Genomic DNA, 72,089 nt, shown 5'->3' on the forward strand with positions numbered 1-72,089 from the left:
TGTATTTTTATTAGAGACAGGTTTTCACTGTGTTAGCCAGGATGGTCTCGATCTCCTGACCTCATGATCCGCCCGCCTCGGCCTCCCAAAGTGCTGGGATTACAGGCGTGAGCCACCGCGCCCGGCTCTGCCCCCTTTCTTACATGTGGCCCTGAATCCTCCCAGGTAGGAGAAGCTGTAGGAAGACAGGGAGGTCTGCTTGGTACAGGGAGAAGCCAAGTGTAGCGTGAGGGTAGAGGTTTAATACTAAGAGTTATGCCTGGGCGTGGTGGCTCACACCTGTAATCACAGCACTTCAGGAGGCCGAGGTGGGCAGATCACCTGAAATCAGGAGTTTGAGACCAGCCTGGCCAACATGGTGAAACCGCATCTCTACTAAAAATAATAATAATAATACAAAAAAATACAAAAATTAGCCAGGTGTGGTGGCACACACCTGTAATCCCAGCTACTCGGGAGGCTGAGGCACAAGAATTGCTTAAACCCAGGAAGTGGAGGTTGCAGTGAGCTGAGATTGCACCACTGCACTCCAGTCTGGGTGACAGAGCCAGACTCCATCTCAAAAATAATAACAACATTATTAACAGTTATAATACCAATAGTTATCGTTCAGCCTCCCCAGTAGCGGGGATCACAGACATGTGCCACCACGCCTGGCTAATTTTTTGTAGAGACTGGGTCTGGCCATGTTGCCCCAGGCTGTTCTTGAACTCCTGGGCTCAAGCCATCTTCCTGCCTCAGCTTCCTGAAGTGCTGGGATTACAGGTGTGAGCCACTGTGCCCAGCCAGTATCTTCATGTTTATAATATTTTATAGTATCTTCAACTATAAAATGGGGATAATGGTCACCTCAAACAGCAGTTGTGGATTTTGGATATTTTATATCAGTTTACAGAACAAAATAAATATTTGAAAAGTATTGAGTTTTTTTTTTACTTTGAAAAGACCTAATGCCTAATTTTTCTTCTCCGGGAGGGAGGAGTGTGTGGATAGGTCAGTTGGCTGATTCCATCAGCATTTTCAGCCCTGGAACAACGCTCTTTGCCGGATTGTGTTATGACTCCAAACACCATTGACATTAACTACTAACCTCCCAGGACAGTGCCTAGCAGTATTTCTTATTGACGGTGTTGGTACATACAGAAACCAACCCTAAGCCTCAGAAATCAAGGCTGAACCATGTGATTTCTAGTTCTAAATTTTCTCTATTTTGCTACTCAAAGTGGTCTATCCATCCATGTGGTCAAGTTTGAGGAGCACAGGCTGCAATGTCGGCAATCACAAACCTTCCAGGAAAACTGTACTCGTGCTTTAAGTGTTATAGTTTACAAAGTTTCTTTCTTTCTCTGCTTTATTTTCCCTCCCTCCCTCCCTTCCTTCCTTCCTTCTTTCCTTCCTCCTTCCCTCCTTTCTCTTTCTCTCTTTCTCTTTCTTTCTTTTCTTTCTTCTTTCTTTCTTTTTTCTTTCTCCGTCTTTCCTTCCCTCCCTCCACCCTCCCTCCTTCTCTCCTCTCTTCTCTTCTCTTCTTTTCTCTTCTCTTCTTTTTCTTTTCTTTCTCTCCCTCCACCTCCAGGGTTCAAGCGATTCTCCTGCCTCAGCCTCCCAAGGAGCTGGGATTACAAGCAGGCACCACCATGCCTGGCTAATTTTTGTATTTTTAGTACAGACAGGGTTTCACCATGTTGGCCAGGTTGGTCTCAAACTCCTGACCTCAACTGATCCGCCTCCCCCGACCTCCCAAAGTGCCATACAAATTTTAGGATCTTTTTTTAATTTCTGAGAAAAAATATCGTTGGAATTATTACTATTATTATTTTGAGATGGAGTTTCGCTCTTGTTGCCCAGGCTGGAGTGCAATGGCGCCATCTCGGCTTACCACAACCTCTGCCTCCTGGGTTCAAGCGATTCTCCTGCCTCAGCCTCCTGAGTAGCTGGGATTACAGGCATGGGCCACCGCGTTTGGCTGATTTTGTATTTTTAGTAGAGACGGGGTTTCTCCATGTCGGTCAGACTGGTCCCGAACTCCTGACCTCAGTTGATCCACCCACCTTGGCCTCCTGAAATGCTGGGATTACAGGCGTGAGCCACTGCACCCTGCTCTATCATTGGAATTATGATGGGGATGGCATTGAATCTGTAGATTGCTTTGGGTAGTATGGATATTTAAACAATGTTAAATCTTTCAATACATGAACATGGCATGACTTCCCATTTATTTGCATCTTCAGTTCCTTTCATCAATGTTTTAGAGTTTTCAGTCTAGAGATCTTTCACTTCCTTGGTTAAATGTACTCCTAGGTATTTAACTTCTTTTTAACTACTATAAATGGGATTGCTTGCTTGCTTTCTTTTTTTTTTTTTTTGATAACTTGTTGTTAGTGTATGAAAATGCTACTGATTTTTGCATTTTGACTTTGCGTCTTGCAACTTTACTGAATTTGTCTATTCTAACAGGTTTGGGGTGGTATTTCAATTATTTTAATGATGAAACCAAGGTCCAGAAAGGTGACAAACTTGTCTAAAATCCTGTGGCTAGAGCCAGGTTAAATCCCATCTTCAATCTCAACTAGTAGGGTAATACTTTCTGATATTTAAGTGTGTCAAATGTATCACCAGTATGCATGGTGATTTTAGGTAATAATTATCCTTTCTTTTCATATGTATTAGAAAAAATATAATGAACAAACCGAGTCTGGAATTTCATAGTTATTCTTGTTTAGGAAATTTTTTTTTAAAGTGAATTTCTGGCCAGGTGCAGTGGCTCATGCCTGTAATCCCAGCACTTTGGGAGGCTGAGGCCGGCAGATCATTTGAGGTCAGGAGTTTGAGACCAGCCTGGCCAACATGGTGAAAACCCATCTCTACTAAAAATATAAAAATTAGCCGGGCATGGTGGTGGGCGCCTGTAATCCCAGCTACTTGGGAGGCTGAAGCAGGAGAATTGCTTGAACCTGGGAGGTGGAGATTGCAGTGAGCCAAGATTGCACCACTGCACTCTAGCCTGGGAAACAGAGTGAGACTGAGTCTCAAAAAAAAAAAAAAGTGAATTGCTTGAAATCATAAATAATACATTCAGATACATTGTAGACATGATTAAAGTTGTGGAGGTGACCCCTATGTGCTTGAGATTTAGGTAACTCTTCCCTACCTTACATTATAGATGCCATTCCTCTCATTTGTAACAATGTTAAGATTTCTTCAATTTCATCCTGTGCAATGTATTAATACAAGGAAAAAGTAAGTAAAAGTTCATTCATGAATATTTCCCTGAACAGCATTTTTGTTTCTTTCTTACTGTTAAAAATTACTTTTCCATTTCCCACACCAATGTAACTGAACAGTATTCATTGTATACCAGAAGTATTTCCCTTAATCCAACATAATGACTTACTACAAATAGAAATGAGGCAATCGATTTACTTAATCCTTCATAAAAGCTTAGAAGCCATCTTAAAATGCTTCGCAGAATTTGCAAATACAGTATTTTGAGTAGGATTTTCAAATGTTTACTGTGGAATCAGGGCACAAATCTCCTCTCCAAGAAGAGAAATGTGAACATTAAAGACGCCTATTGTCCAGCGTGGATGAAAACGGAAACATAATTCACAATTTGTTGTGGACAAGGAGCTTCACAGAGAGAATGTTTCCATTGTCTTAAAGTGTGTTACTCAGCTACCCTACTAGCATTTTTTTTACTGTGCTGACAAGAAAAGGAAGGAAAAATATTCACAACCCAGGTTGCTAAACTAAGAGCTTTAATTAATGAGACTCCAGAAAGGGCCCTAGCAAGCTAAAAATGTGATTGCACTATGCTCTCTGACCTCAGTTGCAGGTTCTTTGACTTCTCTTTCGTGTTCTCAGACCCTCAGTGTAAAGATATAAGGGCTCTCTGAGATTGGTCTTTTAAGAAAGTTTTCTTAATTTAATTCGCATTTCCCTTAATGATTCTACCAAGACCCAGGCAGATGTAAAAATCTCTTTGTGAGTATACTGTCTCCTGCCTTAGGAAAAAATGTTACTTCTGATACTTGAAAATTTTCACAATTTACCTGTTTTGGTCACTCGAGGCTGCCCTATCACAGAGGACTTCGACTTGTCAAGAACTTCTATTCTGTTTCTACATGGTAATAAAATCTACTCTACATATAAATGTTTGCAAGAACTGAAAAACCTTTCTCAGGACTGCAGAGCCAACTGTGGTAAACAAGCAGCAAGAATCTAATTTCTGAACTAAGAGAATAAGCCGTATATTCTGAATGGAAAACTACAGGTTGTAAAAAGTTAACAATGAACATGAATGTTGGCCTCAAAGAGATACTATTTTATTTATTTATCCCTAAGGAAAAACCGTTCTATTTTTCTTGTTAAAATATTATTATGTAACAAGAACTACAAGCACCTTTCAAAGAAGAGTTGAACCTCACTTCGTAATCAAATAAATACAAGTTAAAATGGCTAGATACCCTTTTTAATCTACCAAAATAGCAAAGGGTTTTTGCCCCCCATCATCAAAAATGGCCCTTTTTTTTTTTCTTTTTTTTCTTGAGACAGACTCTCACTTTGTCACCCAGGCTGGAGTGCAGTGGTGCAATCTCGGCTCACTGCAATCTCTGCCTCCCAGGTTCAAGCAATTCTCCTGCCTCAGCCTCCCAAGTAGCTGGGATTACAGGCGTGTGCCACCATGCCCGGCTAATTCTTGTATTTTTACTAGAGACGGGGTTTTATAAAGTTGGCCAGGCTTGTCTCGAACTCCTGACCTCAGGTGATCTGCCCACCTTGGCCTCCCAAAGTGCTCGGATTACAGGTGTGAGCCTGGCCAGAAATGGCACTTTCATAGAATGGTAGTGGAAATGTAAAATGCTAAAACCCTACTGAAAAGCAATTTTGCAGTAAGTATCAAGAGCTTTATAACTGTCCTTTCACTCAGTAATTGTACATCCATGGATTTACCCTAAGGAAGAAAATAAGAAATACATAAAATGGTTAAAGAGTAAATATGCATTGTTAGAAGGTTAAATAATTATGGGATATACAATTACAGGAGTCCTTTGCAAACTTTAAAATTATTTACCAAGATATTTTAAAAGCATGGGAAACTATTTCATATTATGATTATGGCACTTATAAAGTCAAACATGTAGTCCAATCTTATCTCTAGTGAAAAGGAATTCACCAAAAAAGTATTTACTGTATTTTTTAAAACATGGGATTTAAGAGACTTCATATGAGTAGCTTGACTGTGCATTGAAATTCTTATTTAGGGCCTAACACAGAGGAGGAAGTGTTTGCTAAATGTTGATTTCCTGCTACCTGTTTTTTTCCTCCAAGATCGTTTCTGTATGTGTCTGGGGTCCAGAAGAGTCCAGAATATGAATATGAATGAATGTGTTAATTTTTTAATTCAGTAAGCAACAAGGCCACCCCCACATGGGAGGATCAATGCAGAGAATGAACCCTCCCCAAGGCATGGGGCCCATGAGTCCCAGCCCACAGAATTACGGCAGTGGCATGAGACCACCACCCAATTCCCTCGGCCCCGCCATGCCTGGGATTAACATGGGCCCGGGAGCCGGCAGACCCTGGCCCAATCCTAACAGTGCTAACTCAATTCCATACTCCTCCTCATCACCTGGTACCTATGTGGGACCCCCCCCTGGTGGTGGCGGCCCTCCAGGAACACCCACTATGCCCAGTCCCTCAGATTCAACAAATTCCAGCGACAACATCTACACAATGATTAATCTGGTGCCACCTGGAGGCAGCCGGTCCAACTTCCCGATGGGTCCCGGCTCGGACGGTCTGATGGGCAGCATGGGCGGCATGGAGCCACACCACATGAATGGATTGTTAGGGTCAGGTGACATAGATGACTTCCAAAAAATTCTCCTAACAACGTGAATAGTATTAGCAATCTTCCAGGCACCCCTCGAGATGACGGCGAGCTAGGAGGGAACTTCCTCCACTCCTTTCAGAATGACAATTATTCTCCAAGCATGACGATGAGTGTGTGATCCCCTCTTCTCCAAGACACTGAGAGAGCCGGCATTGCAGGCGGGAAGATGCCAGAAATTATGCAAGAAGTGAGGTGTCATTACCCAGGAGCTGGTGGAAAGGGCATCTCATGCTCCCTTCAACCCCCTCCCATCCCATCCACGCCAACCGTTCCCAATTTTAGTTTCACACAGTAAAAAGGCCGAACTTTTTATTCCATAAAACAAAACAAAAAAGAAAGAGAGAAAGAAAGAAAGAAAAAGAGAAAAGAAGAAAGAAAGAAAGAAAGGAAGGAAGGAAGGAAGGAAAAGAAAGAGAAAAAGGAAAGAAAGAAAGAAAAAGAAAATGTGGCACATGTACACCATGGAATACTATGCAGCCATAAAAAAGGATGAGTTCATGTCCTTTGCAGGAACATGGATGAAGCTGGAAACCATCATTCTGAGCAAGCTATCATAAGGACAGAAAACCAAACACCACATGTTCTCACTCATACGTGGGAATTGAACAGTGAAAACACTTGGACAGGGCGGGTAGCATCACACATGGGGGCCTGTCCTAGCGTGGAGGCTAGGGGAGGGATAGCATTAGGAGAAGTACCTAATGTAAATGACGAGTTAATGGGTGCAGCAAACCAACATGGCACATGTATACCTATGTAACAAACCTGCACGTTGTGCACATGTGCCCTAGAACTTAAAGTACAATAATAAAAAAATTATGCTGCCAGAATATGCTAGTGTGATTTTTCTGATCAATGTGGTACATTTATTTCTATTTTATACAACAGAACATAACGATACTGTTTTGATTGTAGAAAATCTTCACTGTTACCACCTTGCTGACATGACACATTTTTGAACAACTAAGATGTGCGGAAGGTTAAGACTTATTCAGAATCACAACTCTCAGTATTAATGCCTCATTTGATCCTGGGGTAGAACATGGGCATTGACTATAATGTTTCCATTTTTCTTGCTTTGCTTCTGTGAGTGCTGAGTGTGTTCTGGATACTCAAATGACTTTTCATTTAAATTGAATGGAGAAAGATTGAGGGGTTCTAGAATTAAAAACAACTTAAACTACATAGAAATATCAAGGATATTTTAATTATATGGTCACCTGGAGGCTGGGAGAAAGTGTAGGACGATGCAGACACCTCTCCATCTTAACAATAATCCTACCTTATTTCATTTGTGGGTCAACAGTGGATTGACTGACCTGAGATCATTTCCCCTCAACTGCAAAAATATAAAGTTTATAAAAACCAGGTCTTGAGGAAATAGAGCTTAATATCAATAAGGCTGTAAAGAAAAAATTCCTAGAAAACATCAGAGCCCAACAATGTGCTGGGATTCTATGTCACATGGCTGGTACCAGTTGCTGTCATTAATGTTGGAGTACATGGAAAGGATAATACTTGGGGGGATGGGGCCTTATAAAGTTTAGTAGGTTTGCTTGTCTTAGAAAATGTTGTTTTTGGTGATTGTTGTTTTGGTTTGGTTTGGTTTATTTGGGTTTTTTTTTTTTTTTTTTTGGAGATGGAGTCTCGCTCTTGTCCCCCCAGGCTGGAGGGCAATGGTGCAGTCTGGGCTCACTGCAACCTCTGCCTCCCAGGTTCAAGCAATTCTTCTGCCTCACCCTTCTGAGTAGCTGGGATTATAGGTGCCTGCCACCACGCCTGGCTAAATTCTGTACTTTTAGTAGACACGGGGTTTCACCATGTTGGCCAGGCTAGTCTCGAACTACTGACCACAGGTGATCCACCTGCCTTGGCCTCCCAAAGTGCTGGGATTTCAGGCATGAGAAAATGTTGGTAACAGACATGCAAGAAATTTTAATATTCTATAGATGGCTTGCCTCTGCTGTTGTTATTTACACCTGTATTCCACTGTTTTATCTTCTCATTCCAATTTTACTTGTGAAAATAGCAATAATTATATTCATTCTAAATTCTCAGGCTATTATGAGGGTAAACAAAAATTTTCACAACTGCATTTAAGATCTTTGATAAAATAAAATGAGCCAAAATTCTAAGGCATTCCTATTTTTAAAGAAAACAACAAGGGAGCATCATACATCTGTGTAGGTAATAGTTGGTTTTAAAATGTCGTTTCTGGCCAGGTGTGGTGACTCAAACCTATAATCCCAGCACATTGAGAGGCCAAGGAAGGAGGATCGCTTGAGTCCAGGAGTTTGAGACCAGCCTGGGCAACATAATAAGACTCTGTCTCTACAAAAAGAGTTTGTAAGAATTAGCTGGGCATGGTGGCATGCACCTACTCAGGAGGCTGAGGCAGGAGGATTGCTTGAGCCTGGGAGTTGAAGGCTGCAGTGAGCTGTGATTCTGCCATCCTACTCCAGCCTGGGTGAAAGAGTGAGACCCTGTCTCAAAATGAAGGAATGAATGAATAAAACAAATAAAAATAAATTATCGTTTATAATACAGCCAAAGAGACCATCTGCTAGCTCATTCGGCCGCTTCCTAGGATCAGACAGGAGATTAGTGTAAACATGCATATGCACTGATTGGGCAAAGCCCTTCTCAGGACTTTCACTCAATTCAGGGTTGCTGCTGTTGTTTGTTCTCAATATGTTTTTAAACAGTAAATAAGTTAGCATGGATAAAAACCACTATATAAACCAAAATACATGTCTGAAATTAATCTAAATGTTCTTCAGTATACTCAAGAAGATGTTTTGACCCATGGGTCTCAAATACTAAACTCGAATTGCTTCAGAAGAAGCATAAAGTCATTGAAAATTTCAGAAAGCAATATGTGTATGTCTATGTGTGTACATGCAAAGACACATACATAATTTCTTCTAAAGATTACTATCAATTTTGGTTTCAAACTTATTGAATCAACATGATGATATCAATAATAGTTACATTATTTATGTATTTACGGAATGAAATGCCAAGAGGCATATGTATTTCCCCTCCCTCACCTTCCAATTTTCTTATGCAACAAGTTGGCAAGCCTAGTGGTTTATGAGGAAATCTGTTAGAGAGTAAGTAGTGGACACACTGTCTTATGATAACATTTGCTCTTTCTTTCTCCAGTCTAAATTATATAGTTCACTTGATTGTTGTAGTTACAAAGTTGTATTTGTTCATGTGTCTGTCTCCCCATTGGACAGTGAGTCCAGGAGAGCAGGGATTACGATTTTTATCTCTGTGTCTAATCACTTTTCTGCCCCCAGGAGTCGGCTGCCTTATTCAGTAAATGGATGCTCTTCCACATGGTAGTCTTGATTGGTCAATTTCTGTACTATATAAGGTTTTGGGAAGCAGAGATGGACAATGATGAGAGAGAGTAGATGAAAGGAAGATGAGGTTATAGGGAGAATGTGGGAAAGGAAAGAAGGGGATATCTTCATAGAGCAGGAAGCAAAATTGGAAGTCAAAGTGTCCAGTGGCAGTGGTGAAAAGTGTTGACCAACCTTGATTTGATGAAGGTGGCGTCAAATCAATTTAAACTTTTCACGGGGAAGCAGGGTATTTCTCAACCTAATGCTTATGGGGAATTGGCCTCTGTATTTCTCTCCAGACTTTCACGGACTACTCAGCCTAGCCCAAACATGAGCCAGATGCCGAATGGACTGCCAATGTGAAAATTATTCGATTTGATTAAGAAACAATTTAATCTTATTCTGGTTTGTATTTAAAGCCTGCTAATATCAAAGTACACGGAATTTTCATTTTTATATCAGCAACTTAGATGCCATTTAGAAGCTGTGCCATCCTGAAATTAAAACCACAAGTGCTAGAGTCAGCTTTCACCATTCCCCTAGAAGAGATCAGCTTTTTTGGTGTTAACAATGTGTTCTATAGCAGGAAGGCAAGACTACTGTCCAAGATCTGACCTCCTTTCCTATCTCCCGGAGGGCTGTGATGAGGGCCACTGCTGCTGGCTGTGGGGGTCTCCATTTCCCTGCCCCTCAACCCTGTACCCTCAGTGCACACTCTGCCTTTCCTTTTTTACATGGCAGACTAGCTGTGTCTTCTGGTGGCCACGTAGCTTCAGAAGTGTGGTTTTTAGTAGGTACAGATCTACTAGGACCTTTCATTCAGTTAAAGCTTCTAGGAACTGAAAGACAACAGGAGGCGAGGAGAGCAGGAGAAAGAGGAAGCATGGAGTATTAGAAGATAAACGATCCTCATTTCAAATGAAGACTGCTTAATGAAAAATCTCCTTAAGGCACTATTTCCCAAACTTGCCTGTTCATCAGTGTGAATTACACAGGGCCGCTGGGAAAAATCCAGACTCCTGGCTGCCATTTTAGAACCATTAAATACATCTGCAGAGGTAAGAGTCTGGATAATCTGTATTTTCAACATGCCCTGGAAATTCCAACACTCAGGCAAATTAGGGAATCACTAATTTAAAAGAAGTCTACTCCATCAATTTAAGTTGTTAAGATTTGAATAGATCAGGATTAGCTCTCAAAAATGCATTGCTTCTTGAAGTAAACATTTCAACAGAATTAAATTTTGAAAGAATTAAATCCCCTAATGCTATCCCTTCCCTAGCTCCCCACAGGACCCAGTGTGTGATGTTCCCCTCCATGTGTCCATGTGTTCTCATTGTTCAACTCCCACTTATGAGTGAGAACATGTGGTGTTTGGTTTTCTGTTCCTGTGTTAGTTTGCTGAGGATGATGGCTTCCAGCTTCATCCGTGTCCCTGCAAAGGACATGAACTCATCCTTTTCTTATGGCTGAGAGTATTCCATGGAGTATATGTGTCACTTTTTTTTATCCAGTCTATCAGTGATGGGCATTTGGGTTGGTTCCAAGTCTTTGCTATTGGGAATGGTGCTGCAATAAACATGTGTGTGCATGCGTCTTTATAGTAGAATGATTTATAATCTTTGGGCATATACCCAGAAATGGGATTGTGAGGTTAATTGGTATTTCTGGTTCTAGATCCTGGAGGAATAGCCACACTGTCTTCCCCAATGGTTGTACTAATTTACACTCCCACCAACAGTGTAAAAGCGTTCCTATTTTTCCACATCATCTCCAGCACCTAATGTAGATGAGAGGTTGATGGGTGAAGCAAACTACCATATCATGTGTATACCTATGTAACAAACCTGCACATTCTCCACATGTATCCCAGAACTTAAAGTATAATAATAACAATTAAAAAGATTGAAAATTTAAAATTTTAATTTAAATTGGGCTTTAGTTACTTGCAAAATACATTGTATTTCCAAACAATATGCAAAACAAAGAGTTATTGTATGCATTATCAATAAAGTTATATCGCTTCTCTTAAAAATAACATTAAAGAAAAATAATTAAATCCATTTTAGGATAATTTAAAAACGTATCTGTCAATTTTAACTGAAAATTCTCTTACATTTATACATCCCACATTCTAATAAGGACTAATTGACACTTAATTATGAGCAGTAAAGAAATATGTGTTTGCATGTCTGTATACTTATAGATCAGTTCCAATGGAAATATCTATTTGGAGTCAGAAAATCTGTTTGGTCCCAGTTCTCACTAAAAACATGATCTCATTAAAAATACTTAAACACAATAAACTTTACTTTCTCATTTATTACAAAAAATTAAATCCCTGGCACTAGAAATGTAAAACATGGCAAGTATGCATGTTCTAATCTGGAGTTAATTTGGTATGTGTAATCCCATAAGCAAAGCAGTAGCCATGTCCTATTGTTTTTTTTTTTTTTTTCTTTCCCAATACACATGCTAATCTACTGCCTCCCCCAGCCCCTGGCCATATTAATATTACTGAAGCCCACTTTCATCAGTGTCTTTCCATGATAAAAACAAATGAGCAAGCAACCAAAAACTACACAAAACCACATGCACACACATGGCCCTCCTTCAATGGATCTCCACTGCCTAGAGAATTAAATCCAATTCCTCTGCATGGTATGCAAAATCTCCACAGTAAGGCCCAACCTGCCTCTCCAGCTTGATCTCTAACTGCTTCCCTACACATAACACATGTGCTGCCAAGAGGGACTTCTGGCTGTGTCCCAAACACGCCTGGGTTTCCCAGCTCCAGTTGCCCTGCCTGGTGTCTGTGCACATCTCACCTATCCACACTCTTCCCACTCTTCCAAGTCACCTCATATGCCTCTCTCCACTCCACCAGACTTAATATGTACTGTTTCCCCACCACCCCACGTGCATAATTCTGCCCTGTTCTATTTGTCTGGGACGTGAGCTCCTTGGAAACAGTCTATATCTTAAGAAAGCACCTTTTAATCTCTAACACTGCCGAATATGTGAGTAGACTGGAAAGACCATGAGCTTCAGAATCAAGTGGCCATGGATACCTTTCTTGAAAGGTAAAGAAAGTCTTGAGAGACTTTCAAGGAGTTACTTAGCCTTCCTGAGCTTTTTGCTCCTTAATTGGTATAGCAGTGATAATAAATCAACCCTACACAATATTAAGTTATGGAAATAAGTGTCTGTGAAAGCATCTTGCTCACAGTGATTGCTCAATAATGACTCATCTCCTCCCTTCCCTTCTTAATTCAGATTTATTAACATATGTTCAATAAAGCAATAAGTGTTTGTGATTCCATTTTTCTAGTTCCTAATTCTAGTTATTTCAGGTTTTTATACAGGTGCAGAAGCCCTTTTCTTCTACACTGGTTCCCCTAAGAGGAGTTACCTTGACCTAAAACATAAGAAAAGCACCAACCATAAAACTCTGCCTTTCTTAGTCAGTTATGTGCATTTTAAAAAATAAACGTTCTACTTAAGCTGTTATTCTGGAAAACCAGAATTTCACTGGCAATCCCTGATCCATTTATGCCCATAAATTTCCAAGGTAAATACAGCAAATAGGCAGAAGCTGGTAATATGAAGATAGAGATGAGTCAGGATGGGAACTGGTGGCTGGGATGAGGGCCAGAAGAAAACTACAGGTATAGGAGCCAGGAAAATTAGTTGCTTAACACTGATTAATGGCCATGCTTGTCCTACTCATTACAAACATTAACTTCTCATTTAAGTTATTTTAAAATATTTTTATGCTGACATGCTAAAGTTTTTGTGCTAACAAAATCAAATTTCATCTTTCTGGAATATTTCAGAGCCAAGGTAATCTAAAATTTTTAGATAGGGGCTAAAGAAAGGGAGCTCAGGCCTGACAGTCTTAGGATATAGGCGGAATAGAAAATGGGGAGAACTGAACGAGGAGAGACGTTAGGCTTGCAAAGGTAGGTACCAGGATGTAAGCATGAGGTTCAAGTTCACAGTCCCATTCACTTTATTAACAGCACTGAGCAGTATCACTGCTGCCCAAGCCATCAGAAAGGTCCTGGCCAAAAATGCAAATCCTTCTTTATCTTCCAGAACTGGAATTCCCATTCAACAGATTTTCTGGAAAAATTAAGTTTCCTTTTACATTGTCATGGCTATTTTTTTGAGATCACAATGCCCAGAGTACAGCTTCTAGATTATCTTGATATCTAACTCCTGGTTCCTTAAGAACAGCTGAAATACTAAGAGCAAATGACAGCTGCTAGACCCCTTGAAGTTACTGTTTAAAAAAAAAAAAAACTGTTCCCTAGGTATTTCTCTGTTTCACTGAAAGAAAAACAAACTCCCAGGGGAAATAGAAACCTACAAACCTTTGAAAATAATTCTTTTTTAACACAGGCCAATTACTAAATAGAGAACTCATCAAAGAAAAAGTATTTTCTTAAAGCAAAAAACTAAACCCGCATTTAGGTAAATTAATGTTTATTCATAACGATTTTTAATGTTATTTGTTATTCTAAAACTTGCAAAAATTCCATCTGTTATAGGAGTTATTGAAATAGTCATAGATGGGTGTATGTGCAGGGGAGAAGATGGCGGCGGCGGGGGAAGCAGCCTGAGCAGCCTGAGGAGCGCCGAGTCCCATTGAAACCGGCAGCCATAGCCCTCCACAGCCCGCAGTATATTTTTGGAGATTTTAGTCCTGATGAATTCAATCAGTTCTTTGTGACTCCTCGATCTTCAATTGAGCTTCCTCCATGCAGTGGAACAGTTCTGTGTGGCACACAAGCTGGGGATAAACTACCTGATGGACAAGAATATCGGAGAATTGAGTTTGGTGTCAATGAAGTCATTGAACCCAGTGACAGTTTGCTGAGAACCCCCAGCTACAGTATTTCAAGCACACTGAACCCTCAGGCCCCTGAATTTATTCTCGGTTGTACAGCTTCCAAAACAACCCCTGATGGTATCACTAAAGAAGCAAGCTACGGCTCCATCGACTGCCAGTACCCAGGCTGTGCCCTTGCTTTGGATGGAAGTTCTAATGTGGAGGCGGAAGTTTTGGAAAATGATGGTGTCTCAGGTGGTCTTGGACAAAGGGAGCGTAAAAAGAAGAAAAAGCAGCCACCTGGATATTACAGCTGTTTGAAAGATGGTGGCGATGATAGTATTTCCACAGAAGCCCTGGTCAATGGCCATGCCAACTCAGCAGTCCCGAACAGTGTCAGTGCAGAGGATGCAGAATTTATGGGTGACATGCCCCCGTCAGTTACGCCCAGGACTTTTGACAGCCCCCAGAACTCCACGGACTCTGTCAGTGACACTGTGCCTGACAGTCCTTTCCCCGGAGCACTCGGCAGTGACACCGGGACTGCAGGGCAGCAGGAGGGGGGTCCCGGGGCTGATTTTGGTCAGTCCTGCTTCCCTGCAGGGGCTGGCAGAGACACCCTGTCAAGACAGCTGGGGCTCAGCCCTGCGTTGGTACTGATACTACTGAAAACCTTGGAGTTGCTAATGGACAAATACTCGAATCCTCGGGTGAGGGCACAGCTACCAACGGCGTGGAGTTGCACACCACGGAAAGCATAGACTTGGACCCAGCCAAACCCGAGAGTCCATCACCTCCTGCTGACGGCATGGGCTCTGCATCAGGCACCCTTCCTGTCAGCCAGCCCAGGTCCTGGGCCAGTCTCCTTCACGATTCTAAGCCCTCTTCCTCCTCGCCGGTGGCCTATGTGGAAACTAAGTATTCCCCTCCCGCCATATCTCCCCTGGTTTCTGAAAAGCAGGTTGAAGTCAAAGAAGGGCTTGTTCCAGTTTCAGGGGATTCTGTAGCCAGGCATTGGTTGCTTTCCCGCCGATGTACCACCTGATGAAGTTCATTCCTCTGTATTCCAAAGTGCAAAGGCCTTGTACGTCAACACCCAAGATAGACAGCTTTGTTTGGCTAATGAATGAATTTACTAATATGCCAGTACCTCCAAAACCCGGACAAGCTCTTGGAGATAAAATCGTGAGGGATATTCGCCCTGGAGCTGCCTTTGAGCCCACGTATATTTAGACTCCTGACAGTTAACAAGTCAAGACTGTCTGAAAAGGATCGACAAGAAGATGCTGAGGAATACTTAGGCTTCATTCTAAATGGACTTCATGAGGAAATGTTGAACCTAAAGAAGCTTCTCTCACCAAATAATGAAAAACGTGCGATTTCCAATGGCCCCAAAAACCACTCAGTCAATGAAGAAGAGCAAGAAGAACAAGGCGAAGGAAGCGAGGATGAATGGGAACAAGTGGGCCCCCGGAACAAGACTTCCGTCACCCGCCAGGCGGATTTTGTTCAGACTCCAATCACCGCATTTTTGGTGGCCACATCAGGTCTGTGGTTTACCAGCAGAGTGCAAAAGAATCTGCCACTTTGCAGCCATTTTTCACGTTGCAGTTGGATATCCAGTCTGACAAAATACGCACAGTCCAGGATGCACTGGAGAGCTTGGTGGCAAGAGAATCTGTCCAAAGTTTTACCACAAAAACCGAAGAAGAAGTTGAGATAAGTCGAAGAGTGACTCTGGAAAAACTCCCTCCTGTCCTCGTGCTGCACCTGAAACGATTCGTTTATGAGAAGACTGGTGGTGCCAGAAGCTTATCGAAAATATTGAATATCCTGTGGACTTGGAAATTAGTAAAGAACTGCTTTCTCCAGGGGTTAAAAATAAGAATTTTAAATGCCACAGAACCTATCGGCTCTTTGCAGTGGTCTACCATCACGGCAACAGTGCGACGGGCGGCCATCACACTAGAGACGTCTTCCAGATCGGTCTGAATGGCTGGCTGTACATCGATGACCAGACAGTCAAGGTGATCAACCAGTACCAGGTGGTGAAACCAACTGCTGAACGCACAGCCCATCTCCTGTATTACCGCCGAGCGGACCTGCTGTAAACCCTGTGTGCGCTGTGTGTGCGCCCAGTGCCCGCTTTGTAGGACACCACCTCACACTCACTTCCCGCCTCTCTTTAGTGGCTCTTTAGAGAGAAACTCTTTCGCCCTTTGCAAAAATGGGCTAGAATGAAAAGGAGATGCCTTGGGGTTCGTGCACAACATAGCTTCTGTTGACTCTAACTTTGAAATCAAAATCATTTGGTTGAAACAGACTGTCGCTTGATTTTAAAAAATACACAAAAACCCATATTTCTGAAATAATGCTGATTCCTGAGATAAGAAAGTGGATTTGATCCCCAGTCTCATTGCTTAGTAGAATAAATCCTGCACCAGCGACACTTGTAAATTTGTGAAAATGAATTTTATCTTTCCTTAAAAAAGAAATGTTTTAATCCATCACATTTTTCTTCCCTACCCTTTAGTTTTTGATAAATGATAAAAATGAGCCAGTTATCGAAGAAGAACTAGTTCTTACTTCAAAAGAAAAATAAACATAAAAAATAAGTTGCTGGTTCCTAACAGGAAAAAAATTAGTAATTGTGCTGAGGGAAACTGCTTACATAGACATTGCAGATCAAATATTTGGAGTTAAAATGTTAGTCTACATTGATGGATGATTGTAACTTTACTGCCATTAAAAAGATTTCAAATTGCATTCATGCTTCTGTGTACACATAATGAAAAATGGACAAATAATGGAGATCTCTCCTTCAGTCTGCTCTGTTTAATTCTGCTGTCTGTTCTTCTCTAATGCTGCATCCCTAATTGTACATAGTTTAGTGATATCTAGGAGTATAAAGTTGTCACTCATCAATAAAAATCACAAAGTTGGTTTTAAAAAAAAAAGAAATAGTCATAGATGATGGTATAGGTGGAGAGGGGTTGCTGGGCTTTATTTAAAGTGCTTTTCAAAGCTTCACATATAGGTTTCATTCAAACTTTAAGAAGAAAAAGATGAACAATCAGAAATGGGTAAGATGTGGGGATATAAATAGATATTTTGTACATAAGACTTCTGCATCCCCAAATATTAGCTTGTTGTGGAATTCTGTCATCTATTCTTGTTTCAGTCAAAACAAGCAAAAAAAAACAGAACAGTATGAAGAAAATCATCTAGTTCCACCAAAAACTTTTCACTCAGCAAGCAAGCATTGAGTCCCTAGCTGAAGATGCAAAGAGGAGCAAGAAATATTCTCTTCCATTGAGACGGTCATTGTCTAAAGGAAAATGTAGATAAGCAACCCGACATTCAGAATGACCTGTGTTACAAGCAATAATAAAGCTGAGCGCTGGGTACTATGGGGCACTTGGGAAGGTTGCCTAAGCCAGAGAGCTTCACAGGGAGCCTTGATGTCTGAGTAAGAATTAACCAGGTGAAGCAGAAGGGGAAATAGTCTCTAGGAACAGAGAGCTTTGAGTGCAAAGGCAGGCAGAGTGTGAGGAGAGGAGGCCTTACTTCCTTGTGACTGCAGCATGAAGGGAAGGGGAGGGCTGAGAGAAATGAGGCTCCACAGGTGCTCCTGGATGTCCTAATTAATTTTGAATTAACAAATCATAAGTATGACTTTTTCTCTGTTTTTTTTTTTTAAAAAAACTTTGTTCCTTAATTGCATGCAAAATGTATCTGTTGAGATAAAATAATTTCATACCTATTTCTAATTAGTTGCTTAAATAATTGTTATCCTTGGAGAGCAGTAAATGACAGATGAACATTAAAAATTTTGTAAAAATGTCAATTGCAGTTTGTTCATATATCATGTAGCAATTACCAGCCTTGTCTGGCTGACATATACTTGAGGGAGTGTGGAAAGTGCTGAATGCCTGAAGATAAATCAACTCTTCCCCTGGGAGGTGAGTTTATTCTTCTTTGAAACCCATGGGTATTTAGTGTCTGGACATGGTGGTATGGAGTACATAGAGAAGCCCTTCATTAGGAGTGAACTCTTACTTATTTTCTCTGATGAATTCTCAGACTCTTTTGCTGCCTCAAATTGCACTACGACCTGTCAGCTGTTAGAGAGATCAGCAGTGGAGACAGTCCCAGGAAACAGTCTGGAAACAAAAGGGTCTGCCCCTATCCTGGGTACATCAAATATGGAAGCATCACATTTGCCAAGAGACAACACCATAAGAGGATAACTGACAGCAGTCAATTCTATCCTGAAAATGCTCTGAGGCTTTAAACATAGTTTATTGCCTTGACATTGGGCCTCAGAGTACACCTGCCTTTTCTCCCACTATCCTGATAAATTCTGCACTCTAAAATGTTTCTCTATATCAATGTAGCAAACCTTCATTTATTAGCAACTTTAAGTAACCTCCAGGTCCTTTAGATGACTTTCATTCTTCTTTGTGCTGGACATTTTTATATGACAGACAAAAATATCTATTCTCAGAGCTGGAGGAGATAAAAATGTTTTCCCTGAAGGGAATGAACTCTTAATTAAGCTAAAACTTTTTAAAGAGTATATATTAAATGTAAATATAGTATTATAGAAAATTATAATGTAATAAATTTACTGCGAAAGTGTCCATTTTTCTGGTATAATACTTTTTATGTAGAGTTTAAAAAAAAAATAGAACAAAAAGCAAAGTAAACTTAGTGAAATGAAGCAGAATAAAGAAACAGAAAACAAACTTATCCTGAGACCCAAGCTGTGTCCTAGGATGAAAGTGGTTTCTGCTGGTTGGCAAGAAGAGAAGAATCCTAGACACTATTTCTCTTGCATAATAGGACAGTAAGGAAAGGGTGTCTCAGCCAAAGAAGTCAAGAGAACTTCTGCCAGATCTTGGAGCAATTCTTATTCTTCGTTAGTTCTTCTTTACTAATCATTTGATTAACTGATATTAAACACTCCCTAGCACTGCAATAAGTGTTTTATATAACTTTATTCAACCTCACAACAATCAAATGGGCCCATTTTACAAATGAAGGACCTGGGGTTCAGAGAGGCCAAGGGACTTTCTCAAAGTCACACAGCTAGTTAGTTGTGGAGCTATGCCAAACTCATGTCAGAATCAAAAATGTTTCTTCTGAACTTTTATACTATACATTGTACTTGCTTTATGTAGTGACAATGCTAAGTTCATTAAGAAGTGAGAAACCACTTCTTTGTATAGGATTCCCAAGTACCTCATGCAATCCTATACAATTTAGCAAAATGTTTCTTTAAGAATTTTCTATCCCCCTTCTCTTTCAGCAGTATATTCCCCACCAGGGGATGAAAGAGGTAACAGGGACAAGGTAGCTAAGGCTAGCACTGTTTCAAAGCATTTTGCTTCAAAAGTGTTTCTCTTCATCATCTCATTAATAGATAGCTACAAAGAATCAGAGAGAGCAACATTCTACTCACACCTTGATCCCTTTATTTGACCAATTACTCAAGGGAATCGACGATTTTTTTTTTTGGCTCCACAGGGCACGGATAAACAACTTCATCGATGTGCTTCAGGTTACCATTTGAAAAGGCAGTAGAGATATGTATAAAGGCTTCCAGCTTTGGCATCTGACTAGCCATAAGAGCTTCTGGGTGGCAGTGATGTTAAGTTGCACAGCAAGTCTACAGAAGATTAAGCAGAAGGAAATACAGTGAGATAAGTCAGCATCATGCCTTGCTATAACTGTGCCTACTCCCATAACTGGCATACCTATCAGATTTTGGTGGCTGCACCAAAACACCAGGAAGAAAAGGATGGGGCACGTCTGCACAGTTATGTGATACTTGGAATGTCTTATTATTGATGATGTGTTTGTGTACATAAACCTTATTCACTGATGCACTGTATGCATATTTAGAGGTCACTTGGCTCTAATCAACTGGAAAAAGAATCACAATCCTCTGAATTGACGAAGGTGCTTCTATAAGCAGCCATTAAAAGAACAAAAACATGTAAATTAAGCATCTAACTGAAGAAATTGGAAAATATAAATAAACTGGAGAGAAGCAACAGTGGATTTTTAAATGAGCAATATAAGTTGTTATAAAGTTCCAGGCCAGACATGAAAATTGATGTCAAAATCTGAAATTGCAACTACTGGAATACAAAGCTATATACACAGTATGTGATAACAATAAAATACTTCATTCTAGGAATACATGGTTTATCGAATACCAGGAAACTTATTAATTTAATTTAACTCAAAAAGAGAAAAACTGTATAATAATCTATATGTATTTTGAAAAGTTTAAGACGATGTTTAGTTTTCATTTCCAATTTCATTAAATGAATTCACTAGAATAGGAATAAAATGATTAAACAATATGTATTTAAGTTTGCTAGCCAATGTCATTCTTAATGGTGAAAAGCTAGGAATACTGCTTGTAAAGCCAGGGCTAGAAATAATGCCTGCAGTCACAACTACTACTTAACATTGTTCTGAGGTCCTAGCCTTGTAAGTAATTAGAAAGAAAACTAAAATTAATGAAGAAATATAGATATTAAAAAGACAGTCACAAAAATTACTATAGGATTATATAATTGCATACCTGGAAAACAGAAGCAGCTTTTGTAAAAAGCTAAAGTGTACTATAGTTCAGTAAGGTGTCCACTGATAAAAATTATATAAAAAGGCCAGGCACAGTGGCTCAAGCCTTAATCCCAGTACTTTGGGAGGCTGAGGCAGGCGGATCACGAGGTCAGGAGATCGAGATCATTCTGGCTAACAGGGTGAAACCTCGTCTCTACTAAAAATACAAAAAAATTAGCCGGGCATGGTGGCGGGCGCCTGTAGTCCCAGCTACTCGGGAGGGTGAGGAAGGAAAATGGCGTGAACCCGGGAGGCGGAGCTTGCAGTGAGCCGAGATCGTGCCAGTGCACTCCAGCCTGGGCGACAGAGCAAAACTCCATCTCAAAAAAAAAAAAAAAGAGAGAAAGAAAGAAACATTAGCTTGCCTGTATATAAACAAAAATTAGAGAATACAATGTAAGAAATGTTCAAATGTGAACATTTAAAATATATCAAATTAATCATAAATTAGTATAATAACAAATAACAAAAATTGAATAAATGGGAAAACATGTTGTTGGATAGGAAGAATCAATATTTTAAATATGCTAAATGTTTCTAAAGTATTCTATATCTATAAAGTAATTCCAACCAAACTCCCAAGATTTTTAAAAACCTGGCAACATTATCTTAAATTTAATCAAGAAGTATATGCAATGAGAACAGTCAGGAAAACTCTATAAAAACGAGAGTGTGGGAGGTGGAGGTTGCACTGAGCCATGATTGTGCCACTGCACTCCAGCTTGGGCAACAGAGTGAGACTTCATCTCAAAAAAATTAAATAAATAAAGTAAAGAATGAAAATATAAACTCCTCATGTATGACTTCTGTAGTCAGACACTAACACTGTATTTTTATAAGCAGCAGGAATTGGGGTGGGGGCATTAAATTTATATAATGCTTTTGAAACAATTCAGAAGCCTTTAATGTGGTCTCTTACAATCAACGAGTTAGCCACATGACGTCATTTTGGTAGTATCCACAGGAGATTTGGCCTCTACTTCATTGGGCTCATTGAAGGTAATCAAATCTTTTCCAGTCATGAGAATCTTTGATCTTTAATTATTTTACTAAGTCTTGCTCTTCAAAAATAACTGTCTTATTTAGTCCCATTAACCCACCAACACCTGCTTACACATATATACATATATACATGTAAAAGAAAAGAGTAAGGTCCCTTAAACTAAGGGGCAATCTCTGTGGAATATTTGGTGTCCCAAGGTGAAAGAGACACTGTAACATTTTACAAAGAATTTGTAGAGTGCTGAGTAAAAGCAAATAAATGAATTCTACAAATTAGCTCCAAGTTTAGAAAAATTAAACACAAATAAGTACATTCTAATTTAAGCAAAAACCATTATACCCAATGTAGAGATTAACAAAAATTCACAAAATGTTAAAATTTTTGCTAGTTCACCAGTAACTCCCATAAGATGTAAAGATTAGTCTACACGTTTTTAATGCTTTAGCAAGGATCATTTCTATAACTCCATAAGGCAGCATGGTATAGTAGTATGGCCGTCAAACTTCGGCATATAGCAGGGTTGCCTAGGAAGTTGCTCAAACAAACAAACAAACAAACATACGTCCTGACCCTGGAAATTCTCATTCAGCAGTGTCAAAGCTTGGGCATCTAGCTTTACTTTGAACACACTCTCTAGTAATTCTGATACACTCTGAAGTTGAGAACCATTAGTGTATTGGAAAGAACTCAGGCCCTTTGGAGCCATGAAAGACTGGATTTGAATTCTGATTCTGCCATTTATTTGCTATGTGACTGGGGCAAATTACTTACCTCTCTGCACCATCATGTCTAAAATGCCAATCATTTGACTAACTTATCAAGTGATCGCAGAGAAGTAGGATTAAGCACATATTATGCTGTTCTTACAGACAATTTTGCATTTAACAAAATTTTAGTTCATTTTGCATAATAATCTATAATAAATGCTAAATGCAACACAATGTTTGATTCACCATCTTGTTATGTTTTCTTCCCACACCAAAGGTCAATTTCACAGAGTTCTTTAATAATTCTTTCTTGCAGCTGGGCAGGACAAGGAACCAGGGTGGCTAGGATGTTGAACAACCTTAAGCTTATTTCTGCTCTCCAACAGAATTGGTGGTGTCTCTACATTATTCATGCTAGAGGATGGAAGAAGTGTTCATACTAACTCAGAAGTGACAAGCAATAGTTTCCCCTTCTTCATGATATTGTCATGGAGGAAGAAATTTCCTAGGAGAGGCAATAAACTACAGTAGGGAAAGTATGGGCTCTAGAGATTAGAGACCGGCATTCCAATTTTGCTGTATAACTCGGCACAAATTACGTAACCTTGGATAGAGGACAGCTTTCATGAACTAATATCTCATCTGTGATATAGGAATGGGCACACTACAGAGATTTCTGAGGATTAGAGTAATGAAGTCAGATGTTTGTCTTAGTGCCTACCACATTGTAGGTCCCTAATAATAGGAAAATCCCCTTTCTACTTCCACAGCAGTACTCCATTTCCAAAAGCTGCTGATCAGAAAGCTGTGTCGTGTGTGTGTGTGTGTGTGTGTGTGTGTGTGTGTGTGTGTGTGTTGGGCCATGCCCAGGTTTCTAATTCTATTCTGTGATCCAGAGTGTATGCCAAAATCATGTTGAACCTCATGGCTTTTGAATAAAATAACTATGGGAAATTTGAAGCTTTTAAGAAAAAGACGGTGTGATTGGAAGAGATTTTTAAGAAAAGGAAAGAAGCTGGACATGTAAAACCATGCTGGTGATTGAATTAATTAGTGAATGATAGTGTAAAAGAAGGCAAGAAAGAAATTGAGAAAATAAATTGCTTCTATTTCTGGAACTGTTAGTGTATCCCCAGGACTGCATTTCCCTCCCTTCCTCCCTCCTTCCCTCCCTTTCTCCCTTCCTCCCTCCCTCCCTTCCTTCCTTCCCCTGTAACTGGCCCACAGGGGAGAGGTTGAACATGCTTCAGCTGATCTGACTCCAGTAACAGGAAAACTGAAAACTAGTTACACTAGAGGCCTCTTGCTTTTTGTGAGATAATTTCTTAGGAAAAATTAAAAAAAAAAAAACTAATGAACACAACTGGCTTTGGAAATTTAAATGCAAATATTTATAACTTTGGAAGTTTCCAAACGCCTTTCTAAATGTTCCCAATTGCCTTTGCCTTATATAGAGATTTAACAGAATCATTAATGTCAATCAGAAACTCATTTTTGAAAGTTGAGAAAAAGCAGCTTTCATACAGGGAAGCCTGGGGCAAGCATAAACACACTACTTTTTTTTTTCCTACAAAAGATTCTAAAAATTATCAAGGAACTCGTAAAATAAAATTAGCACTTCTATTGTGTGCTTCTTTAATAATCAACAATGTTGCTCGCAGTCCCAGCACTCCGAACGACGGTGCCTCTCGATGACAACGACCTGAGCGGATCCGCGCCTAGGCCCTCCGCCAGGCCTGCGCTCGCCTCGCCCAGGGGGAGGAAGGCTGAGCCAGGCTCAGGCGGCGCGGCGCGCGGGCCCCCTTCCTTCAAGGGATCAGTCCCCTGGCGTCCCAGCAGCGCCTTCCCCGCTATCGCGCGTCCCCAGCGCCCGCCGCCGCCGCCGCCAGCTGCTGCCTTGACCGCCGGCCCAGACGTGCCCGCGGACGCCGCTGACAGCGCCTGTGCCATGGGGCTGCCTACTCTGGAGTTCAGCGATTCCTACTTGGACAGCCCGGATTTCAGGGAGCGCTTGCAGTGTCAGGAGATTGAGCTGGAGCGAACCAACAAGTTCATCAAGGAGCTCATTAAGGATGGCTCTCTGCTCACTGCGGCGTTGAGGACATGTAATGTTGATTGCCTACCCGGTTCCCTTACCCTTTCACCCTTTCCAAAGGAACCCTGAGTTCCTTCAGGAACACACCTCTACCCAGGTTGGGGATCTGTCTATGGCAGTGCAGAAATTTTCCCAGTCATTACAAGATTTCCAATTTGAATGTATTGATAATGCTGAAACAGATGATGAAATTAGTATTGGTCAGTCACTAAAAGAATTTGCAAGACTACTCATTGCAGCAGCAGAAGAAAGGTGAAGACTGATCCAAAACGCTAATGATGTATTAATTGCACCACTTGAGAAATTTCGAAAAGAACAGATAGGTGCAGCAAAAGATGGAAAGAAGTTTGACAAAGAGAGTGAAAAATATTACTCTATCCTTGAAAAGCATTTAAATTTATCTGCAAAGAAAAAGGAGTCTCATTTGCAAGAGGGAGATACACAAATTGATCGAGCACATCAGAACTTCTATGAAGCATCATTAGAATGTCTTTAAATGGCTCACGCCTGTAATCCCAACACTTTGGGAGGCGGAGGCGGGCGGATCACCTGAGGTTGGGAGTTCGAGACCAGACTGACCTACATGGAGAAATCCGTCTCCACTAAAAATACAAAATTAGCCAGGTGTGGTGGTACATGCCTGTAAAGCCAGCTACTCGGGAGGCTGACGCAGGAGAATCGCTTGGACCCAGGAGGCAGAGGTTGCGGTGAGCTGAGACTGCGCCATTGCACTCCAGCCTGGGAAACAAGAGCAAAAATCCGTCTCAAAATAAATAAATAAATAAACAAATAAATAAAAATAAATGAAAAAATATGTCTTTAAAATTCAAGAGGTTCAAGAAAAAAAGAAGTTTGAATTTGCTGAACCGCTTTTGTCATTTCTTCAGGGTTTATTTACTTTTTTACCACGAGGGATATGAACTTGCCCAGGATTTGCACCGCATAAGCAACAGCTGCAGTTCGACTTGCAGAATACAAGGAATAATTTTGAAAGTACTCGACAAGAGGTAAAGGGGTTGATGCAAAGGGTGAAATCTGCCAACCAGGACTACAGACCACCCAGCCAGTGGACGATGGAAGGCTATCCGTATGTCCAGAAGAAACAACCGCTTGGTTTTACATGGATTAAACAGCCTTGTTACTAGCTCACCGGAAATGTTCAAAATATTGTATCCGACGAAAGACAGATTCAATTGACAAACACTTCTGCTTCGACATACAAGTAGTTGAAAGGCATGGGATCATCACATTACAGGCCTTCTCAGACGCTAATAGGAAACTCTGGCTTGAAGCCATGGATGGGAAGGAAACGATTTATACTCTGCCTGACATTATAAGCAAGAAAGAAGAAAGGTATTTGAACGAAGCAGGGTTCAATTTTGTGAGAAACTGCATTCAAGCTGTGGAAACAAGCAGTATCACCACTTTAGGCCTCTACTGAATAGGAGGAGTGAACTCCAAAGTTCAAAAACTTGTGAATATCATATTTTCTCCTAAATCCCCTCCTGATATTGATATTGAACTGTGGGACAATAAGACAATGAGTGGGCTGAAAAACTACCTCAGGTGCTTTGCAGCACCACTGATGACTTACAAGTTACATAAAGATTTGTATCATTGCTGTTAAATCTGATGACCAAAACTACAGGGTGGAGGCTGTACATGCATTGGTGTGCACATTGCCAGAGAAAAACAGAGAGATGCTGGACATCTTAATAAAACATCTGGTCAAAGTATCACTGCACAGCCAACAAAATCTCATGACTGTCTAAAATCTTGGTGTCATATTTCTCCCAACTCTAATGAGAGCACAAGAATAAACTGTAGCTGCTATGGTGAATATTAAATTTCAGAATATTGTGTTAGAAATTCTTACAGAGCACGATGAAACGATTTTTCATACTGCTCCAGACCCAAGCATTCCTCTTCCTCAGCCTCAGTCTCGATCTGGATCCCAAAGGACACGAGCAATCTGCCTCTCTACAGGCTCTAGGAAGCCCAGAGGGACGTGTACTCCATGGCTGGCTGAACCTGACAGTGACTCCTATAGCAGCAGCCCAGACAGCACCCCCATGGGGAGCTTCAAGTCACTCTCTTCTCTTTCCTCGGAACAAAATAGCACTACAAAGTCAGCTTCCTGCCAGCCCAGGGAGAAATCTGGAGGGATTCCTTGGATTGCAACCCCATCATCTTCCCATGGACAGAAAAGCCTTGGTCTCTGGACAACCAGTCCTGAATCAAGTTATAGAGAAGATGCAACCAAGACAGATGCAGAATCAGATTGCCAGAGTGCTGCTTCGGTCACTAGCCCAAGGGATGTTTCCCCACCCATAGACCTAGTCAAGAAAGGGCCTTATGCGCTTTCAGGACTGAAAAGAGCTTCTGCTTCTTCTCTCAGATCCATCTCTGCAGCTGAAGGAAACATGAGCTACAGTGGACCTATTCAAAGCTTAACTTCTGTAGGTTCCAAGGAGACAGCCAAAGCTTCAAACCCAGATCTGCCTCCAAAAATGTGCAGGAGGTTAAGACTAGACACCATCGCAAGCAATGGCTATCAGCGTCCTGGCTCAGTAGTGGCAGCAAAAGCTCAGCTGCTTGAAAATGTTGGTTCACCTAAGCCAGTTTCTTCTGGGCACCAAGCCAAAGCCATGTACTCCTGTAAAGCAGAGCACAGCATGAGTTTTCCTTCCCACAAGGAGCGATATTTTCCAGCGTGGACCCATCAGTGGAACCAGGATGGTTAAAGGAAACTTATGAAGGCAAAACGGGACTAGTTCCAGAAAATTATGTTGTCTTCCTCTACTACTATTTAGTAGATGGCAGTATCTTCATGGTATCCATGGTAACAAATAATAAGTGCTATGATTTTATCTGACACAGATACAAGGGGATCAGCCCACTAAGTGAAAACAGTCAATTTCTATCAAGTTCTTCACCAGCAGACTATGTAGCTCCTTATTAATGGAAAAAAAGAGGTTTAAAAGGTTGGCCATTCTTTTTTGGTTGGTTTCTTATTTTAAAATTTCTTGCTTCTGAAAAATTTATTTTTGGATAATATGTAACTCTCCAGAATGTCTCTTCCATAGCAATTGCAGAGTTTTAAATACCGTATTAAGTATATATCCCAGAAATTTGGAAACCAGAAATCTGCTGTATGGATTTTGAGATGCGTCCTTTACTGCCTGGCATTCTCTGAGGATCTGTGAAACTGTTACTTAAAAATGTTACTGAAAAGCTAGTTACCTGCCCTTTGAGTGCCACAGTCCTGACCTGCTTGTTCTTGACACCTTACATATTACTTCAGAGTTCCCCACTGTGCAGACTCTCAGGTATTAACTGTATAAAACTCTTTACATGCTATTATAATCTGTAATCTCGATCTCTTCTACTTTAATGTTTCTAGAATAGGTTAAATACACATATACACACACAACTATGCCTCAGAAAAGTTATGCTTTTACAAATAAAAAGAACAGATTAGAATTAACAAGTAGGGTGAATAACAGTAGGCAGAGTCAGAATCAGAAATAAATATCAGTGCATCAAAATAAAACAATGAAAAATATTCTGTAATAAAAATTAGCAATGTAATGTAAAAGTCTAATAAAAGGTTACCTTTTTCTTTTACCTCTTTCTGTTGACCTCTGTACACTGTAACAAGGTGTTGCTGGATGTAACTTCTTGGTCTAGGTCCTTGGTGACCTTAGTAGTAACAGCAGCATTGCTGACACCCTGATTATCCTCTGCTGAAACAGAAGGTAGTTTTTCAATGTACCAGTCCCTTAGTCTATACTTGGTTTAAACATACTTGCCATCATCTTGTATCCTACTAGATTAGAGCCTCTTAAAAGCAAATTGGTTTTCTTTCAAAGACCAACTTGACTCCAAAGAGAGATTACGAATCCTACTTCTGCTGCTGCATAAAGAAATCTCAACCTTCATTTTACTTGAACACAGACTAAAGTGTTCCTGCTTCTGCGTTGTCTGTGAGCTAGTTCTATGGATGTTCCATTCAGATTTAAAGCTTTTTTATTGCACAGGACGTGGATATGAAGCCTAACTCTTGTATCTGATGGCAAGGCATATGTTGTAGCCACAGTGCTGGCTATGGTCCCTTTGCTGAAACAAGCTACAGAAGCACTGATTCAAGCTGTGTTTGTGCTAGGAGTTTTAATCTTGTAGATTTGTGAGGATGGCTCTTTTTCCTTCATAATAGATTACATGTATAAGCAAGTCAGGGTCATATACTGGAGACAGGCTAAAGCTGCTTTTCCCTTAAAGAAAGTTCCCTACAGATAAGGTATTTATGAGCATTGAGAAATTCAGGACACGTACTCTAAATCACACAGAATGTTAATTCCACAGGAAGGCAATGCCAGACATTGGAAGAGGATCACATTCGACTTCTAATAGTAGTTCAATAACAAAACCTTAGCTTTTCAGAAACAATGTTAAGATACATTAGAATTGCCACATCCATACCTTCAAAACATGCAATGCGTGCACCCCAGTCACTGCTTACAGTATAATCAGTGTGACGATGAGATTGAGGGGGTCTAAATTTATCATCTCCTGTGTTATGTGAAAATATCCCTCCGTACAAAACATTTGTGTATTTCACAGATGACTCCTTTTGCCATAACGCTACAAAGTTTATGGAAACTATTCAACTGAAGGATTTTTCTGTTGTGCAATGTGTAAAGGTGTGAACAGTAAAATCATCTTTGTATTTCTGCAATGTTAAAAAATAATAATCAACATGTCAGATTGTTGGGCTTTTCTTTGCAGATGTTCTCTAATTCAAAGTTTTTGGTTGTTTGTTTTTGTTTTTTTTAGTTCAAAGTTAATTTGTTTGCCTCTTGAAGATTAGTTTGTCTAAGCTTTCTAGGAACTGCCAAACAGTGATATTCTCAAAAGGATTCAATAAACTAGTTCAAAAAATGTTCCTATCTTCTATTGCCTTAAATCTAATCATGTTCTGTGAACTGCAGTCCCAGTGTGTAACCCAGCGTGATTTATCACCCAGAGTTCTCCATTGTATTTCAAAGTTGATTTACCTCAGGAAAACTGATGGTTTATTGAGTAACTCACATTTTTCCAGAGAAACTGGTTTGAAGTATCCAGTGCAAACTGCCAAGCTCTGTCTTTGTTTATAAACTCACTTACTGGTGATACCGTTCAGGGTAGTCCCTCTCTAAAAACCTTGAATTTTGTCTGGTCTTCTCGGATAAGGAATTCTGAACCTGGTACAATCTCATTCTAACTCTTCTCTTACGTACTAAGTGCTTATACTATATACCTTAATATAACTTAACAGGAAAAGGCTGACCATTTTTGGTATTCTTTCAGTGACACATTTTTCAGTGTCTAAGCTCACAATCATTCTTAATTAACTACATGATTTTTAATACAATTTCTACTACTTTGGGTTTTATTTCCCAGGTATAGACACTGTCCTTTTAATGTTTTCTTAAGGAATTATTCAGAGTAGATTATTAACAACTTAAGATCCTAAACAGATATACACGGGACATGGTTGTAAAAAGAAACAAATCTGTAAGACACTAGGAAATTCAAAATGCTTTCAAGCTTTCTTTGAACTTTACTACTGAATGATTTATTTGCAACTCATTATCTGGTATAGTGGGGAAGAGCCACTTATGTCTCTTTAAGCCAAGATATATTTAAGATAACAATAAAGATAAAATATCAATTTCACTATCTAGATTTGATTTTGACAAAATGAAAAGCTGATTGGCTCACAATTAAATGGACACATTTTCCATAAGTAAGAGATGAAACCCCTGGCTTGGAAATCCTGGGGATTGACAGGTTGAATGTCCTTGGTCCGTGGTGAGCATGTTCACATTTCAACACGTGAGATCTGGTGTGATTTCTGTAGCAGCTCCTCAGATTTTGTGAAAACCTAGAAGATAATTTTTTAAAAAGCAATGTTGAATACTTAGAATTGTATTTCTAATAAAAATAAGTCAAACTATTTAATTTTGATAAACAGTTTCAAAACTAAACATGAATTGAACTTATACTTGATGACATAATTTTGTAAATTCATGATGAATTTCTTATTCTGATTTATTTACTATTTTAAAAGATAGGTGTTTCTTTTCTTCCACTGTAAAAGTGTAATGTGTTCATTGTATTTGGAAAACGTGGAAAGTAGAAGATGACTGTTCTTACTTTTTCACTTCTACAGAGGGTAATTTTTTCCACACCATAGAAGTAGAATAATCATACTTCTAATTTGAAAATTTGAAAATGTAAAAAAAATGTTAATCCAAGATCATATCAACATTTAGGGCTAAGAGTTGAGATTATACTGAATATGGTTTTGCATTGAATATATTACAAGCCTTTTTCTGTCATTTACTATTTGATAAAACACGATTTTTAATGCCTGAACACTTTTCTAACACTTGTATGTATTGTTGTTTATTTAATCATTCCTCTATTGTGGAACATTCAAATTGGATCCAAGTTTACTATAAGTAATACTACAATAAAAATATCTATACATTATTTGTGATGTCTTTGGTAGTTTTCTTAGAGTGCCACCTTAATTATCTTTGTGAGAAAGTCCTCAAGAATCCTGCCATTAATTCAGACACTTTCCCTGCTATTGATATGTCCCTTTAAGAGTTCTGAAAATACTTAAGAAACTTGGTAAGAGGAAAGAAAATCAATCCTCTCTTCTGATTCTTCAGTTCCAATTCTCTGTGGCCACTGGATTTTTAAAAATCCTGTTGTCCAAAGCATCTCCCATTTAATTGTTTCTCTCTGACAGCAGGGAAACTGGAAGTCAGAGGTGATACCATAAAAGGAAGTGAATGAAGCAGATGTATGAATTTTGATACATACAACAGATGTCTTTTGATCACACTTCCTGGGCAATATAGTAGTAATCAAAGGAAAACTGGTAACATTTTTGGTTACTATGTTTTAAAGAAAAATTCCTAAGCCTCACAGAGCTGACATGGTTTATTTACCTTCAGGAACATGGCAGTACTTAGGGTAAGTTAGAATCCATTCATTATTGTGTGTGACTGGAGAGATATATTGCTTAAAATCTTTACCAGGCCCTACTTAGAAACAAGTTACAACTGCCTTTAAATCACTCTGTTTATGTCAAAATAGTTAAAGTTAAATAGCAGAATCTAGAGGGGGTCTTGATTAACATGAGATAATAAATATTCGCAGAATCTGATGCCTACCAGAAGAAACTCTAACCCAGATAGGAAAGTTCTTCAGAGTAAAAATCAAGAAGGGTGAGAGTAGCTATGCAATAGAAGTAAGCCTTGGCCTGGACCCAGACAAGATCATTGCACAAGAGATTGGTTTTGGAAGTAGATTTGGCTGAGATTAAAGTCTCAAGTGACATGAAGATAATGTTTAAGATAAATCCAAACTCTTCTTTATTGCTTGACACTTTTCCAATCAGCATCAACTTCATTCCTGGTAAGTTGGTGTAGCATGGCGAGTTCTGCCTTATTTCATACTTTATTTGGTTAGAATCTGGGGTAGGGGGTAAAGGTGCAGGTTGGTTATTTCAAATGTGCAGGCGACCTCCACCAATTTTGCAGTATAGTGCCATTACTTAAGGGAATACACCCATAAAACTTTTGACTTCCTAGTAATTCTGCTTTTGTGCATTCTTAATTTGAGACTCAGTGCGGGTGAAAGAGTTGTAGATTTGGCAAACACTGCACTATTTTCTCACACTTTTTGGATTTGCTAAAACCAATAACAAATGTATTACCCCTTTTTTTCCTTTAATTTTTAAATCCATGGCCTTTTCACTGCCTTTACTTTCCATGTGTTGCCACTGTATCCTCCACTGTATCCCCCACATCGGGCCCAGCACTTGACACTTAGTAGGCACTCAACCAATACATGTTGAATGAATGAGTTTAATGCATTCCAGTTTTTTTAGCTTTTAGATGATGTTGTGCCTAATGCACACTCCTTCCTTCTTTCACTCCTTCATTAATCCTTTTGTTCATGTCTTTTACTTATGCCAAGCTGTCACACTGTGTGCATGAACTGAGGGATTTAGTTTTTCTTCCACAGCCCCAGAGCCAGCAAGTAACTGACCTTAAACCTAAAACTGTAGGAGTTTGGTCAGGGTGGTGGGAAAAGTTGTAAGTAAAGGTTATAGGGAAAGACACAAATCTTCTTGGAAGAATGGGAGATTTTGCAAAAGCTTCAAAAGAGAATTTAGCTGAAGGCAGTTAAATAACAAGGGAATGTAAAGAAACTTATCTAGATAAATTGTTCTACTTATATCTCTGGAAACCACGCTTTGATCATTCATGTGCAGGACTGCTCTCTACTCGGGGAGTTGACAATGTTAATTACCCACAAATTGTGTTTGCTCCAAGCCCTTGTCATTAAATCTGTACTAAATAAGTGCAAGCGGGGCCAGCTTAGGGGGGCTGCACTCCTTTTGGCTGCTGCACTCTCTCATCAGCAGCACTGAGTGGTGCAGTCCCCTAGCCGCACTGTCAGGAAAAATACCTATGTCAGCAAACTCCTTTCATTCGTCACTTGGCCAGAGTCTGCAGGACAGATCGGCATAAAACACTCATTGGTTTTCACCTTTACTCTTGCAGAATGAGTTATAAAGCCAAAGACCTCAAGAAAAGCACACTCCTTAACAGCCAGTTCAGAGGTGACAGCCAGGGAATAAGAAATAAGAACCTTCCAGAGGATGGAGCCACCACCAAAAATGATGGAAAAGAGGGTTCCTCCCAGAGAGTAGATTCAGGGGCTATTTAAGGAATTTCCCCATGCCCTGTGTAGGGAGCTTCTCACTACTTGCTACTCTGGATTTCCTTATGGTTATACTCTAGGGACTGCTGCTTGCCTGCCTGTCTTCTTTCTTGCATAGCAGGTTTCTTTATTTAATTTTATTTTTTTCTTCAATTATGGTGGTCTTTTCACTGTTCTACCATGACAAGAGGTAGAACAGAGATATTTTTACCTCTACATGGGAGGCAGAAAATTGGCCTTTTTATTCAAGAATGCAAAACCAGAAGCTTACATATCAGAATCTGATACAGAGTACAGTCTATTCCCCTTTGGACTTTGGACCTTGGACTTTGAACTGGATGCAATAATGGTATGAGACCCTTGGGTAGGAATGAGTGTCTTGTATGTGTGGGAAAGACAGGAAGGCAGACATCTGGTGACCTAAAAAGAAGGCCATGGCAGAACCTCATTAGTTGTTCAACAATCCTATTCTCCTTTCTTCCCGGGCACACAGCTATGTATTTTCCAGCCATCCTTGTACTTAGATGTAGCCCAGTGACACTTCTGAGGGTGGAATATGGACAGATGTGATGGGCACTGCTGGATCTGGACCATAAAATCCTTCCACATGATGTCAGTGCCCCTTTTACCCCATTGGCAGCTGGATATTGTCATCCAGAGAGTTGGATGACTTAGAAGCCATGTGCAGAAGATGACAACCTTCCATCAGCATGGATCCTTGAGTGACTGTGGAGTGCAATGCCTTCTACCAGTTAGAACTACTGTGATTGACAATCACATTTCATTTGTATTAAGCTACTGATTTGGGGGGTTTATCTCCTTCAGCTCCCACATTAGTACAACTCATGCAGAATGGAGAGTGACTGTGAATACATGTGGCACAGGCTGCTGAAACCTAGGACTTTATAGATGAATTTCTGATTATACTCTCCTTTCTTGCAAAAAGCTTTTTTCAAATTAAATGTTATAATATAAATGTGAATACTTAAAAGTCTTTCTAATGAAATGACTAACTGTAGAAAAGAAAATGTAGGAATGTATACATCCTTGATAAGAGTGTGAAACTGATACAGGCAATGTAGAGTCTTGCTTAGGGATAGTGAACAAAAGAACATACCTGGGTAAAAGAAATGAGAGGTTACAGATAAGAAAACTAATATTTATATTGCACAATATGAAACATTATTTTATACATAGGATTACATTTGATTTTTGCAAATCCCCGTGAAATAGCTATTATTATCAGATCCACTTTATGCATACCAAAAACAAGATTCATATGGGTTAGCTAACTAGGCTATGGTCTCTCAACCAAGCTCTACTTTTTGATTGAGGAGACGGTAGTATCTAGAGCTTCAGTGTTCTTTCTACTGCCCTATGCTACCGCCCAGTGCAGATGTAAGAACAAAACTTATTAGTAAGTGTTTAGACCTTTAGCAACTTTAATCATCCAAAACATAGCTGTGAGACCAAAAAGAGGAAAACAGTTTACAAAAGCCCACATTTATTACACCATGAAAGAGCCAGGTCTGTGAAATGTTGCCTAGAATTTGTGTACTAAACTCAGCAAAATGAATTAACTCAGTGACCTCATTTTCTCCTAAATTACAGTAAATGGAAGATTTAAAAGATGAGAAAAATAAACACAGAAAACTTCAGTTAACACGGTAGAGGATGACCCATTGAAAGATTGGGTGTCCATGTGTGGTAGGTAAAGGCAGGTCCTGTAAGTGTTAGGCAGGCCTAAGCATGTGTTTTCTCTTTTTCTTGTTTGATCTTAAATTTATGACAAATGAAGAACGAGGCCTTTGCCTGGTCTGGATCGACTTGTTATGGAGTCTATGTGAAATGAAAATGATTCATAAACAAAACTGATCCATCCCCAGCAACAGCAGAGATGACCATGAACAATTAGCCACCTGAGAATCCTCAACAATTCTTGGGGAATTCATTAATTATATTTTATTAAAGGGCAGGGATATCCAAGCTGACATATGGGTTATAAAGGCAAAGTATAATTTATGGGTTTTGTTAATGTGAAATATAAATAAATAAGCTTTCGATTTTACTAATACAAACATACCCATCAATTGGTCATCTTCAATTCAGAAATAACTAGAGTTTGAGGATATCTTAAATCCAAAAAATAAAAACAAAAACCTAACCAGCAGCCATTTGCTGAATTCCTGAGTGCTTAGGACTCTCCATTTCTAGTCTAGCAAACATCTCCCACTCGCAATTTTAAACCTTTTTTCCCAGATCTTTCAAGAAACCTCTAATAGTATCAAGTTCAGCACACAAAGCTAGCTTTCTGTAAGCAGTCTCATCTACCCGCCTTTAAACAGGCTCCTAAAGTCAACCTTAGAATAAAAAGGACTTTTCTTTTGTTATTAAAAGTCTGTTCTCTAGCCAGATGTGGTGGCTCATACTTGTAATCCCAGGACTTTGTGAGGCTGAGACCAGAAAATTGCTTAAAACCAGGAGTTCAAGACTAGCCTGTACAATGTAGTGAGACCACCATGTCTACAAAAAAAAAAAAAAAAATTAGCCGGGCATGGTGTCACACACCTGTGGTCCCAGCTACTTGGGAGGCTGAAGTAGGAGGATCACATGAGCCCAGGAGGTTGAGGCTGCAGTGAACCATGGTCATGCACTGCCCTCCAGCCTTGGTGGTAAGAGCAAGACAGATGTTTCAATAATTTTTTTTAAAAAGTCTGTCCTCTGCCTCAAATGGACTTTGCTGTTATATTAAAACCATTGATATATGTATAAACCAGGTGTGGTGACTCACACTTGTAATCCTAGCACTTCTAAGAGGCTGAGGCAGGAGGATTGCTTGAGACCACAAGTTCAAGACCAGCCTCAGCAAGATGCTGGTGAGACCCCATCTTTGTGAGACCCCGTCTCTACAAAAAATACGAAAACTAGCCAGTTGTGGCTGTGTGTGCCTATATTCCCAGCAACTCAGGAGGCTGAGACAAGAGAATCCCTTGAACCCAAGAATTTGAGGTTACAGTGAGCTGATTGAGAACTGCACTCCAATCTGGGAACCAGAGTGAGAACCTGTCTCAAAAAAAAAAAAAAAAAGAAAGAAGAAAATATGTAAAAATGAATGTTTTAAATTGGAACAATTACCATAACATCAAAACATGCATTTGATGAGGTGTGAAAATTTCTTCTTAAGTATTTATCCATTTCTGGTTTTGTAGCAAAGGCATTATTATACTTCTATAACTTGTCTAATAGAGTCAGATAGAATCAAGCAAAGTTGGCAGAGCCTAGGCATCTACCTAAAAGAAATGCTCTCTCCCATTTCCGTGAACACATTAACTCCTCCTGAGTTCCAGTGGCACTATTTCTGGAGTCCTTTTCAAGGCACATAATCCTAAAGCAGCTGTCACTTGTTACTCTCTTTCAAAGCGTCTTGCTCTTTTTCTTCACAGTACTTTTCAAAATATTTAATATACATTTATTTCTTATAGAAGTTGCCTACCTCACTGGACTTTAAGATCTATGAGGTTAATCCCATGTCTGTTTTGTTTTCTACCTTATTGCCCCTGCTCCCCAGGCACAGAGCAATATGTACCTGACGTATATTTGGCTCTCAATACACATTTGTCATATTTATGTGTGTGCTTGTTCAACTTCTCTCACTCTGTTTGTGTATAGGTGTGTACTTTCTTGTCATTTTGGGACACTTAGGAATTTCCTTATTTTGCCTCAAGTTCAGCTATGCATTAAAACTATTTTATAAAAACATATTTTATCTTTTTTTTTTTTTTCAGACAGAGTTTCACTCTGTTGCTCAGTCTGGAGTGCAGTGGTGTGATCTCGGCTCACTGCAGCCTCTGCCTCCTGGATTGAAACCATTCTCCTGCCTCAGCCTCCCAAGTAGCTGGGATTACAGGCAACTGCCACCATGCTCAGCTAATTTTTGTATTTTTAGTATAGACAGGGTTTCACCATGTTGTCCAGGCTGATATGGAACTACTTGGGAGGCTGAGGTGGGAGGATTCAGCTACTTTGGCCTCCCAAAGTGCTGGGATTACAGGGGTGAGCCACTGCACCAGGCTTAACATGTTTAGGTGTTTCATATCAGAAGACATTTTTCTGGTCCTCTATTTCAGGAGTTGGCAAACTTCTGTAAAGGGCCAGATAATATTCTCAGCTTTGCGGGCCATGTGATTTCCATCCCAACTACTCAACTAATTCACATTTCCTGTCATCATTAGCATCACTTGAGTTCTAATGTTTTATTATTATTTAAGTAGTAGGAAATCTTCTAGCTGTCAAGATACAAAAGACCTTCAATGGGAGTGTCAGACTCTAAAAGATAAAGCTCAAACTCCCTCCCATATTTGAGTGTGAATTTAAAGCTAGTATTTGCTGAGCGCTTACTGTGCTTCAGGCACTATTCTAAGTGCCTTTCCTGTTAACCCCTTTACATCTCACAACGGTAAGAAAGACAATGACCATTATAATCTCCATTTGGAAACTGAGGCTCAGTTACATAAAGTTACACCATGCAGTGGTGGATAAAGGACACCAACTCAGGTCTGACTTCAGAAACCATGCTCCACTCAGAATGCTAACCCCCTAACACCCAGTCTTCTATCTCTTGATGAGTTCTGAATTATCACGCAGGTATTTACCCTTCTCCAGTAGCGACCTTGCCTCAGAAACACATAATCTCACCCCAGCTTCAGAGAAAAGCTGATTGATCTCCATGCACTCTTACATTCTAGACAGCGATTGGCTTAGGTCTGAGGTTTCTCAACAAATTAGTACATGGCATAATCTCAGGCCACAGGGGCTGGCCAGAAATGGACAGGTAACCTTAACTAGGCTGATGCCATGGGAGGGAAATTTGCTGAAGGTTTTTAGAAAACAAGTTTCATCAATCTTGGGAGAAAATCTTGAAGAGGGCCAGTCTCTCTTCATCCAAAGATTGCCATATTATGTGTGCAAAGCTTGAAGCTACAGCAAACATCTTATTCATTATGAGGATAAAACCAGAACAAAGTGGCAGAGTTCAGAGATTCAAAAACGAAGGCAGCCAGAGCTGTAGTTGAATCACAGCTGCTCACCACTCTAGTGCTGGATTTTTTCCATTGTAAATCAATACACCACCTTTGTGTTTTAAACCAGTTTCAACTGGGTTTTCATTCAATGGAGTGTAACCTGACTGCAGTTATTTGAAATCTTTCAAGATCTGGCCTCAGCATACCTTTCTAGTCCTTATTTTTACTTGTCTAGGGCTAAATTACCCAGAGTTTCCCAAACACACCCACACCGTTCATGGATTTGCAAGCGTGATTCTTTCTGCCTTCATTGTCCTTTGCTCTCCTCTCCCTGGAGAATTCATGTTGGGTTGCAATTATGTTTTAAATGTCTGTCTCCACCCCTTGATTTGGCTACATCATTTTTGCCTTTACACTCTTTGCACTTCTCATGCACTTAAGACATAATAAGCACTCCAATAAGTGTCTATAAGATTAATAAAAAAGATGGGCAACATGGAAATCTGAATCATAATATAAACTTTCTCTACAAGATACTTGGCCTGGTGCAATGGCTCATGCCTGTAATCCCAGCACTTTGGGAGGCCAAGGCTGGTGGATCATGAGGTCAGGAGTTCAAGAACAGCCCGGCCACGATGGTGAAACCCTGTCTCTACTAAAAATAAAAAAATTAGCTGGGTGTGGTGGTGGGCACCTATAATCCCAGCTACTTGGGAGGCTGAGGTAGAAAATTGCTTGAACCTGGGAGGCAGAGATTGCAGTGAGCTGAGATTGCACCACTGCACTCCAGTTAAAAAAAGAAAAAAAAACCATTTAGATCAATGCTGTCTGGTTAAATATTCTGTGATAATGGAAATGTTCTATACCTGCCCTGTCCAATAAAGTAGCCACTAGCCAAGTGCGTCTATTGAGCACTTGAAATGTAGCTAGTATGTTGGAAGAACTGAGTTTTAAATTTCATTTAATTATAACTGATTAAAAGTTAAGTAGCTAGTGGCTACTATACTGAATATCACAGAGGTAGACAACAAATTTTAAAAATTCTCCAAATATGGGAATGGGTCACCTAAATGATTTTAGATACCAAGCTAAATAAAAACATCTGGAGATGGTACTATTTTGACTCTAATAATTTTTTTTGTTGAAAGCAATATATATTATATATACACACATATAAATATATACACATACACATATATATAATCTAGAGGTTTCTTTCCTTCCAAAAATACTTCATACCTATAACTTAAAAAATATAATTTTATCTTTCTTGTCTTTATTTTGAATTTTCAGTCATTTCAAAGTTAATATGAGCAATAATATCATTAAAAAGTGGGCAAAGGATATGAACAGACACTTCTCAAAAGAAGTTGGCCAACAAACATATGAAAGAAAGCTCAACATCACTGATCATCAGAGAAATGCAAATCAAAACCACAATGAGATACCATCTCATGCCAGTCAGAATGGTGATTATTTAAAAGAGTCAGGATACGATAGATGCTGGTGAGGCTGTGGAGAAATAGGAATGCTTTTACACTGTTGGTGAGGATATACATTAGTTTAATCATTCTGGAAGACAGCATGGTGATTCCCCAAGTATCTAAAACCAGAAATACCATTTGACCCTGCAATCCCATTACTGGGTATGTACCCAAAGGAATATAAATCTTTCTACTTATTGCAGTACAATTTACAATAGCAAAGACTGGAACCAACCCAAATGCCCATCAATGATAGACTGGATAAAGAAAATATGTTACATATACACTATGGAATACTATGCAGGCATGAAAAATGAATGAGAGCATGTCCTTTGCAGGGACATGGATGAAACTGGAAGCCATCATCCTTGGCAAACTAACACAAGAACAGAAAACCAGACACTGCATGTTCTCATTCAGTGGGAGTTGAACGTTGAGAACACATGGACACAGCGAGGTGAACAACATACACCACGGTCTGTTGGGGGACGGGGATGAGGAGAGGGAACTTAAGAGGACGGGTCAATAGGTGCAGCAAATCACCATGGCACACGTATACCTATGCAACAAACCTGCACATTCTGTACACGTATCCTCTTTTTAGAAGCAGCAATAAAGAAAAATAAGTGATCGCTTCATTTCAGGAGGTAGAGTTTTCCTCTTAAAGTTTTTCAGATTTAATCTCAAAGGTTTGGCTTTTTATGCATCTCACTATGTGTAATTTGCAGTTAATACATCAATGCCTTCTGCTCTCCTTACATCTCTCCTTAAAACAGTACATCTTTTTGCTTAACTAAAGTGGTGACTCTCTCAATTTTTTTTTTTTTTTTTTGTCAGTTCCTATTGCATTTTTCCCCACTTCGCACTCAGGTATTATAACCTGACACTGAGAATGTTTGTCTCAAAAAAACTGGAAAAAACAATGTTTTTCCAGTATAGATGAATTCTGTACTCTTGGCTTTTCCTGATGTATCCCAATTGTTCTATGTAACCAGGAAATTTCACATGCCGTTACTTTTTCTAAAAGCCATCCATTCCCCCTGGTGGAGGTACTACGTGTGTGTGTGTGTGTGTGTGTGTGTGTATTATTATTCTATAATATGGTTTACTTATAACCTTAGACACACACTCTTCCAGCGTCTAATTGAATTAAAGTAGTTTTTCATGGGGTTTAATTTCCAGTTTACGCAAAAGGGCATATGCCAAGAGAAATGGTCATATTACAAAAGGCTTTTTTCTCTCTCTCTAAGTATTCTACCTAACAAGCAGATATTTTATGTTTTAAGATAGCTTCTTGTGGTTTGGGCTGTCTTTATTCGGGTTTTGACCACCTGAAAAAACTAAGTCATCTCTAATACAGGTCTAAGTATTTTTTTTCTCTTGACTATGTAACTTTTGAATTTGTTTTTGAAGTCTTTACATTATTACTCTGATTAAATAAGTGACCATTATCTCTCAAGGATATGTAATTCTACTTTAATTAAATATTTTTAGGCTTTTTGCATCCAAACAAATGACAAACTTCCCCAGAATCAAATTCAAATTTAAGCCTTTTTCACCTAAAATTGACTAAGAGATTTTCTAGTTGGGCTCCTGGGAAGTCTCAAAAGATTTGTCTCCCATTAGGCTTGTTTGACCAGCTCCCAAAATCTTCTCTAGTGTCCGTGAGCTTTCTTTCAAAACAATATGTAGCATTTCCCTTGCTAGTAAACCCCCAATCTTCTCTTTGTCCTTCACACATATAGAAGACCACCGTGGTTTTCAGTTTTGTTCAGAACTACAATTCTGTGATTCCCAAATAAATTGTATACTTTAGAGATCCATCTTTATTTTGACTTCAATAGTGGTGATAAATTCTGATACAATATTCAAGAATATGTTTTATAACAATACTAAGTCAATTTAGAAATGCATTTTACTGCGATATAAAATCCTTAACTTTTCTCCTCCACTGACATTATGTATGATTTTGTTATTAATTTACAAGCACTTAAAAATTCTTTATTTTACGTAAAGTTTATATTAGATATAATTTTGTGAGGAAAATAAAAGGTCGGTTTTCTATTTGCATTGTGCTAATTCAGACTGCACTTGGTTCTTCATGCACACTGGTATAAGCTAAAGTTTAGACAAATTACTGTAAAAACTGATACACATATAGACCATTATAGTGTTATTTTTAAAAGCACAAGAAAATACTTTAGAAGATCACAAGGAGATTACAGCAAATGAATCTTCATATTCATTACCTCAATGAAACAGAATTTAACACTAGTTTCAATGTCTTTTTTTCCAAAAGACTAATTTTCAAGTGAAAGCTTTAGATCTTTGAAAATAATAGACTTAAAGATAAAGATAGAAAAGATACATAATTCATTTCAGCAGTTTTCTGAGAAATACCACATTTTCCAAAATATATATGTTCTTATAAGAAATGGATTCTCTTTAGGCTACTAGGATATCAATCTTCTACAATAGGCCAATTGTCAAAGCACTAGGCCTATGTTCACTCAACCAGTCTCATGAAGCAAAAACTGAATTAAGATATTCCATTTACTTTAGTCCACATATTTATCAAGCATAAGAAACTATGGAACAAAGACTCTTTCTTGCTGAAGTTGCTGGGATTTCCATGGTGCTTAATGCATATTTTTTTAAATTGTGAGATCAAAGAACACAAATCTTGAGCCATTGTGTATGTTACCTGGGTAAAAAAATTAAACTTGATCTTTTCAAATATATAATGGAATCCCAGGCATAGTGATTTATTAAAATATGAACTTAAATATTTAAGAGAAAATTAATCACAATGAAATGAGTTGATTTTCTAAGAAAAGCAAGTATGTAATTAAGGAATCATTAGCAGACACTCTCAAAACCATTACAACATTTAAAAGCAATCAACATTACAACTCTTAGGGTGTGTTTTAAATTTCTCACAACCTAAACATATACATTCATTAATTATTCACTTGCCATGATCAACAATGAAAGATGAGTTAGAAAAACCAGAGGCTTTAATTCAAAAATGACAATCTTTGGCACCGCAGCAAGGAAATAACTAGCTGGTGAAATTAATGACTCCACCTGGCTTTATCTCGGCAATGTTCTGAAATACATGCAATGAACAACTTGACATTGTTTGATGTTCTTAATTCATTACAGCCATCTCTATGGGTGGTCTTAATAGATAAGATCAATCAGAAATGATCATATTATGAAATGTAAATCACTTCACATGACTTATCTGGAAAATGTGCTTGTACTTACTTGCACCATCTCAAGTTCCAAGAGCCAAAAACATATACATGCTCATGGAGGAGAATTTCCTTTCTGATTTTAGAACAGTCTGAAAGGGGGTGAAAAAATGAAAAAGAAGAGGAAGCTTACAAATAACAAAAATGTATATCCCAAATGAAAATTAGAATGTCTATGGAACTAGTAGCAGTAACAACAGTAGACAAAAGATAGGATGTAGATGTTAAGAAGATGTCTACAAGGGAAGCACAAGACTCCAAATGCTCTTGCTACTAAAATGCAGATTCAAGGTTTACCATCTGTAATATTCTGCTGCCAAGTACATCTATGGCCACTGGTACTGTCTAAAATGAGGATGTGTATTATGAAATCATCAAAAAGGACTGCATAGCAGAAACTTTTCTGATATCAAGGGATCAACTTAACTACAATTATATACAGGTGCCAATTTCCTCTGGAGTAAACTACCACACGGGGCCTCATGTACTAGTCAGATAATCCAAGTCAGCCTTTATTGCATAACCTATCTAAAAGATTGGACTCTACATTCTGGCTCTGCAGAACTGAGAGAAGAAATGTATAAAAAGATACTGATATTGCCTTTGTCTATGGGAATTCTTGAGTCTAATAAAAAAATCTGGGAAAAATCTAACTTCATGATTACACTTGGGCACATAGGTGATTAATATGAATGAAGTAACAACCATTAATACAATCATAACCACAAGAACAACAGTAATTCAAATCTTCTCACTTCATAGATGTTCTTAGAATGCTCTATTGGTATCTTGTAGGTGCTCTCCCCAAGCCTCAGGTGTTATTCCATAATCTCAGTTGATGCAAAGGCAAACATCACACTCTCCTCTGTTCAATGTCTGCCATCTCTGTCTTTTTGGCCTCTGACTCTTCCCTATACTACTGTCTATGCACTTGAGATCTTCACTGACATAGCTGGACTCTGTATTTATTGATAAGAATATCTCTTTTCTCTTAGACTAGGTATGACCAAAAGGTTAATCTGGGTTCAAAGATTAATGACAATGACCACTCAGTTTTTATTCAAGATCAATTTTATTTGTTGTAAAAACAAACATGGGTTATGTTCCAGACAAACAGATATAAGTGAGTAGACTTATGCCCTGGTGCCTCCTTGGCTCTTCACAGGATGCAAAAACAAATCCTGCCAGCAGGAGGTGGCAGGTTGCAGAGGTGGCTGGTTGCTCTTTCAGCCAGCTTGGCCTTGTCTGGCATGCACAGGCCCCAGCACAGCAAAACATTCAGGGAGTAAGAGTGTTGCACAAACGACTTTACCAACCTTGTCACATTAAGCAGCATTCAAGGATTTGCTGACCACCACTTAAACAAATTTTGTGTTATGCTATAGCAATGAACTTACTTGTTCTATTTCTAAACAAAACATTGGGTTCACACACAGGCCTGGACAAAGCTTCCATCATCCCCATCACTACCATACATGTAATGACATAATCAGGTCACAGTGTGTCCTCAGAATCACTATTCCTAGCTGAGTATACTAAGGCTTTCTATCTAGGTCAGTTCATTGTGTCTGTGTCTCCTCTAAACCCTCCTTCATCATGCCTACCTTGAGGAATTCTGCAAGTGATCATTCACACAAGCTAAGGGATTTTAGCTTTCTCTGCCATAAAGATTATTGCTGAAATACATACCATACAACAAACCAACCCGTTCCCCACAAATCTTACTGTCTGACTTCTCACAGAATACATAATGACTTTTATTGTGTCTCTTCCTTCTGTGTTTCTCTTTCCTAACTGAACTTTGTTCTTTATCCATGCCTTCTTACAATCCTGATATATTTTATAACCTTTAGCATTTCTGCCTATAATATTTGGGTTTTCTTCTTTTTGTGTCTTTATTTAATAGTCCCATACAAATATTTTCCCCGTAATCACAATGTTTTCTTTTCACTTTGCTCCAAATTTGGATAAACTCTACATTAGCTAAGTTTTAGTCATTTGCACTGCTAAGAAAGATGACAATTCAACATGCTGAAGACGACTTCCTCCCTTATAAAGGGGCTAACACAGAGAGCAATACTGTTCATGCTCCTGATTCTTGGTCACAAAAATTGATTTAGGCAATTACAATCATGTCTCCTCTGACACATCATATTATTCAAGTGAGACAGAGAAAGAATGTCCTATGTCACACAGCTGGGTGGCGACAGCTGCTTTAGCATCAGCACACTGCGTTCACTCGGATTTCTTCATTCATCTCTAAGTAGCAGTAAATCCGGTCCTGAATACTGACTTTGACACTCAGCTTTCTCCACATCCTTCTTGTCACTGCCTTTGAGATTACTTCAGATTCTTCCCTTAGCTTCTATTTCTCCATTTGTAAAATTGGGTTGATGAGGGTATCTTCCTTCGGTAGCTGTGACAATAAAAATGGGATCATCATGCATCCTCCTTAGCCCCACGAGTAAGCTCTCAGTAAGTGAGGTTGTCATCATTACTGGATATTTAAGATTCTCTACCTATTTGAAAAGTGACAGAGTCTCAGTTGCTTTTCTTTTTGCGTGAATGATCACTTGCTAAATTCATCAAGCAAGCTCTTTAACATTTACCTTCCTTTATTATGCTGGAGCATTTTTAATGTAGGTGGCTTCTGTGGCTTCTCACTATGACTGCTTTGGTTGTTCAAAACTTATACAGGTTGAGTATCCTTTATCTGATCCTATGCTTGGGTCAGAAGTGTGTTGGGTTTCAACTGTTTTCAGATTTTGGAATATTTGCTTCTATGTAATGAGGTATCTTGGGAATGGGAGCCATGTCTAAACACAAAATTCACTTATGTTTCATACACACTTAGCCACATACACATAACCTGAAGGTAATCTTATACAATATTTTAAATAATTTTATGCATGAAACAAAGTTTTGAATGTGTTTTGACTGTGACCCATCACATGAGGTAAGATGTGTGGAATTTTCCATTTGTGGCATCATGTCAGTACTCAAAACATTCTGGATTTTGGAGAATTTCAGATTTTGCACTTTCAGAGTAGGTGTGTTCAATCTGTATATATGGGTCAGATTCAGTTGTCTCCTTTAATCCTTGGCTGAAGGAAGCCCTAAAAGACTTTGGGGCCTCAATCTCCCATATGCAGTGACATTCTCAAAGCCATTGACTCAGCTTCTCACCTGGGTTTCCTTCCAGTGAGCCACAGATAGAAGTCACAGATGATGGCAGGGGCCTGCTGGCTGATGGCATTCCAGTACTGGGTTGTGAAGTTGCTGGTGGTGAAATCAGCATAGGGCTTCCTCAAAGCTCTTGCAAATGGAATTGGAATTTCAAAGGTTGCCAAGACCTGGAATCCTGGGGGAAAAAAAGAGAGTAAGTGCTAGAGAAGAATAGGAGAATATAAGCCCATCATAGTGGAAGGTATTTATAATGGGTCACAACAATAAAGATGAAGGATTTGCTGTGTAGAGTCAAGAATCAATTTCTGAGAACAATGTAAAGATTTTTATGCTAGGCAAGTGGTTATCTGCAAAATGAAACAATGTGAATGGGTTAAGAATTGGACCCTTTATTTGAAACACCTACTCTAAAACAAATTCTTGGGGAAACACATGTAGTCAATTAAAGGGGGTACTGTTCAGAAAAACATAAATCCACATTTAATTCTAAGGTTATCTAGTCTATTCTGAAAGCCCCAAGACGGAGGCTAGAAACTTTATTTCCCAGGCTGGACCATTACTTTCAGAACCATTTAGAAAATTTCTTAACATTTTATTTGAATCTTTATTAAAAGTTTAACTAAAAAATTCTAAAGGCAAGATTTTCTTCTGTTAGCTTACTTTAAATATTTCTCCGGGAATATGTCAGACTCAATTGTCCACTCTGGTATCCAGGGTTTTATTCATAATAGTGTTTTTCTTTTTATATTAATAGTTAGATTAAGCTTAATTAAGAACATTTTACATACATTTGTGAATTCAGTAGTTCTTTCAAAAAGATACTCATTTGAATTCAATTTTATTTAAGGTATGTAGGTTTTCGCAAAGCATATGCCTAAGCTCATTATTCAATTATGATGTCAGTTATTATAGTAAAATGATTGTTGCCCTACTTAAAAAAATGCCAGCTAAAAATCTATCTGAAAAACATAACTCCTCTTCAGAGAAGATTCTCAAGAATCATCTGGTCCATAGGGATTTATACTTTAAAAAGATGGTGGTAAATAAGAAAGTTATGTACAGGTTGATAGCATAAGAGATTCTGATCTCAACACTGATGTTCTGATCTATATATCCATATACTTGTTCAACATTTCCACCTGGAGCTGTAAGAGACATTCACGTTTAACAGCTCTAAAATGGGCCTCCTGATACACCCACTGCTAACCACCCCCATCCCAATACATACACAGATTTGCTATTTCACCAGTCTTCTACCTATAACCAAATGCTAATTCAATTTGTTTAGTAGTTCAGCCAAAAACTTTGGGGTTATCCTTGATTCTTCTCTTTCTTTAACAACCCACACACAATTGAACAAAATCTATCAGCTCTCTGTTTGAAAAATACCCCGAATCATAATTTCCGCCTGCTATCTCTCTGATCCAAACCACTACTGTAGCCTGGAATGTTGCAATACTGTCCTAAGTGGTCTCTGCCACTACCCCTGTAACCCTAGTCGGACCTCCATGTAGCAGCCAGAGGGATTCTTGTAAAATGTAACTCAGAGTGTATTACAGGAACTTGCCCATTCAGAGCCCTTCAACGGAATCTCTTCTCATTTAGAGGCAAAGCCATGGTCTGCAAGGCCTTGCACTCTGTGCATCCTCACTCTCTGCCCACCACTCTGACTTCACCTCTTACCGCTCTCCCTCTCAGTGCTTCTGCTGCAGCCATACTGGCCTCCTTGCTGTCCTTGAATATGATGAAAGAACTTCAGCACTTACTGTTTCTTCAACTTGGAATATTTCATCCACAAGTCCCTCTGATTTGCCCTCTCACTTCTTGCAGGTCTCTAGTAAGATGACACCTTATCAGAGAGACTTTCTTTGGCCATCACATATCAAATAGCAGCCTTCCCACAATACTGTTTACTTCTTTAATCTGTTTTATTTTTCTGCAATCACTCAACCATATCTGATGTATATTTCTCCTTTCTAAGATTTAAGAACCATAACAAAATTTTGTCTGTTTTGTTTGAACCTATACAGTACCTTGAAAAGTAGCTCACAGGTAATCAGTGCCTAATAAACATTTTTTGATTAAATGAATCAATAAATATCTCAGCAACATACACTTACTTTCCTTTTCCTAAATCTATATCAATCCTTCCTTTAGTCATTTCAAATATATTTATTTAGCATTTAACACTTGCCAGGCACTGTGGTAGATACTGAGGTAAAAAAAATTACATATGATATATTCTTTGTCTTTGAAGAACTGGCAGTCTGGTGGGACATGTGGACAATTCATGATTACAATATTTTGCCTGAGTATTCTGCTAGAGGCCAGTACAATATGCTCTGCAGGAATACAAAAGAAGCATCTAGCTCTGTCTGGGTGCCAGGAAGGGGAGGGGTGGGGCTGGGTTAGGAAAGGCTTTCTGAGAAAGCTGTCCATAAGGTAATAGCAAGCACTTACTAAAATGTTCACTGTTCTAACCACTGTACTAAGCACTTTATCTCACTACATTCTCCCAAGAGCTCCCTAGAATAGAATAATTATTATTCTCATTGACAGATAAAAAAAATGGATCTACGGGGAGAAACTGAGAGACTTTTTCCAACTGATACAACTAATAAGAGTGGAGTCTACTAAATGGTGGGAGGCATACCAGAATATAACATCTATGTGAGCATGGATTTCTGTTTAGTGATACATCCTCAGCACCAAGAATAATGCCTATTTAATGAATACAGGAGTGAGTGAATGAGCTATGATTTGAATCCAAGTCTATTACATCTCAAAGCTCAAGACTTTTAACCATTAAGCTACTATCTGTCTGATGTGAGGGACAAGGAGAAACTCATGCACATGTAGAAAATGTAATTTGGCAATTGAAAACTGCACTCTACATCCTCATAGGTCAGAGAAGAAATTCAAATGAAAAATGTTTAAGGATTAGAGAGTAATGATAACATAAACATACAACAAAATGTGTGGGATACAGTCAAAGTGGCATTGAGGGAAATATAAAGCCATAAATGATGTATTAGACAAGCCAAATATTCATGGGCTATATTTCTAAGTTAAAGAGAAGAAAAACATAATCAAAGACAACAGGAGGAAGGGGAAAAAGACATAAGGCAATACATCTATGCAATAGAAAACAAAGCAGCATAATAAAGAGTCAATAGGCTGGGTGCGGTGGTTCATGCCTGTAATCCCAGAACTTTTGGAGGCCAAGGTGGGTGGATCACCTGAGGTCGGGAGTTCAAGACCAGCCTGATCAACACGGAGAAACCCCATCTCTACTAAAAACACAAAATTAGCCAGGTGTGGTGGCGCATGTCTGTAATCCCAGCTTCTCTACTCAGGAGGCTGAGGCAGGAGAACTGCTTCAACCCGGGAGGCCGAGGTCGTGGTGAGCCAAGAAAATGCCATTGTACTCCAGCCTAGGCAACAAGAGCGAGACTCCATCTCAAAAAAAAAAAAAAAAAAAAAAAAAAAAGAACAAAGAAAAAAGTCAATAAAGCCTGAAGAAGTTGGTTCTTTGAAAAAAAGAAATAAAATAAACCCTTTGGAGAGTAGCTGAGAAGAAAAGAGAAGACACACAAATATTATGAATTAAAAAAGAAGCATAATTACAGATACAGTTTAAGACAAAAATATTAATATAAAAAAGAATGTAAACACATTTTAAAACAGACAAAATATTAGAAAAAGAGACAAATATAATTTACTAAAACTAATTCCAGCAGAAAATGAAGCCTGCACAATTCTTTAACTATTAAAGACACTGAAGCCATAAAAAATCTTCTCACAAAAAATTACAAATCCAGATAATTTAAAGGTGCTTTTCCCAAGTTTTTGAGGAATAGATTACTCCACTATTACAAAAGCACTTTCAGACAATAGAAAAACGAGGGAACTATATGATTAGCAAACTGAATCAAACAAAATATAAAAAAAGATAACATGGCATGACCAAGTTGGGTTTATCCTAAAAATGGCAGGCGAGTTTAATATTTGAAGTCTTCTGCTTAAAATGAGCAGCAAGACAATAATACCTACTATTGCCATTTTTATTCACCATTATAGTAGAAGTTCAACAAGAAGGCTGGGCGCAGTGGCTCACACCTGTAATCCCAGGATTTTGAGAGGCCAAGGCAAGTGGATCATGAGATCAGGAGATTGAGACCATCCTGGTTAACATGGTGAAACACTGTCTCTACAAAAAATGCAAAAATTAGCCAGGCGTGGTGGCAGGTGCCTGTAATCCCAGCTACTCGGGAGGCTGAGGCAGGAGAATGGTGTGAACCCAGGAGGCAGAGCTTGCAGTGACCTGAGATGGTGCCATCAACAAGAAAAATAAAGACCTAAAGCTTGAAAAAATGGGGATAATACTGGTATTTTTGCAGATTAACTGTCTACACAGGAAATCATGAGGAAATTTTATATAATTTCTAGCAATAATAAGTTTAGCAAGATAGCTGAATATAAGGTCAATATACAAAAATCAATTGCATTTGACATCATCCACAATTAGAAAATATATTTTTACAAAAGACATTTAAATTAGTAAGAAAAAAAAACATCAATTACCTGGGCACTAGGTATAAATCTGATAAAAGATGCTTAAGACCTATATGCAGGATATTAAAAACTCTTCTTAAGGGACACTAAAGGAGACAATTCTATGGAGAGATAGCCTACGTTCACCCACCCAGCTGTCTATCACTCCTTGTAATATTACCTGAGACTACATATGCTCAACCTCCTGTTAACATGGCTACTGCTCCCAGTAGGCAGCATTTTTATCCCGCCTAAGAATCCCCGATAGGAAACACAAATGACTTTAATTTGAATGCAACATCAAATTAATAGTAATAGCTTCCAGAAATGCTGTGTTAGAAGGGAATCTAGAACAGAGCCTTGGCACAGGGATAACCAATGTCATATCAGCCCACAGTATTTGCTATAGGTGTGAGAGAGGTAGAGGAAACATGCAGGCCAGGTATTTCTCATTCCTGGAAAAGCATTTCCCAATTCAAAGCCACAATATATAAATGAGCCACAGTGTCTAGCTGCCCTGCAATAGAACTTTCAGTGTGGTACCATGGCTTACCATTGGAATATGAAGAGCTAGTGGTACCTACGTAACAGGGATAGAAGGGGTGCGTTAGTAGGTACTAAGAAATCCTACAGAATAGCAAAACTCCCTACTTTTATCTTCTACCATCATTAGATGTTTAAGTTGTACTCAAATTGATTTCCATGTTTTTGTACATTGACCAGATTAAATCCCTTACATTCAGACAAATTAATCATTTGTATAGTACAGGGTTTCTCAAAGAGCATTTCCCCAAGCATCAAGAATCATCTAGATGCTTATTAAAAATATAGTTTCCTCAGCATCACCCAAGACCTTGATCCCAGGGTCCAAGGAATCTGGATGTTTTTTTAATTCTCCCATAGTGATTCCTATTCATTTTTACAAATCACTAGTAGAGTAGTGAATGCACACCCAAGAGAAACAAGTTGCATAAATTAGTGATCACTATTACACACTCAATAAGGAAGGAATAACATCACCCGACTTTTCTAAATCTCACTGGTCATTGATCACGTCGCATTCTCAGTGACATATCAAGAAGGGAAGGGGTGTGTATAGGACCCGCTGCCCCAGTAGGGAGGAGTATTTCAGTATTTTATCACTGAGATTTTTTATAACTGCCAACCTTTGCTTTATTTCATCATTGTTTTTTAAAATCTCTATAGCCAATGGACCCCCTACTGCTTACAATCATGTATGTGTTCCCAATGACTCCTTTCCTTGGTAACCACAGTACATTCTAGTTAACTACCACACATTTATAATTTCTCATTATTTTGTCTCTTTGCTTGCTTTTTGTCCTTCTCCCCATGTAGGCTCTAAGCTCCAAGACACACTTTTTGTCTATTTTTTCTCTGTGTCAGACACTAGTAATTATGCCGTTACATGGCTAAAGTACTTACCCATTTTGCCTCGGTTGCAGGGATTGAGGTTACCAGATGTACAGTGGTAGACTAACATTGACTTAGGTCTGGAAAATGAAATAAAAATTAAATAAATACAACAGAATGGAAAACTAATGAAAGAAAAATAAGGGAAAATAATATTTAGACAGAGTGGTTTCAATAATTCATCTGATTAAGGCAACCTATGCAAGAAGGCTTCTGTACTTTTTTCTTTCTTTGGGTTAATAAGCAAAATGGAAGAAGACTAGCAAAAGGGTGTGCGTGGCAGGGGATGCCTGTTTGTGTGAAAGAGATGTTAAATAGGAGTGACATATTATGAAGCACACATGTGTGAGTTCACATAAGAAAAGTTTAATTCTGTTTACCACTTACTAACACAGCCAAGTGTATGAACAACCTGTTTTTTTTTTTCTTTGTACCAGGAAACTTCCCCACACATAGTGATTGAACACTTTTGGCATTAATCAGAGTTCAATTAAAAAAATACTCTCTCATTTCATCCACTTCTATCTCCTTTGCCCTAAAAAAGAAAGCTGAATGTTAAACTACTGAATAGAAAGAAAAGCCTTTTGGTTATCAAGAATTTTATGGTTAAGTGATTTAAATGTTTTATTACTTTGTGAGTAGCCAAGTACTAAACTGTATTTTGAAAACAACTGAATGTATATATGATGGCATATTAGGAACTCTATAAAATACTGAAACAAACACCCTCTCACATTTGGGGTCTTGTACAATGAAATGCCTATATTTGGAAAATGTGCCTAATACATTACCCCTCCCTCTCATGACATCTTTGAAAGCCCACTTGAGCATCCACACCTGTGAACTGCAGCACACCATCCTACAGCTAGTGGGAGATTGACGGCTGTATCACCTGGAATTGGAATTAAGTCTCCCACAGCCACTGGAGTAGCTTTTATGGCCAGAAGAAACCCTTTCCCAGCCTGCGCAGGAAAAAGAACATAAAATGTGAAACCAGGTCTTAAGTAACAGCTGGGGCTGAAGTATGTATCATCAAACTGATTATACTAGTGCAATAAGTGAAAACAGCTAACATCGATCCACTGCTTACCAGGTTCCCACACTAAGTCTGACTTCGTCAGCCTATCCTAGCTTCCCAGCCAAGCGCATCTTCAGCATTTTCTTGAACTACTCATGGTCCTCACGTTCCTTTAGGGAATCAAATTTCTCATATTTGTGAGAGATTGATAAACTTAATTACCAAACACCAAGAATAAACCTTCACATTTTAAAAATTAATTCATAAGACACGTTAAGAATTAAGGTTACACAAATTTCCCATTAATGTTTGTTTTCCATTTCATTAATGATTTTGTTTTCTGCTAGGGCTTATTAACCTACAAGCAATAGTAGGCACTAAAAGTTTAAGAAACTTTTATTTGAAAAAAATTGATTGGTGAAATTCCACAATTAATGACAAAAACTTTTTGGCTAAGAAAAATGGCCTTATTATTTACTTTTTCTTCAGAATCTCATTTCACCTCACAGATCACTGATGTTATATAGATACAAGAGTTTGGAATTATTTATGTTAATAATTTGTTGAGTTTATGAAATTGATTCTTTCTGCTTTGCATGTTTCCCACTTTAATTTGAAATGATTAGCACTTTCTTATGTTACTCAATTCTCTTTTCTTATAAGTAGCTCCCCTTCTTTTGGACATAAGAAACCAATTTAGAACATTTTTTAAAATGTAAATAAATATACAGCTTTGCATATAATGAAAACCGCTTTGGGATCACGTTAAAATAATGATGTTCTAAGTCACCAAACGTTCACCCCAACTGAACTTTTTTAGGAGAAAGAGTTGAAGGCAGGTGGGAAGCAGAAAGAAAGGGGCTGCTAGAAAAATCCGAAATTCGAAGGAAGGTCTTTGTCACTACCATAATTCATTGTCTCATATTTGTATTTGAATTCATGTTGAACCCAGCTCTGGGAGGAATAGAGACAGAGTCTGAAGGGCAGTCTGAATCCCTAATAAGATTTAAACTCTTTTAGATCACTGATATCCTATTCATTGTACAAAAGAGTAAAGTGGGGTTTAGGCCCTGAATGCCTCAGTGTGAGCTGTGAACCCCACAGCTCTGCCAGATCAATCTGGACTTCAGGGAGATGCGCACTGAGGGCTGCTTACCTAGAGGAGCCACGTTTCTCCTTGTAAGACATTATTGAAAAGGCGTTGCCGGCACATGTCGACCTATGTAACAAACCTGCAAGTTGCGCACATGTACCCTAGAACTTAGAATAGAATAATAAAAAAGAAAAGGCCTTGCTTATATTTACTGATGTTTGTATTTGAAAAATTTGCTCCAATATTGGTAGTTCTTTCCTGTATTCATTAAGAGTTATTGATGTATACCTGCTTTCCATACACACACATAAACTCTTCTATGTGTTTTATAATAACGAATTTAATAATCTTTGAAGATATTTTTACTGCATCCTCAATTCACTGCACTAATTCATGCAATTATAAACTGCAGAAAGGAGGAAATACCCCCATCTTGCGATAAATAAAGCAAAATCCTTGGCAGAACCATGCCCGCCTGTCCGAGCCCCGACCAGCCCTCCCGGGCAGCCACTCACCGGTGTCCGTGTTCCCAGCTTCCCGCCATGTGGCCAAGTGAATCCATCCTGCCGTCTGTCTCCACTTTCGCCAGCCCGTACCGCAAGCGCCGCCTGCAGGCGCGCTGACCCCGCGCCCAGCCGGAGGTCAGGGGAACCCACAACTACCTCAACGCGTGCGGGACTCCATTCGGTCCACAGGGCTGGATGGCCTGGGGCCGAGGCCACGTCGAAGACCCCGGCGACCCCGCCGTCTGCGTCCTATTACCCAAACACTGCACGCCGCTGCCCTACGGCGCCCTGGAGCTGGACCCGCTGCCAGACGGCCCGCGCTGCTCAGCTGGTTTTTGTTGTTGTTGTTGTTGTTTTGAGATGGAGTCTCCTTGTGTCGCCCAGGCTAGAGTGCAGTGGCGCGATCTCCGCTTGATCTCGGCTCAGTGCAAGCTCCATCTCCTGGGTTCACGCCATTCTCCTGCCTCAGCCTCCGGAGTAGCTGGGACTACAGGAGCCCGCCACCGCACCCGGCTAATTGTTTTTTTGTACTTTTAGTAGAGACGGGGTTTCACCTGTTAGCCAGGATGTTCTCCATCTCCTGGCCTCGTGATCCGCCCGCCTCAGCCTTCCAAAGTGCTGGGACTACAGGCGCCCGCCACCACGCCCGGCTACTTTTTTTTTTTTTTTGTATGTTTAGTAGAGACGGGGTTTCACCGTGTTAGCCAGGATGGTCTCGACCTCCTGACCCCGTGATCGGCCCGCCTTGGTCTCCCAAAGTGCTGGGATTACAGGCGTGAGCCACCGCGCCCGGCCTGCTCAACCGCTTTCAATTGGCGCTGCCCAGCCCCCTGAAGCGGATGGCGGTGGCTACGGCTGCGTACCCAGGTTCAGACATGGACCGCGCGTCCTCAAACACTAGGGCGCCCCAGGCCTGCGGCTTCATGCATGCGAGGTCCTGGGTCCCTCCCACGCCACCCCCAACACCCGCCCCTCAACCCCTAAGGCCCGCACGCCTCCTTCCCGCTGCCCTTCCGTGGCCCTGGCTTGGGACACCCAGCCCGGCCTTCATGAGGCGCCCCCCACCCAGCTCCACCCCTCCACGCCCCTGTCTTTAGTCTCTTAGGCGGTGGCCGCCACCGCCACAGCCCTGGGCCTGGCACCCCCAGTCGCCCGCGGTCTCCTTGTGGTGGCACCGGCGTCCCCGCTGGAGCTGCTGGAGGCCAAGCCCAAGCGTGGCAGCTGCTCCTGGCCTGGGAACCGCAACACCAGGCATACCTATGCCGCAACCGCAAGATCTACAGCAAGAATTCTCACCTGCAGGCACATCTGCGCAGCACACAAGTGACAAGCCCGACCACTGCCACTGGGAAGGAAGCAGCTGGAAGCGTGCTCACTCAGACAAGCTAACGCTCCACCACCACAAGCACAGGGGCCACTGGCCATTTCAGGGCCATTGGTGCCACCGCGCCTTCTTGCGCTCTGCGCACCTTGCCCTGCACAGGAAGCAGCACATGCAGCCCAGAGGCCTCCGCCCACCTGCACAGGGCCCCCTCCCAAACTGTGACTGGTATTTATTGCACCCAGAGAACCGGGCAGGGCGATGTGGCTACATAGGGTCTACCTCGACGACGAAGACGACGCCACCGCCCCAGCCCCCATCTGTGACTGAAGACCAGGTGGGAAAAGACCACTACCTGCCTTGACGAGTTCTGTTTTTCAAAATGGCGCAATAATTAAGTGGCATCTTCCCTCCCACGGGGCATAAGACTTGACGTCCTTTGAGAAATAAGGGCCTTAATTTGCACTGTATGTGACATTTTTTATAATATTGTACATAATAACTGTGACAAATATTGTTATTACTGTACATAGAGTGGCAGGGCTACTTGCTTCATTTTCATAAGACTTTTGCTTGTTTTATTTTTAATTTTTAAAAACGTTTTTTTAAAAAGAAAAGAAAAATCCTTAATTCTCACTTTTCAAAATAGAACTCTTAAATAGTAATTGATAGCACTTTACCTCTCTTTTCCTGATAAAAAAATTCTAAAAGAATAAAAATAATTTCATCCTGCCTCCATATTATAACCAGAATAATTGAAATAATATGCTTCAATTGATAGTAAAGTAGCATTTATGTTTTTGGATCAATGAAGCTAAGCCAGCACTAAGAATTTTGTTACTATTCCTCCACTACATTACAGTTACTTCTTCATCCCTACACATACCGCAATAATGAGTCGGCTACATCCATTTAGATTATCAACCCAACCCTAAAAGAAAGAAAATTTCCATTGGTTACACATTTCAGAAAATTGTTGTATCTTTGGAACATCTGCCGTCTAATCTTAATAAATTTCAAACAAGGGCACTGAGACTCCAGCCGATAGAACTATCTAATTCAGTATTATTAAGATCCCAAAGATCAATGGCAAAGCGTTGGCTATTTTCTGCAGTTTGTGCAAGAATTAAAATTTGGCCAGGATTGTTGTTCGTAGCAGGAGTCATGAATGGTTTTGTGGCGTTTTATGACAACTTAAGGGCTACAATGGATCTTTGTCCTTATACCATGATCTGCTAAGCAATTCACCAACCATACTTCACCTCATTCCTGATTTTAGCCTCCTTAGGAGAACATTGAAAACATGATTGGTAATAATGTGTGTTGACTTGCTTAAAGATGTTACAGGAAAGATTATGCTAAAGAGCAGTTAGAGGGAAATGTCTTTTTGAGTTTGTTTCCTAAGCCCTAAGCCGTCTCTTTAACTTACAGTATAAAAGTCGAAATGCGTATAATGGGAGACCAGATATACGGGAGGAGAAGATGAAGGGACTAATATTCGTTGAGCCTTTTAGTAGGGATCTACCTTTTACTAGAGACTGAGCACTCCTCATACACTGTCTCATTAAACCAACTCTCCAAAGCAGTATCTGTCCTGTTCTATGGAAAGAACAACTCAAAAATGTTGCATTGCCAGTAAGTGGTGGAGCTGGAATGTATCTGCCCCCAAAGCTTCACGGACTTGCTTTGAAGAAGATGGTATAATTCAAAGTACTTTCAAAAGGACATAGCAGTATACTGAGGTTAAAAAAAATTAGTATTCCCAAACTGAGATCCTTCTGTGAGCTTTGTAACCCTGGCAGTTAGTTGTAATACTACCAATTTGGCCATCAAGAACATTCTGGTATGTTTAAGCTACAGTGGGAAAGCGAAGCTATGAAAACATCACCCATGGGAATTTTGAGACTAGAGTAGTTAGAACCTAATTTAAGATCTCCATCCAACTCTAAGATAGGGTAACTGCCAGAAGAGCCGCATGATCCCAAAGTGGAATTTTGCCCTAGTATAATGGGTTAATATTTGATTGGCTGCACTTAGCTATAAATCCCGAGGAGAAGAAGAAGAAAGACATCAGAAAATAATTGGGCTAGAAGAACCTTAGTTTGAAAGCAAAACACAGAATCCAGGTAAGTGGGCTTACCAGGAAAAGCTGGTGCCACGTTGCTCCGCACAATGGAGGGCCTTAGGATGGCAATGGTTAGGTTCCTGCTCTCCTGCTGCACCACCATTTCTCCCAAGGCCTTGCTATAGGTCTAAGTATTGGAGATTTCTAATCCGCTTGGGAGTGATCTCGTCAATAATGGCGTTGTCTATACATAAAAGGTAGTCAGAGTAAAAAGAATTCTAGCAACAAGTGTTAGACAATAGACCAAAAGGAAAATGTGAGACACAGTCAAACAAAGCTACCACATTTTAGCCTTGGTTCTGGAATTCAGAACAGTCACATGATACCAAGTTTGAGTGCGTACCTGTCCAAAGCATGCATGAGCTCTTTTGTCTCCACTGCTAAGCCCAATCTTACAGTCAAATCCTATGCCCTCCCATCCAGACAGGTAGGTAGGTAGACGGATAGAATCAATAGCAACGCCACTTTATTACTACTACTAGTGTAGGGCTATTAGTACTCCTTTAGTGCTACTGTTACTTTGTCAGTACTGATTACTACTTTATCTGTAGTAGTACTAATTTGAGGTAATTACATACAACCTCTTTACTTCCTTTCCAACAAGCTCGTAAGTACATTCATTGCACATATTTTTGAGTCCCAATCATTCTCCCAGTAGTGTGCTGGATGCTATGTTCAGGGAGTTTGAGGCTCTCATCCAAGGTGTTTCAGTGGCAGCCCTGTTCAGTGTTGTCCTATAGAAACCCAGTGCAGTGATCCTGAAGAGTTTAGCTTTACATTTTAAAATTTTCATTCAATGCAAATCAAACCAAAGTGATTACTTTTGGCAGACTGACAATCTGTTTTACCAAATCTATGTAATGCATTTTGAAGGTCTGTTTAGAGTCTATGATAACAAATTGCTAATTATTTCCAGAGATTTTCAATGAATTCTGAAGTCTGCCAAGTGTGGTGATTATAGTACTCTGAAATAGCTTCAAAACCATGAATATTGAATACTCCTACTTACAAGATGACATGTATCATGAATAACTGAGTTACCATAGCATCAGCCTAGTCTTTCTTAAAAATATGTCAGAACCAGCCGGGCACAGTGGCTCATGCCTGTAATCCCAGCATTTTGGGAGGCCATGGCGGGCAGATCACAAGGTCAGGAGATTGAGACCATCCTGGCCAACATGGTGAAACCCCGTCTCTACTAAAAATACAAAAATTAGCTGGGCATGGTGGCGTGCGCCTGTAATCCCAGCTATTCAGGAGGCTGAGGCAGGAGAATCACTTAAACCAGGGAGCAAAGGTTGCAGTAAGCTGAGATCTTGCCACTGCACTCCAGCCTGCTAACAGAGCAAGACTCCATCTCAAAAAAAAAAAAAAAAAAAGTCAGAACCATTTGATAACCCCAAAATCTATCTACACCTCTCTGAGAGAGCAAAAAAATTATTGTCAATTAAATATGCAACATGTATTCTAGCTGACAGATCTATGTGGTTAAATTGTTAATATAACATAGCTTTTTAAAAATTAAGCTGTCGGAATATGCTAGGGTGATTTTTCTGATCAATGTGGTCCATTTATTTCTATTTTATACAACAGAACATAACTATACTATTTTGATTGTAGAAAATCTTCACTGTTACCACCTTGCTGACATGACACATTTTTGAACAACTAAGATGTGCATGAGGTTAAGACTCATTCAGAATCACAACTCTCAATATTAATGCCTCATTTCATCCTGGGGTAGAACATGGGCATTGACCATTATGTTTCCATTTTTCTTCCTTTGCTTCTGAGTGCTGAGTGTCTTCTGGATACTCAAATGCCTTTTCATTTAAGTTGAATACAGAAAGATTGAGGGGTTCTAGAATTAAAAACTTAAACTACATAGAAATATCGAGGATATTTTAATTATATGGCCACCTGGGGGCTGGGAAAGAGTGTAGGATGATTCACACACCTCTCAATCTTACCAATAATCCTACCGTTACCTCATTTCATTTCTGTGTCAACAGTGGATTGACTGACCTAAGACCATTTCCCCTCAACTGCAAAACTATACAGTTTATGAAAACCAGGTCTTGAGGGAATAGAGCTTAATTTCAGTAAGTCTGTAAAGAAAAAATTCCTAGAAAACATCAGAGCCCAAAAATGTACTGGGATTGTATGTCAGATGGCTAGTACCAGTTGCTGTCATTAATGTTGGGACAGCCAGAAAAGATAATACTTGGAGGGATGGGGGCCTTATAAAGCTTAGTGAGTTTTCTTGTATTAGAAAATGTTGGGTTTTGTTGTTGTTTTTCTTGTTGTTTGTTGTTGTTGTTGTTACTGTTTTGAAACAAAGTCTTACTCTTGTCGCCCAGGCTGGAGTGCAGTGGCACAATCTTGGCTCACTGTAATCTCCACTTCCCGGGTTCAAGCAATTCTCCTGCCTCAGCCTCCTGAGTAGCTGGGATTTCAGGTGCCCACCACACCTGGCTAATTTTTGTACTTTTAATAGAGACGGGGTTTCACCATGTTGGCCAGGCTAGTCTCGAACTCCTCACCTCAGGTAATCTGCCCGCCTTGGCCTCCCAAAGTGCTGGGATTCCAGGCATGAAAAAATTTTGGTTTTATAGATTTCTAACAACACACATGGAAGAAATTTTAATATTCTATAGATGGCTTACCTCTGCTACTCTTAGCTGCACCTGTATTCCACTGTTTTATATTCTCGTTCCAATTTTACTTGTGAAAATGGCAATAATTATATTCATTCTAAATTCTCAGGTTATGAGGGTAAACAAAAATATTCACAACTGCATTTAAGCTGTTTGATAAAACAAAATGAGCCAATAAACCTAAAGCACTCCTATTTTTAGATAAAACAATCGGAGAGCATCATATATCTGTGTACGTAATAGTTGGTTTTAAAATGTCATTTCTGGCCATAGGTGGTAGCTCAAGCCTGTAATCCCAGCACTTCGAGAGGCCAGGGAAGGAGGATCGCTTGAGTCCACGAGTTTGAGACCAGCCTGGGCAACATAATAAGACCCAGTCTCTACAAAAAAAGTTTTAAAAATTAGCTGGGCATGGTGGTGTGCAACTGTAGTCCCAGCTACTCAGGAGGCTGAGGCAGGAGGATTGCTTGAGCCTGAGAGTTGAAGGCTGCAGTGAGCCATAATTGTGTCACCATACTCTAGCCTGGGTGACAGAGTGAGATCCTGTATCAAAATGAAGGAATGAGTAAAACAAATAAAAATAAATTATCATTTATAATGCAGCCAGACAGGCCATCTGCTAGCTCATTCAGCCAGTTCCTAGGTTCAGACAGGAGATTAGTGTAAACATGCACATGCACTGATTGGGCAAAGCCCTTCTCAGGACTTTCACTCAATTCAGGGTTGCTGCTGTTGTTTGTTCTCAATATGTTTTTAAACAGTAAATAAGTTACCATGGATAAAAAACACTACATAAACCAAAATACATGTCTGAAATTAATCCAAATATTCTTCAGTATACTCAAGAAGATGTTTTGACCCAGGGGTCTCAAATACTAAACTCGAATTGCTTCAGAAGAAGCATAAAGTCATTGAAAATTTCAGAAAGCAGTATGTGTGTCTATGTATGTACATACATAGACACATATACAATTTCTTCCAAAGATTACTATCAATTTTGGTTTCAAACTTATTGAATCAACAGGATGATATCATTAATGGTTTCATTATTTATGTATTTATGGAATGAAATACTAAGAAGCATACGTATTTCCCCTCCCCTGACCCTCCAATTTTCTCATTCAACAAGTTGGCAAGTCTAGTGGTTTATGAGGAAATCTGTTAGAGAGTAAGTAGTGGACACACTGTCTTATGATAACGTTTGCTCTTTCTCCAGTCTAAATTATATAATTCCCTTGACTGTTGTAGTTATCAAGTTGTATTTGTTCATCTGTCTGTCTCCCCACTGGACAGTGAGTCCAGGAGAGCAGGGATTATGATTTTTATCTCTGTGTCTAATCACTTTTCTGCCCCCAGGAGCCAGCTACCTTATTCAGTAAATGGATGCTCTTCCACATGGTAATCTTGATTGGCCAATTTCTGTACTATATAAGGTTTTGGGAAGCAGAGATGGACAATGATGAGACAGAGTGGATGTACTCAAAAAAAGACAAGGTTGTAGGGAGAATGCAGGAAAGGAAGGAAGGGGTATCTTTGTAGAGCGGGTAGCAAAACTGGAAGTCAAAGTGTCCAGTGGCAGTGGTGAAAAGTGTTGACCAACCTCGGTTTGATGAAGGTGGCGTGAAAGTCAACTTAAACTTTTCACTAGGAAGCAGGATATTTCTGAGCCTAATGCTTATGGAGAATTGGCCTCTGTATTTCCCTCCAGACTTTTATGAGGCACCCAGCTTGCCCCAAACATAAGCTAGATGCTGAATGGCCTGCCATTGGCCTGCCAATGTGAAAATTATTCAGTTTGGTTAAGAAACAATTTACTCATATTCTGGTTTGTATTTGAAGCCTGCTAATATCAAAGTACACAGAATTTTCATTTTTATGTCAGCTACTTAGATGTCATTTTGAAGCTGTGCCATGATGAAATTAAAAACACAGGCCGGGCATAATGGCTTATGCCTGTAATCCCAACACTTTGGCCAAGGTCAGGAGTTGGAGAACAGCCTGGCCAACATGGCGAAATCCCATCTCTACTAAAAACATAAAAATTAGCCAGGCACAGTTGCGGGCACCTGGAATCCCAGCTACTCGGGAGGCTGAGGCAGGACAATAGCTGGAACCCAGGAGGCAGAGCCTGCAGTGAGCTGAGATCACGCATTGCACTCCAGCCTGGGAAACAAGAGCAAGACTCAATCTCAAACAAACAAACAAAAAGCACAAGTGCTAGAGTCAGCTTTCACCATTCCCCTAGAACAGATCATCTTTTTCAGTGTTAACAATGTGTTCTATAGCAGGAAGTCAAGACTACTGTCCAAGGTCTGACCTCCTTTCATGTCTCCTGGAGGGCTGTGATGAGGGCCACTGCTGCTGGCTGTGGGGGTCTCTATTTCCCTGCCTCTCACCCCTGCACCTTCAGGGCACACGCCACCTTTCCTTTTTTACATGGCAGACTAGCTGTGTCTTCTGGTGGCCACGTAGCTTCAGAAGTGTGGTTTTTAGTAGGTACAGATCTACTAGGAACTTTCATTCAATTAAAGTTTCTAGGAACTGAAAGACAGCAGGAGACAAAGAGAGCAGGAGAAAGAGGAAGCATGGGGTATTAGAAGACAAAATATCCTCTTTTCAAATGAAGACTGCTTAATGAAAAATCTCTTTAAGGCACAATTTCCCAAACTTGCCTGGTCATCAGTGTGAATTACACAAGGCCCCTGGGAAAAATCCAGACACCTGGGTGCCATTTTAGAACCACTAAATACATCTGCAGAGGTAAGAGTCTGGATAATCTGTATTTTCAACATGCCCTGGAAATTCCAACACTCAGGTAAATTAGGGGATCACTAATTTAAAACAAGTCCACTCCATCAACTTAAGTCGTTAAGATTTGAATATATCAGGATTAGCTCTCAAAAACACATTGCTTCTTGGAGTAAACATTTCAACAGAATTGAATTTTAAAATTATTAAATCCCCTAATGCTATCCCTCCCCCACTCCCCTAGCCCCCCACCCACTGACAGGTTCCGGTATGTGATGTTCCCCTCCCTGTGTCCATTTGTTCTCATTGTTCAGCTCCCACTTATGAGTGAGAACATGTGGTGTTTGGTTTTCTGTTTCTGTGTTCGTTTGCTGAGAATGATGGCTTCCAGCTTCATATGTTCCTGCAAAGGACATGAACTCATCCTTTTTTATGGCTGCAGAGTATTCCATGGTGTATATGTGCCACATTTTCTTTATCCAGTCTATCACTGATGGGGATTTGGGTTGGTTTCAAGTCTTTGCTATCGGAAACAGTGCCGCAATAAACATATGTGTGCATGTGTCTTTATAGTAGAATGATTTATAATCCTTTGGGTATATACCCAGTAATGGGATTGCTGGGTCAAATGTATTTCTGGTTCTGGATCCTTGAAGAATCACTACACTGTCTTCCACAATGGTTGAACTAATTTACACTCCCACCAACAATGTAAAAGCGTTCCTATTTCTCCACATCATAATGTAGCACCGAATGTAGATGAGTGCCTAATGTAGATGAGAGGTTGATGGGTGCAGCAAACTACCATGTCATGTGTATACCTATGTAACAAACCTGCACGTTCTCCACATGTATCCCAGAACTTAAAATATAATAAAAAAAGATTGAAAATTTAAAATTTTAATACAAAATTAGGCCTGAGTTATTTGCAAAATACACTGTATTTTCAATGTGAAAAATAAAGGGTTATTGTATGTATTATCAATAAAGTTATATAGTTTCTCATAAAAATAACATTAAAAGTGGAAAATTCTAAAACAAAAATAATTCAATTTCTTTTAGGACAATTTAAAAATGTGTCTGTCAATTTTAACATGAAAATTCTCTTACATTTATACATCCCACATTCTAATAAGGACTAATTTTTACGAGCAGTAAAGAAATGTGTCTGTGCATGTCTGTAGACTTATAGGTATATATCCGTTTCTGTGAAAATCTCTCTTTTAGAGTCAGAAAATCTGTTTGGTCCCAGTTCTTACTAATAATATATGATCACACTGAAGATACTTAAATTCAATAAACTCAATAAACTTTACTCTTAATGAGGTAAGAATGAGAACACAGGTGCCAGCCATGAGCTGGGGTTCCACTGGCACAGGCTTCAGAGATCCTACCTTTAACATCCTCCATTCATTCATTCATTTGAGGCTGATAAGAAAGGAGTCTCTTGGGAGAGAAGCAAGCATACACCTTGGGGCCAGACAGCCCACGGTCAAAGTTGAACTCCACCACTGTTCAGCTGTGTGACTTTGGGCAAGTGACTTTTCCTCTCTGATCCTCATGATCCTTTTTGGTAAAAACAGCACAATGACAGGTCTATGAAGATTGAAGGAAAGAAAAATGTGTGTCTTAGTTTAAGTTTCCTGGAAGTAGATCCTGAGGCAAAGATTCAAGTATAAAAATTTTATCTGGAGATGACTCCAGGACAGTAATTCTACTGCCAGTTCTTCCTTAGAGTACTAATTGCAGGCAACACCAGTAGAGGAGTGGGGAACTGAGACAGGAATGGAATGTAGCAGTTAAAGGGACCTTCATCAAGAAAGTTTCCACTGTGGGCAGCCAGGACTCAGCCCTGCCGGGTACCTCTGAGAGACAGCATAGAACATGTGCCTCAGAGTCATCCCACCCAGAGCAAGGGAGTTGGGTTATTTATCCACCAATACACACCAGCCACTCCTCAGGGCTTCTTCCAAGGGCATGATTCCTCCAGAATGCCCTGCCTGCACTGCAAGAATGAGACCTGGAGGGTCAATGGCAAGAGCCCTGACAGCGCCTCCAGCAGTGAGCAGGACCACAGCCTGGTGTGGAGAGTTTCAGTTCCTCAGTGACCCCAACACACACACACACACACACACACACACACACACACACCTTTCTCTCTCTCACACACACACCATACTCCAACACCAACAGAGAACATACATACATACACATACATGCATAGATGACTATTACCCACTTAGATCCTCGTGAATCCATGGGATAGAAGATAAGGTGGGAATCAGAGGGAAAAGCAAAATTAAGGTGAGTGAGGGTCTTGGGAACAAAATGAAAATATAGGCAGAAAATCAAGGGGGAAGAGTGGTCTGGACACCAAACGCCTGCTGGCTGGCACCTGCTCTACATACACTGTCAGTCATTCTCCAAGCAACCTCGCGGAGTAGAAGGAATTCCCCTCAATTAGAGATGGCAGAAATGTAGTTCAGAAAAGAAAACTGATTTTACTAACTGATTTTACTGCTTCTGGGTTCTGCTCCTTTTCTTGCTAGGCAATCATGACAGAATTGACAAAAACATTTTCCCCCTTCACCACCTGGAGCAGAGCCAATGAGAGGGGCTGGGGAACAGGCCATGAGGCCCTGCACCCACCATTTAATGTCTTCAGGATCAGGACTCTTGCATCACAGGCTGGCAGGACTCCCAACGTCTGGGTGTTTTGTGAGGTTGTACAGGATCTAGTAGAGGCCACTGGCTCTGCTGTCATATCCTAAGAGGCAGCCAGGCAGACTTGTGTCTTTTGGCTGCTTCAGCACCAGAGGATGAACAGTGCCCATACACTGAGGCTTTCGGGAGAATGGGAGGAGGGAAAGGAAGGGCAGAATGGAGTGATGTAGGGTCCATCCGTCATATGCCTGGATGGAGAGACCCCTGTTCCCACAGTAGTCCCACACCGGGACCACCACCAGCACTCATGAATATGCCAGCCTCCATTTATATGTCCTCGTCTGACAACTCCTTCCCATTTTCATCCTGGAGGCAAGACTCTGAACACACTAGCTCTGAGGACACCTGTGTGTAACCTGAGACAGTCCCTGAAGACCTTTCATCCAAGTAGGATCCCTCCCTTGCCATCTCCAGACCTGCCCCACAAGCTCCCTCCCTGGTCTCCTGGCTCTTGTTCACTCCTTCCAGACAGCCTTCTACAGTCATCTCTAAAACATAGCTGACTGTCACTCCTTTATCCAGCACCTTCCATGGCTCCCCAGAGCCCTCCAGATCAAGTTCAAGTACCTTGATCAGACACGTGATCTCAAGCTCCATTCTACCTCCTGAATTAAGATCCCGGAGAAGCCACCTTGCTCAGCACAAGTGCATCAATGAAGTCTGAAGCCTTGAACGTGGCCCTGGCCTTGAGGAAGTCATCAACACCCTGGCTAGTGAGGGTGCGGTGCTGCTGCAAGATGATGGTGTCTGAAGTTGTGCACCAAGTCACAGGCCCTGCAGAAGCATCGCCCCTCAGGAATGGGTAGTACAGGAAGTCCAAGCACAGGCAGATCTGCTGACGCCGTTACACTATGAGGGTACTGAGCTCCAAGATGTCAGCAATATGTTCACTGGCATTCCTGCAGGGTGAGGCTAGGGAGAGGAAGCAGCTCCGTAACACATATGAAACTCTGGAAGCCCTTCCCAGCCAAAATCTCTGGACCACATTACACCCAGAAATGGGTGCCCTCTGAGCACACTTCTCTCTGCCTCCCTGAGCTGCCTCCTGGCCCCACATGCCCCAGCCTGGACCAGGGCTTGGAGGCCAGCAGGTGTTCAGTTCATGGTATTGACTGCTTCCTGGCACAGGAGAGCCCTTGGTAGCTCTGTGACTCCTCCTGTGGAACCCCTGCCTCTGCCTCAGGACCTCCCTATTCCCATGGGAAGACTCCAAGGATTGCCCCACCTGCCCAGGGATCCTCCAACCCCATAGGCCTTACTTGATGCCTTATCCCTCCCAGAACATGACATGTTTCTCACAAGGTGACTTATTTCCAAGGCCATCTGTCGATGTTTGCTGGGGACCTCTTGCTGTTCTCCTTTTTGATCTGTAGGGCAGGGCCAAGAGGAGAAACCAGCCCAACCTCAGAACAAACAAAGGCTCACTGCCACAAACGGCAACCACCAAACAGTCAGCAGTGCTTCTGGGAGGAAAGGAGGTTTCATTCTGCACAAAGCTCCTTGTTTGGCTTCTTTTTGAATCCGGGGAGGGGTAGGTACCAAGCCCAGCTTACCTGTGGTGTCTACATTACCATCTGTGCCTAGGATGTGCAAAGGGCCCCTGCTCCCACTGCAGGGTTGACGTTCCCTCCAGCTGGAGACCTGGGCTCCTGACCCTGCCTGGCCTGTTTGTCCTGCTCTGGATGAGCGTGGAAAGGCTGTACCTGCTATTTCCCTAGGTCCTTGGTTTCTACCATCTAGACATCCAGCAGGAGTGACCATGTCTAGCACCACACCTGAAAGGGGACTCCCTTGTACAGCAACCCAGACATCTACAGATGGAAGAGTGCTCAGTGAGATAGGCCACAGGGGTCCCCAGGGAGGATCAGGGGGTGGAGGATTCTGGAGGTTTCCAGCCTTGGGCTCTGTGGTTCCTCAAAGAGGTTAGGTCTACCTAGTACCAGGCCTCCCATCCCACGATTCAAAGACTGAATGAGTGTCCAGCATCAGGAACTCTGTTCTGGACCTGTTTTTTCATTTAGGTCACCAAGGGACAACCCCTAACCCCTGAGCTAGGGATGGTCCAAGCTCTGGCATGAGATTTTCCTCCAGCAATGTGATGCCTACACAGACAGGTAGAAAAGCTGGTGACCAGGCCTGCTGTCCTGTGGGTAAGGAGTGTGCCACCCACCCTCTGAGAGGCCAGTGGTGCCAGGCCACAGCACTGGGTGCCTGTACCCCTGGCTCTGCAGACACCGGTCATGGAGGTCCCTCCCTCCACATTACCTTCTTGCTGCTCCTAGATTTCTTCTAGTCATTAAGCACTTTGATTCACTTTTCTGTGCATACAATTTTACATTTTTGCTCTCAGATGAAACGGGATAAAGCATGCTGAGCTGCCAGGATTCCTGGAGGGGACCTTGGATGCTGAGTCTTGGGATCCAGGGCCCTGATGGGACTGAATCAGAAGGAGTCAGGGTAGGACAAACATTGGGGCTAAGCCCCTATGACCCAATGGCCATTGGTGGCCTGGCCTTATGGTCCCAAGACACCTTGTCCTCAGGCCAGAGACACCATGGGCTTTGGTCAGGTCCCAGCCTCCCAGTAGTGTCCTGGCACTAGTAGGAGCTGACCCCTGAGCCACAACCGCAGTTCTGGGTTAGGGGTTTGGTAAAACCACCTCAAGGACAGAGTCTTGGGATCGGGTTTGGCAGGAAGCATGGTGCCTCCCAGAGATGGTGTGTCACTCCCACTCGCCACGAAATGTGCAAACAGGCTGTCCCCATGTCCATCCCATCCTGCTGGACAGGATGGAGGAAGTCAGGGAACAGGCAGGGTGGACAGCTGGGGTGCAGGGAGAGGCAGGTGCATGCTGGGAGGTCAGACCCTGTGAGGGCTGTGGAGGCATCAGGTGGAGTGGGCTCCAGGTGCACCTTCAGTGTACTGGGCACGTCTCAGGCCAGGCTGCCTGGACCCTGGAGGTGTGATGTGGTCACTCACTGGGGGAATGTTGTCAGGTCCCAGCCACCCGCCCTGGGCAGCACTGTCTCATCTCAGGACTGGACTTTCTGAGTCCTAAGACAAGACAGTGCTGCCCAGGCCTGACAGCCTGGGAGGACCTGTTAAGTCCTCCATCCCTAGACTAGCCTCCCAACAGCAGGGACAGTCTCTTATCTTCACCTTCAGGGAACTGACTGATCCATCTCACTCTAATCCAGTCGAGGCAGAGCTGAGGACCTGCACCAGTCTGGAGCCAGTCCCCTCCCCAAATGGGCCTGAGGGAAGCACCATCCCTGTCCCAATCTGCAACAAGTTTCAGCCCAGGAGACACATGGGGAAGGGAGGACAGGGCATCCCTGCTGGCTGACACTGGAAAAGTGGGACCTGGGAGAATGGGGAGCACAAGGCTGGCAGGGGATGCTCCAGGCCCATGGAGAGCTCAGGCTGCACCATGGGGCTGCCCCTCCTGGGTGGAGGCTGTGCCCTCTACAGGATCTGAGAAAGTCCAGTCCTGAGATGGGACAGCCCTGCCCAGGGTAGGTAGCCGGGGCCTGAGAGCAGTCCCCCAGGGAGTGACCACATCACCTGGCTGGGGTCCAGGGAGCTTGGGTTGACACCCACCCAGTGCACTGAGGGTGCACCTGGAGCCCAACCCACCTGACACCTTCACAGCCTTCACAGGGTTTGACGTCCCACCATGCACCTGCCTCTCCCTGCACCCCACTGCCCACCCTGCCTGTTCCCTGGCTTTCCCCATCCTGTGCAGCCCATAGACTGCGACCATCTCTCCAGCCACTCTGACCCTTTCTTCACCTTTGTCCTGTCAGAATCTCTGAGCAACATCTCCCAGGTCCATCCAAACAACTGCTTTGTCCACTTTTGACCGGGCCGTTGGGCACCACTGGGCCATCCCAGCTGTCCAGAGGGCCCTCGATAACGCGCAATGCACCTGGCTTCTCCAAGCAGCGCTCAGCAGTCCCCACTGACCAGGTTCCTGCTGACCAGACCCCACACATCAGGTCTTCCCTGACCACACCCTCACTGATTAGACCCCCATCACCAGGACCCACTAACCAGACCCCCGCTGCCAGGCCAACAATGACCATGACTCCACTGACCAGGACCTTACTGACAAGGCCTCATGGACAAGGCGTCACTGAACAGAACCTTACTGACTAGGCCTCCCTGACAAGGCCTCACTGACCAGGTCCTTACTGACCAGGCCTCACTGACAAGGCCTCACTACAAAGTCCTTACTAACAAGGCCTCACTGACCAGGACCTTATTGACAAGGCCTCACTGACAAGGCCTCATGGATGAGCTCCTTACTGACAAGTCCTCACTGACCAGGACCTTATTGACAAGGCCTCACGGACCAGGTCCTTACTGACAAGGCCTCACTGACCAGGACCTTATTGACAAGGCCTCACGGACCAGGTCCTTACTGACAAGTCCTCACTGACCAGGACCTTATTGACAAGGCCTCACTGACCAGGTCCTTACTGACAAGGCCTCACTGACAAGGCCTCATGGACCAGGTCCTTACTGACAAGTCCTCACTGACCAGGACCTTATTGACAAGGCCTCACTGACCAAGTCCTTACTGACAAGGCCTCACTGACAAGGCCTCATGGACCAAGTCCTAACTGACAAGACCTCACTGACAGGACCTTATTGAGAAGGCCTCACTGACCAGGTCCTTACTGACAAGGCCCCACTGACAAGGCCTCACTGACAAGGTCCTTATTGACAAGGCCTCACTGACCAGGACCTTACTGACAAGGCCTCACTGGCAAGGCCTCACGGACCAGGTCCTTACTGACAAGGCCTCACTGACTAGGTCATTACTGACAAGGCCTCACTGTTCAGATTCCACCGATCATGACCCCACTACCTGGCCCCACAGATGAGGCCCCACTGACCAGGCCTCCAGGGAACAGGCTGCCACTGATCAGGCCCCTACTAACCAGGCCTGAGGTGACCAGATGCCCCTGACTGGGACCCTAGTGAGTAGGCCCCACTGAACAGGCACCGACTGCTCAGGTGCCCGCTGACCAGGTCACCCCGTAGACCAGTGCTACAAAAGCCACCACTGACCAAGTCATCTCTGACCAGGCCCCCACTGATGAGGTTCCACTGATCAGGCTGCCCTGATCATGGCCCCACTGACAAGGGACTCACTGATGAGGACACGCCCACCAGGCCCTGCTGACTAGGTCCCATGTGACCAGTCCTCCACTGAATAGCACCACTTGACCTGGCCACCAGTGACCCAGCCCACGCTGACCAGGCCACCACTAAGCCCAGCTGACCAGGTCGCCACCGGTCAAGCCCCACAGCCCAGGTTTGCACTGACCAGACACCAAACAACTGCAACTGGCTGCCAATAGGTCCCCACTCGCCAAAACCCCCACTACTAGATCCCCCTAATGAGACCCTCCCTAAGCAGACCCCTGCTGGCCAGGCTCCCACTAAACAGGCCTCACTGACCAAGTCCCAACTGACTAGGTCCACTGAGCAGGCCCACACTGATCAGGCCCCTCCTAACCACATCAGAAGGCCAAGTGGCAATGAGATGTTTCATATGGCAGAAATAGGAGCAAGACAGAGAGAGAAAAGAGGTGCCACAGCCCATTATATAACCAGATCACATGAGAACTCACTATCAGATCAG

General features: G+C 41.0%; 1 protein-coding gene and 3 pseudogenes across 1 annotated transcript; 3 read left to right on the plus strand and 1 right to left on the minus strand.

Annotated features, from left to right (window-relative positions):
• Positions 1-5,387: 5,387 nt before the first annotated feature.
• On the plus strand, positions 5,388-6,687 carry LOC100982010 (single-stranded DNA-binding protein 3-like; annotated as a pseudogene).
• A 6,480-nt stretch (positions 6,688-13,167) lies between these two features.
• On the plus strand, positions 13,168-17,125 carry LOC100982336 (ubiquitin carboxyl-terminal hydrolase 10-like; annotated as a pseudogene).
• A 7,252-nt stretch (positions 17,126-24,377) lies between these two features.
• On the plus strand, positions 24,378-27,399 carry LOC134729031 (rho GTPase-activating protein 42-like; annotated as a pseudogene).
• Positions 27,400-40,247: 12,848 nt separating this feature from the next.
• On the minus strand, positions 40,248-55,786 carry LOC117975755 (fatty acyl-CoA reductase 2). The gene is made up of 6 exons (XM_034937225.3): positions 55,715-55,786; positions 54,871-55,110; positions 53,082-53,206; positions 52,257-52,324; positions 46,260-46,434; positions 40,248-45,489 (listed from the first exon to the last, which is right to left on the minus strand). The coding sequence occupies exons 1-6, from the start codon at positions 55,784-55,786 to the stop codon at positions 45,432-45,434; spliced, it is 738 nt and encodes a 245-aa protein (XP_034793116.2). The 3' UTR covers positions 40,248-45,431.
• Positions 55,787-72,089: the final 16,303 nt, after the last annotated feature.

This window comes from Pan paniscus, chromosome 15 (genome assembly GCF_029289425.2).
Source record: "Pan paniscus chromosome 15, NHGRI_mPanPan1-v2.0_pri, whole genome shotgun sequence".
Taxonomy (NCBI): domain Eukaryota; kingdom Metazoa; phylum Chordata; class Mammalia; order Primates; family Hominidae; genus Pan; species Pan paniscus.

Excerpts from the sequence above, each read along its gene's own strand:
- LOC117975755 (XM_034937225.3), bottom strand. The coding sequence starts at position 55,786 with ATGAAGCCGCAGGCCTGGGGCGCCCTAGTGTTTGAGGACGCGCGGTCC. Across the intron at positions 55,111-55,714 it reads CTGAACCTGGGTACGCAGCC|GACGCAGACGGCGGGGTCGC; the intron begins GTAGCCACCGCC and ends TTTGGGTAATAG. Across the intron at positions 46,435-52,256 it reads CTGCAACCGAGGCAAAATGG|GATTCCAGGTCTTGGCAACC; the intron begins GTAAGTACTTTA and ends TTTTTCCCCCAG.